At 38.3% G+C, this 72,089-nt stretch overlaps 5 protein-coding genes across 5 annotated transcripts; all 5 read left to right on the forward strand.

Moving 5' to 3' along the window:
• The first annotated feature begins 6,489 nt into the window (after nt 1-6,489).
• LOC104121148 (extensin-like) lies at nt 6,490-10,964 on the forward strand. The gene is made up of 3 exons (XM_009633058.4): nt 6,490-6,585; nt 9,539-9,602; nt 9,787-10,964. The coding sequence occupies exons 1-3, from the start codon at nt 6,490-6,492 to the stop codon at nt 10,488-10,490; spliced, it is 864 nt and encodes a 287-aa protein (XP_009631353.2). The 3' UTR covers nt 10,491-10,964.
• Nucleotides 10,965-19,442: 8,478 nt separating this feature from the next.
• On the forward strand, nt 19,443-20,168 carry LOC104121147 (uncharacterized). The gene has a single exon (XM_009633057.1). The coding sequence runs from the start codon at nt 19,443-19,445 to the stop codon at nt 20,166-20,168; it is 726 nt and encodes a 241-aa protein (XP_009631352.1).
• A 64-nt stretch (nt 20,169-20,232) lies between these two features.
• On the forward strand, nt 20,233-20,859 carry LOC104121146 (uncharacterized). The gene has a single exon (XM_009633056.1). The coding sequence runs from the start codon at nt 20,233-20,235 to the stop codon at nt 20,857-20,859; it is 627 nt and encodes a 208-aa protein (XP_009631351.1).
• A 25,791-nt stretch (nt 20,860-46,650) lies between these two features.
• On the forward strand, nt 46,651-48,044 carry LOC104108121 (ethylene-responsive transcription factor ERF017-like). The gene has a single exon (XM_009617108.4). The coding sequence runs from the start codon at nt 46,853-46,855 to the stop codon at nt 47,603-47,605; it is 753 nt and encodes a 250-aa protein (XP_009615403.1). The 5' UTR covers nt 46,651-46,852; the 3' UTR covers nt 47,606-48,044.
• A 7,217-nt stretch (nt 48,045-55,261) lies between these two features.
• LOC138894529 (uncharacterized) lies at nt 55,262-56,059 on the forward strand. The gene has a single exon (XM_070179231.1). It carries the CDS (start codon nt 55,262-55,264, stop codon nt 56,057-56,059), a length of 798 nt encoding a protein of 265 aa, XP_070035332.1.
• Nucleotides 56,060-72,089: the final 16,030 nt, after the last annotated feature.

Below are 72,089 nucleotides of genomic sequence, written 5' to 3' on the forward strand. Positions count from 1 at the left end.
CTGGTCCATCAAGGTCGAGACCAAAAAATTGAACCTTTTCAAAGTAAAACAAAGAGATAGCGAAATGCTCAGGGAATTCGTGTCGAGGTTTCAAATGGAATGAATGGACCTGCCTCCGGTTAGGGACGATTGGGTCGTTCAGGCATTAACTCAAAGACTCAACCCCCAAAGCTCCCTGGCTTTATAGTAGCTGAAACAGAATTTGATAGAATACCCGGCTGTAACATGGGATGACGTCCATAATAGGTACCAATCGAAAATCAGATTCGAGGATGATCACCTCGGGGGGCCCTCCAGGTCCGTTTATCCCATCAGAACTAATGACAGGTCTAAGAGAGTCGTCGATCATGAACCAAGACCGAACAGAGACCGGTATCAACCATATAGCTGAGATCAAAGGGGTAACGGATATGGGTGTAACCCTGGGAGAAATGAAAGAAGGAAAGATTAAGGCCACAATAGCCGAGGACTCATGATAAAAAACGATTTCGACAGGCCATTCACGGCCAGAGAGACACCAGGTTTATCGGAATATAACTTCAATGTCAATGCCGCCAACATCATATCTACCATCGGACACATCAAAGAAACCAAGTGGCCTAGTCCATTACAGTACGACCCTACCCAGAGAGACCCTAACCTGGTGTGTAAGTATCATGGCACTCATGGCCATAGGACCGAGGACTGCCGACAACTAAGAGAAGAAGTGGCCCGGTTATTCAATAACGGGCGTCTCTGGAAATTTCTGAGTGATCGAGCCTAAAACCACTTCAGGAATAGGGACTCCAACAAATAGACCAAACAAGAGGAACCTCAGCACGTCATCAACATGATCATTGGTGGAGTCAACATCCCCTTGGGGCCAATGCTAAAACGCACTAAGGCGTCCATCATAAGGGAAAAATGAGCCCGAGATTATATACCGGAGGGGATAATTTCTTTCAACGATGAGGACGCTGAAGGCATCGTGCAACCGCATAATATACATTGGTAATATCTATACTCATAAATAAATCTTCAGTTAAGCGTGTGTTAATTGATCCAGGTAGCTTGGCCAATATCATTAGATCGAGGGTTGTAGAGTAGTTGTATCTACAAGACCAAATAATGCCTGCAGTCCGGGTTTTAAAAGGATTCAACATGGCATGCAAAACTACTAAAGGGGAGATAACCCTGCTGGTGAACACCGTCGGTACCATTCTGGAAATGAAGTTCTATATGATTGAAGGGGATATGAGATATAATGCTCTGTTCAAAAGGACATGGATTCACAACATGGGGGTAGTACCCTCAACAATACACCAGGCACTGAAGTTCCCCACACTGGGAGGGATCAAGATGGTTTACGGAGAGCATCCGACCGCAAAATAAATGTTCGCGGTCGATAAGGTGATCCCTATGTCCGCACTCTTGGCATCAAAGAACACATAGCCGGTTATGAAGGAAGAAACTAAATAGCAATCACCGACGTCGGCCACGACCGAACCGGAGAAAGCAAGTGAGGATGAGGATTACAGAGTTCCTAGGTCATTCATTACCCCTGATGATTCCGATTCCACCAAATCAACGGTCGTGGAGCTAGAGCAAGTCATATTGATCGAACATTTGCCCGATCGGAAGATATACCTGGGCACAGGGTTAAATCCCAACCTCAGGGAAAAACTAATTAAATTCCTTATAGCTAACATAGATTGTTTCTCTTGGTCCCATCTTGATATGACAAGGATCCTGCCAGAAATATCCACTCATAAGCTGAGCTTGGATCCGAAGTTCCACCCGGTTAAACAAAAGAGGAGGCCTCAGTTCGAAGTCAAGAATGCATTCATCAAAGACGAGGTATCCAAACTCCTTGAAATAGGTTTCATTTGGGAAGTTAAGTACCCGTATTGGTTGGCTAACGTAGTAGTAGTGCCTAAAAAGGGGAATAAATTAAGAATGTGAGTATATTACAAAGAGTTGAACAAGGCATACCCCAAGGACTCTTTTCCTTTGCCTAACATCGATCGCATGATCAATGCAACGGCCGGGCACGAGATACTCAACTTACTCATGCTTATTCTGAGTCCAATCAAATCCGGATGGACCCGTGCGATCAAGAAAAAACTTCCTTTATCACTAAATTCGGCACCTATTGTTATAACGTAATGTCATTCGGACTAAAGAACGCTAGTGCCACTTATCAACGCCTAGTAAACCAGATGTTCGAAGAATAAATAAGAAAATCAATGGAATTTTATATTGACGACATGCTAGTTAAGTCCTTGTGAGCAGAGGACCATTTAAAACATTTGGAGGAAACCTTTGACATACTGAAAAGATACAATAAGCTGAACCAAGAGAATGCGCATTCAGGGTCGGATCCGGGAAGTTCTTTGGATTCACGGTGTCCAACTGAGGAATTGAGATCAATCCCAATAAAATCAAAGCTATAGAAGACATCACCATGGTGGATAATGTCAAGGCCGTTCATAGGCTAACCAGGTGCATAGCTGCTCTGGGGCCGGTTCATACCGAGGTCTTCCGATAAGAGCCATCGGTTATTCTCATTATTGAAAAATAAGAATAACTTTTCTTGGACCCCGGAATTCCAACAAGCTTTGGAAGAACTCAAACGGTACCTTTCGAGTCCACCCTTGCTCCTACTCCGAAGGCGGATGAACAACTATACATGTACTTAGCGGTATTCGAGGTAGCGGTAAGTGCAGTCCTAGTCTGAGAAAATGAAGGTACGAAATTCCCTATCTATTATGTTAGTAGAACTCTAGACGAGGCTGAAACAAGGTATCCTCACCTGGAAAAATTCCAGAAAATTAAAGTCGTATTTTTAATGCTACCCCATATGTGTCATAACTTCTTACCCACTAAGAAACATAATGCACAAACCCGATCTCTCGGCTGGTTGGCCAAATGGGTCATAGAAGTTATCATGTACGATATCGAATATCAACCCCAAACTGCCATCAAATCACAAATTTTGGCAGACTTCGTGGCCGACTTAACGCCGACCTTAATACCCGAAGTCAAAAAAAAATTGTTGTTAACCTCGGAGACTTCCTCGGGGGTATGGACCCTCTTTACAGATGGTTCCTCGAACGCAAAAGTGTCCGGACTCGGCATCGTATTGAAGCCACCTACGGGTAATGTAGTTAGGCAGTCTATTAGAACTGTCAAATATACTAATAATGAGGTCGAGTATGTTGCCATGATTATATGTATCGAATTGCCTAAAAGCCTTGGGGCCAAGGTGTTCGAAGCCAAGTGCGACCCCCTCCTTGTGGTAAATCAAGTCAATGGGATGTTCGAAGTAAATGAGGAATGAATGTGACAAATAGCAGGTAACACTGCATCAATTGAAGGAATGGACCCTATATCACGTACCCCGAGATCAAAATAGCGAGGCCGTTGCTCTAGCTAACTTGGGGTATTCGGTTCATGACGATGAATTCAACTCAGGGATGGTCATACAGCTCATGAAATCGGTAGTGGAGGAAGGCCATACCGAAATAAACTCAAAAAGTTTAACTTGGGATTGGAGAAACAAATACATAGACTATTTGAAGACTGGGAAGTTGCCCTCAGATCCTAAAGAATCGAGAGCTCTACGCATGAAGGCGCCAAGTTCAGCATGTCCAAAGGGACTCTGTTCCGAAGAACATTCGACAGCTTGCTCGCTATATGCTTGGGACTGCAGATACCGAATATGTTTTGAGAGAAGTTCACGAAAGCACCTGCGGAAACCATTCGGGGGAAAAATCTTTGGTTCGTAAGATAATCAGGGCCGACTATTATTGGTTCGACATGGAGAAAGATGCAAAGGACTTTGTACGAAGATACGATAACTATTAGAGACACGCACCGATGATCCATCAACCCGGAGAGCTATTACATTCGGTCTTGTCACCTTGGTCGTTTCTGAAGTGGGGAGTAGACATTTTCAGTCTCCTGCTGTGGGCACCTGGTAAGGCTCAATTCATACTATTTATGACCGATTAGTTTTTTAAGTGGGTTGAAGCTCAAGCGTTCGAGAAGGCCCAGGAAAAAGATGTCGTTGAATTCATTTGGGACCACATATTATGCAGGTTCGGGATACCGGCCGAGATAGTATATGATAATAGGAAGTAGTTCATTGGCAGCAAGGTGAACAAATTTTTTGAAGATCACAAGATCAAAAAGATCTTGTCAACTCCCTATCACCCTTGGGGGAACGGAAATGCGGAATCAACAAATAAGACCATACTTCAAAACCTAAAGAAGAGATTGACCGATGCCAAAGGAAAATAGAAGGAAATTTTGCTCGATGTCTCGTGGGCATACCGTACAACCTCGAAATCTAGTATCGAGGCCACTCCCATTTTATTAGTCTATGGTGCCGAAGTACTAATACCGGTCGAAGTGGGATAGCCGAGCCTCAGGTTCCGATATGAGACCGGAAATCAAACTGTGAGGCCATGAACACAAGCCTGGAACTATTGGATGAAAGGCGTGAGGCCTCCCTCCTCCGATTGGCAGCCCAGAAACAACGGATATAAAGGTATTACAACCGAAGAGCCAACCTCCGACACTTAAATATTGGGGATTTGGTGTTATGAAAAGTAACACTGCACGCCTGGAACCCGAACGAGGGGAAGCTGGGGATGAATTGGGAAGGACCGTATCGAGTCATCGGGATTACCGGTAAATTCTTGTACGAACTCGAAGCGGGAAACGGTGCACAGTTACTGAACAATTGGAATGTGACGCACTTAAAGCGGTACTACTGCTAAGGTATGCTCTCATTTATCATTTTATAACATTACGAATCGGATTAACACTTGCAGGCAACCACCAAAAGAGAATATGACTATTAGGTCTGAAAGCACGCGTTGCACTCTTTATCCCTTGCACCGGTTTTGTCCCAAATAGGTTTTTCTGCAAGGTTTTAAATTAGGCAATAGTAAATCGTGCTAACTTATATTCGAAGACCGATTTTAAATCGGAGTCAATGGTCGCATCAACAGTATTTGAGCCCTCTCAAGATCGACCTCGAATACTGGGGCCCATCATCCTCAAGCTTCTTAGCAAGGAAAGAAGGAAACTTTGTGCTCGAACAGCCTAGACTAGGTGGTTAGGATTTATGTTAAGGTCCAAACGGTCAAGTGAACTGTGCCTGCATAGGCCACCTTAGCCATAATAAATGCTTTTACACGTTTTCAATCATGTACTTTACACAGAAACGAAAGAAAGTTTCCACCTTGTTATTACATACTATTGCCTTTTAAAGCATCAAGCCTAAGGGCTATCCATAACCGGGGACTATCAAGCCCAAGGGCTACCCCTATCCGAGCCCAAGGGCAACTCCCACTCGGGGACTGTAATCCGAAAAAAGTTTGGATAACTCTGGTTATCACAACCCGGAAGCATAAAGTCTATTAGGTAGTGCCTAACCCTAAAAGACAAGTAAAAATTGCATTGAGGTCAGGTTGTATTTGGACCTCCAAAAAACAAACAACTTATTACTACATTTGATTCTATGCTTATGCATGAGAAATATTCGCAAGAATAGAAATTATGAAAAGATACTAAAAAAATTGAAATTGCCAAAAGGGGAAATTTTATATATTCTCGAATATCTTTACAAAGGCCCAACAAAAACGGCCTCAAAATGAACTAAAAATATTGACATGACACAAAAACTAAAAGATTCTGAGGCATTCACGCCTGATCTTCATTGGAGCCCGATTCGTCACCAGAACCATCGGGGCCTTCTGAGCCCTCCACACCTTTGGGCTCAGATAGTTTCTTCTCCTCGGCCTCAAGTATTTTAGCCTCCTTAATCTCGGACAACAGGTCGAAGCCTCGGACATAGATCTCTTCGAAGGTCTCCCTTCGAGATAGCCGCCTCATATATTCGGCATTGGTCTTCAGGAGGGCCTCGGGTGCTTCGACATCGGCCTTGTAGTGGGCCACCATTTCGTCAGCATTGGTAGAGGTTGTCTCCAGTTTAGACCTCGTTGCTTCGATCTCTTTACCAAGGGCATCCCGTTCAGCGGCGGCCGAGCTCAGTTCTGCTCGGAGATCTTCATTTAGCTGAGCCCATTTATCAGCTTTCTCCGTCGCCACCCGAAGCTAAACCTCCACCGAAGACAAATTTTCCTGGGAGGTTTCCTTATCTGAGGCCAGCATATCCATCTTGCTCTTCCACCCATCAGCCATGACTTAGATCTCGTCCATCTCCTTTCGGAGATGATCGATCTAGTTGATCTTCTGCTGGACCTGCGAGGTTTTGTCGTTAGCCACTACGACTAGTTCCTTATTTATTACTTCAAAGACCTTTGCCTTTTCAGCTAAGTCGGCATGCTCCCACCTCAGGACCGATGCTTATTTCTGAGCGCTATCCAGCTTGGCCCGAAGGTCTTTAATGACCCCATCTTGTTGCTCACTGAGGAGATTGTACGTATCCCTTTTCTGAGCCTGCTCCTTGAGCTCAAGCTCGAGTTGGTTGACCTCGACATGGTACTAGAGGAAGATTTCATGATGAAGTATCGAGGCCTGCAAAACAAAGAAAACCATGAGAAATATCCAAACCTACGTGAAACTCAAAAAGACGTAATGACGCCCTACCCGGTTCAGTGCATATTGCGCCTCGTTGAAAAGACAGGGCACGTCCACCTCATTCATTTTTGACTGGTCCTCCTCGATCATCAGGCATCATAGGTGACTAGCTACTCCCACAAGAGCGGATAAAACCTGGGCATCCTTAGGAACAGTGAGGATAACCAATCTCCTGCAATCGGGGTCCACACTTAGAGCAGGGAACTGATTAACTAGTTTTGGGCTCGAACTCGGCCCACCAGCTTCCGACGATGTATCCCTTCATTGGACTTCTCCTTCCCTACTTGGGCTTCCTCGAGCATGGACTCGGTGTAGGAAGGCGTCCTAGCAATTTCTATTATACCGGGTGCTTCCTTCGGAGCGGAGCTGGCTTCCCGGAGGGTCCCACCCCCGGTTTTCATATCGACCTCTCGATTCTCCCCTTCCGCTGTCTCCTGCTCCCCGGGAGGGTTCGATCTATGGGCAATGAAAATATCGTCTTCTTCCGGCTCATCTCTGAGTCGGAGAAGCGAATTGGAATCTTGCACCCGGGAGCTGGTGCTCTTCCTGGGCTTGTGAGCCACCCTTTTCTTGGTTTCATCTCAGGGCCCTAGGAGCCCGAAGGTTTTCTTATAATTTTCTTTTTTCCCCCGCGGCAGCCCTGGGTTGTCCTGTAACAGATGGATCAACGGACACGTCCTCGTCCCCTTCCAAAGGCCTAAGCTCGACGGTCTTAGGCAAACCTATATAAAAAAGAGAGAAAAAGAGGATAAAAGTCAGTATGTTATGAGCTAAGGACACGATAACAACTATTTGAAGGGGAACCTTACTATGAGAACGGGCCTCCTACCGGCCCTTCGAAAAGTTGCACCATGAGAGCTCGAAGTATGGCATCTGTTTGCAGATGCCTTCGATCCACTCCTTAAGCCGGGGGGACCCCATTTGGAACCCGGGCAACATCTGCACAATCACAAGAGTGAATGAAAGGAAAGAAAATGAAGAAATATTGACGCTTAAGGAGAGGCTGCATTTACGAGATGCATTCCACTTCTCAGGGAATGGCATGAACTCGGGAGGAATCAAGTCTTCGATCTTCACCCAAACAAAGCCTCCCTGCCAGACCTAGTCTCGGTCTTCATCAATGCTCGAAAAGGGGGCCTTGGTGGCCCAACGAGTAAGATTGATTAGTCCCCCTCGGAAGATTCCGGGACTGTTTAAATGGAGTGGATGATCGATGGTGAACCGATGAGACTCGGTCTTATTCACGAAGTAGCGAATGAGGATCACAATCTTCCACAGAGACGAGTAGATTTTCCCCAAGCACACCTCGTATATCTTACAAAAATCTAAACAACTGGGTCCACCAGACCCAGTGTAAAGGGAAAAGTGTAAACAGTTAAGTACCCCTCCACGTAGGTAGTAATAGCGTCTTCGGACCCGGGGACTACCACGTCCTTACCTCCCCAATTAAAGTCCCCTCGGACCACGGGAAGTACGTCTTTGGTCATGGAGCATATGTACCTTGATTCTCCTTCACCCCGGTCCTGCTTGGACGAGGGTTTCTCAACCTTAAAGTCATCCGCAAAAGAATAACCCCCGGGAATAAATATTTTCAAAGGGGACTCGAGAGCCGATTCGGCGGCTGCCGACTCGGTGACAGCCACGTCGGGAGCAGCCGCCTCGAGGACAACTATTTCAGGATCGACCGCCTTAGTACCAACAACCAGTTGGGAAGATGAAGAGGCAACCTGTTGGGGAACTCACTTGGAAGTTTTATTTATTGTTGGCTGGTAAGATTTGGAAGATTTGAAGAAGAAGTATGGAGGTTTGGAAGAATAAGTTTGAAGGCTGAACATAGGGATATGAAGAATTTAAGAACACCTGGACAAGAATCTAAGAACTATTATGAAGATTTGAAGATCAAAAGATGAAAGTATGAAGGTTTGAAAGAATTGATGATGGCTGGGAAGCTCGAAGGTAAAAGCTTAGTCGAAAAGTAGAAAAAGAACAAATGATGGAAGCTTTTATAGGAAAGTAGGCGACACTTCGCATTTGGGGGCAACCAGTCGATGATTGACATGTATCCGAAGTCAGAACGACGCGACTGCTGGGACGTTTCGGCTCCTTCGTTGTAACGTATAGAGGAAGGAACCAGAGAATCATTTCCCATCTTTTTGGCAAACCTACTCTCTGAGAAATGAGGAGACTATCTGTATACGGGTAAACCGAGGCCAATGAGTACCCCGATTTTCCGGTGAGGCAAACGAAGTAAGGACATGACTGCAAGAAATTAAAATCGAAGCCAGGAGCTTCTCGCATCAAGGCCCGAGAAAAACGCATGCCCTCGGAGCCATCGAGACCACGCCCCCGGGTCCGGTTTGAGTTCCAAGACCTCGGGGAGAAGTACTAAACGACCACGCACGATTAAAAAAGGGATATCACGGCGTGAATCCCGGCTCGTATCAGCGGTAGATCAGTGATTAGCGAAAAGAAAGATTTTTACCTATTTTAGAATTGTACTTGGGGTAAAACTTTATTAGGGACACTATAACACACATATCGAGGCAATATACATTTGTTTCCTCTGCTTCTAAAGATTATTCTAAGTTCTTAGTTTTGTTCAAAGCCCTTCATAGGTGTTTGGTTCCAAATCGAAGATATGCTAATTGTTTGGATCATAATCGAACCCGAACTCGGTCTTACTACTGGTTTGGCCATTTATCCCATCTTTAATTTGCTCATCTAATGCTATTAATAACTTGTATTGAATTAGTCCACATATTCTTAAAACTGTGTATAAATTCAATTGTTATCCATTTTTAAGGCTAAACACACTTAATAGTAAGAGATGTTTCATTTTTGACCCACATAATTAAAGAAAATAAAACAAAAAGAAAATGAGCATCCTGAGAAGTGATAATTGATTAGACATTGGTCTGCCTTTTCATTCCTTCAATGTGATTAACAGAATGCCTTTGCCTACATATATGAAACTTTAAAGCTATTTTACTGTCTCTTTAAATGGAAAAAAGGTAAAGAATAATCAAATTACTCTGTCGAATACATATAACCAAAAAAAAAAAAAAGAGGAAAGAATTTATAAGGAGACACGAATCAAATGAGTGACAATTAAACTAGTTTTATAAGGAATTGTTTGAGAGTTTTAAACGAACATCCATGCCTTTGTTACTGGAGTATTATATTCCATATATAAAGCCAACCCCTTCTTGAACCTTGCTAAATACAATCAAAGTTATAAGCATAGAACTATGAGAATCCCACAATATTTTGTCCTGTGGTTCCATGTTGTTTTTGCTTTAACTTCTTGCTTTATAGCCGCTGGTGTATCTTTAGATTATGTGCTATCCATAAATGCCATTTCATTACCTCCACACAGTTACGAATCATTACGGGTTTCATCACCTTCAGCTTCACCATCTCTATCTCCACTTTCACCTCTGCCTCCAATTCCTTTGATCCCACCTTCTATGCCTCCTTCTCCGTCTCCATCTCCGCCGCCGCCTCCACCTCCATCGTCGTCTCCGCCTTCACCTCGATCATCTCCACCTCCTTCTCCGTCTCCATCTCCGCCTCCGCCTCGATCATCTCCACCTCCACCTCCATCGCCGTCTGTCTCTCCGTCTCCGTCTCCATCTCCATATCCATTTCCACCTCCACCTCCATCTCCATCCCCACCACTTCCTCCCAAGTATAGATCACCACCTCCACCATTACTATCTCCACCACCTCCGCGCCATTACAAACCACCACCACCTCGATCATCTCCACCTCCACCACGTCATTTTAAGCCACCACCACATCGTTTTCCTCCACCTCGACCGCATTATTTTAAGCCACCACCACCTCAATCTGTATCACCACCTCGACCACATCAGTCTAAATCACCACCATCTCCATAGAACTGTAATTCAACCTCCGGCACCATATCCACCATCTCCATCTCTGCCACCTCCACGTTCCTAACATTCAGCTTTTACATCATCTCGGTTTAAAGTTATTAATCCACCGTATTACTAGGTGAGTGAGTCAGTCCTATATTTAAAAAAATCGCTCGTTCTCGCTCCAATATACGTGGAGGGGGAAAGTGAACCTTTATATATGGTTCTGTATATATCCTTTTCTCTTCGAACCGATTGGAAGTGTATTATTCTATCCAACTATTAATGATAGTTCCACATAAATTAATTTTATCTTAGCAATGCTAATTTAAATTGTGACATGGAAATTAAATATTTGTTTGGTTTGAGGAAGCATTTGAAACATATGATTTTCTACCTTTTCTATATTGGGAGAGGGGAGGGATACTCCAGTGAATATGTATATATCTATGTAATATATATCCATGTATATAGTAATTTCCTTTTGTGCTTCAAGAGACTGCTTCACTGAATTCATTTTATTCATTCACCATATACGACAAGTGATGTAAAGAAAAAACTTTGCTATGTTATTGATGTGTATCTTTTATCCTATGTCAGATCATGAACTTGGTTCTCTAGAATTCTAAGAGACTTTGGCGAGTATGAGAAGTCAAAAGTACTCGCGAACTTATATCAAGCACGCGCCCATATATAGACCTGCATCCAATTTGTATTACATCCTTTTGACAAAATATTCTTTCAATTGTGTATTCTATTTATTTTGCACATCAAATCATGTTAAAAGATAAAAACTCATTGGACTTAAACTGAAAGAAAGTGGTGGGAATTGATACCAGATGACGTTGTCTAAAGTTGCAGCTGAATGGTAAGCCCAAATTTTTATCTTCAACACATTCAAATTTAAATTGTGTCGTATCATATTAAAATATTATTTTTTAAAACTCGTAAATGTTGAAATCAAATACTACTATGAATGATCTCTTTAATGTAGTAAGGCTGAATCGTATATAAACACTAACCTTACTATAAATTTCAATTATCTTGAATATGTCCATTAAAAATATATTTGTTAAAATATAACATTGTACACGAGTAAAATCGAGGATAGAGTTACCCCGATTTCCTGTTATGAAACGAGGAACGATGTTGCTAGTTACTGGCTCGGGCGAGACCTATGACACCTACATATCGAAACCAAGAACGGACGAATGATATAACGGGTCTCGAGCACGGCTGAACCCGAAGGAAATCAAGCTCGAGTGAGATGAAGAATCGAGAGTAAAGAAAAGGCGGTTAAAGGAGGCAAACGAGGAGCCGAAATATCCTCCATCAGACGGGTATTGCGGTGCAAATCACGCTCGATATTGGTTGCAGATCTTATTTTCGTGGGAAAAAAGGAAGAAAAGATTTTTACCTTATTTAGACTTGTATTGGGGTTGGATCTCCTCTACTATATAAAGAGGAGGACCCCATCATTTTCTATGGACTGTTGCATAACACGCAATAAAATTTACTTTGGCTCTCATCAATTGTGTTAAGTGTTCTTCAATATACAAGGCTTAATTACTACGTCACTTTGGTTTGATCGTTTTATCTCATTTCAGTTCAACTATTTACTGTTCTTTGATCATTTGTATTAAATTAAACCACATATCCTTTAAATCGCATACAAATTTAATTGTTATCCATTTTAAGGGTTTAACAAATATAATATCCAAATTTTTGTTTTTGAGCACTACCTCAATCACATCTTCTACTTTGCAATGAACGAAGAATGCTACTCCGCGATAAACTTAAAATTGTTGAATTTGCTATAATAGTTAATTTTAGTGGAAAATTTGTGTTTTTGAAATGGATTAATGTTGCGGCAGCTAGGGTTTCAAGAGAAAATCTAGAGTTAAGAAGAAGAAGACTAAGAAAATAAATGATAATTTTTCAATTGATAATTCCAGTGTTTGAATACAAAGGGGTATATGCTTACACTATCAGCTAAAAGACAAACTAACATAACTAACTCTATTGGACTATAAGTAATTAAAATTAACATCTAACATGACTAATGTATAAATACCTTAAACTTATACTTAAACTAGTATGGGGCTCATTTGCACTTAACCGGAACTATAACTCTCTTGCATATTTAACTAACTTAACTTCCATGTACAACTGCGCAAGTCCAAGGTATCACTTTTGAAGCAACTGCAATTTAACTTCGCATCAGTTCTCCCTTGTTAACATCTTCTTTGTCCTCACGGAAGAAAGGCAGGAAAGCGCATCTTCAGAGCTTGATAATCTTCCCACGTAGCAGACTCTACAGGTAATTGCTTCCATTGGATTAAAACTTGAGCTACTGCCTTGTTTCCTTTTTGAATCATACACCTCCAAAATCTTCTCAGGTTGTGGACAATATGGGCTTGACAGGTCTATAACTAAGGGATGAGAAATGGTTGCTGGGAGTTCATGGTAGGACTTGAGTTGGGAGACGTGGAAGGTTGGATGTAGGAGAAGTTGAGGAGGAAGTGACAGTTAATAAGCTACAACTCCTACCTTTTGTAGGACCTGGTAAGGTCCATAGTATCTAGAAGATAACTTAGAAAAATATTTACCCGACATGAAAATTTGTCTGTATGGTTGAATTTTTAGGTAAACCCAATCTCCTTCTTTAAATTGTCTATCAGACATATGCTTGTTGGCTTGAGCCAACATCCTCTGTTGTGCTCTTTTAAGATGATACCTTAGTAGTTATCCTTTTAATTCACGAGTCAGCAGACTTATATCTATCTCTTCTAATCTTGAATCACCACTTACATATATAAAGCCTCACAAGGTGTACTCTGAATTGAGATATGGAAGGTGGTGTTATACTACCATTCAGCTGATACCAGGAATTGAGCCCAATCAGTCTGAAAGTCTGAGCAAAAACACCTCAAATAAGTCTCTAGACATCTATTTACCACTTATGTCTGGTCATCTGTTTGGGGTGGTAGGCAGTAGATATGTTCAAAGTTACTCCCATCATAGAGAACAGTTCCTGGCAGACCTTACTGGTAAAAATTGGATCTCTATCACTGGTAATGTCTTCTGGCACCCCATGCAGCTTGTAAATATTTTCCATGAAGAGTTTAGCTATATCATGAGCAGAGTAAGGATGGGAAAGACTAATGAAATAGGCATATTTTGTGAGTCTGTCTACCACCACCCAAATCACAGTTTTTCCCTTTGATTTAGGCAACCCTTCTATGAAATCCATGCTTATACTACTCCATACTGCTGCTGGAATCTTGAGAGGCTGCAATAGCCCAGGATAAGGAGCATTATCATATTTATGCCTTTGACATATATCACATGTTTTCACATAGTTCTGAACCTCTTCTCTCGTTTCCTTCCACCAGAAAAGTGTTGTTAATCTTCTGTAAGTATTGTCAATGCCCGAGTGCCCTCCTGCTGGGGCGTCATGCCAAAGCTGTAGTATATCCTTTCTCAGTTGTTTATCAGGACCTACTACCAGTCTTCCCTTCCTTCTTAGTTGATCGCAGATGAAGATGTAATTGGTAATCTCAGTTCCCTTCTCCTTTAATGCCTGAATTAATGTTGCTAATTCTTCATCATTATCCCAGATTTTCATTATCAACTTCAATAGGTTAGTTTTCATAGTTGACAGTGTCATTGCAGCCAATTTGACCAGAGGAAGTCTTGATAAAGCATCATCTGCTTTATTTTCCTTCCCTTTCTTGTACTCAATCTCAAAGTCAAACTGCATGAGCTTAGTGATCCAATTGAGTTGAGTTCCTTTGTGTAACTTTTGCTTCAATATGAACTTGAGAGCCTTTTGGTCTGTCTTTACTATGAAGGGTCTACCCGTTAGATACTGTGACTATTTATTCACAGCTAGCACTAAAGCCAATAATTCCTTCTCATTAACAGACAAAGATTGATGTCTTTTGGAGAGACCCTTACTAAGGAATGTAATAGGGTGTCCTTTTTTCATTAAGACAATATCAATGCCCATGTTGCATGCATCAGTCCCGACCACAAACATTAGGGAAAAATCTGGGAGAGTTAGGACTGGTGTTGTAGTTAATGCCTTCTTAAGTTGTTTGAAAGCTTCTTTGGCCTCTTCATTCAATACAAAGCTGTCTTTTTTAAGCATGTCAGTGAGAGATTTGCTAATGACCCCATAGACCCTGATGAACCTCCTGTAGTACCCTACAACGCCCTAAATTCCTCTCAATTATGTCACAGACTGTGGCTCAGACGAGGACCTCACAGCTTCCACTTTTCCGGGATCAATGGACACCCCTTGTGCTGAGATATAATGTCCTAGGTACTCTACTCTTTTAGAAGCAAAGACGCACTTGCTCTTCTTGGCCAATATCTGATATTGTACAAGTAATTGAAATGCCATCCTGAGATATTGTATGTCTTCCTTCAAACTCCTGCTAAAGATCAAAATGTCATCAAAAAAGACTAGAATGAATTTTCTGAGGTGATCCTGAAAGTTGTGGTTCATCAGTCTTTGGAAGATTGAGGGTGCATTGGTCAAGCCAAATGGTATGACCAAATACTCATAATGACCAAAGTGTGTTTTGAAGGCTATTTTAGGGATATCTGAGGTTGCCATTCTTATATGGTGATAGCCTGCCCTTAAGTCTATTTTAGAATAAACCTGAGATCCCCTAGTTCATCTAGTAACTCTTCTATGATTGGAATTTGGAACTTATCCTTCACAATTGCCTTGTTTAATGCTCTATAATCTACATATAATCTCCAAGAGCCATTCTTTTTCCCCACTAGTACTACATGTGATGCATAAGGACTTGAAATGTATTGGATAATTCCTTGGTTCAGCATCTCGTTAATCATAGCCTCAATGACATCATTTTGGAGGGGTGAGTATCTGTAGGGTCTTGAATTTACTGGTGCTGTGCCTTCTAATAGGGGAATGTAATGTTCAAAACCCCCCTTGGAAGGTGGTAATTGGGTTGGCTCCCCAAAAACCTTTGCATATTTATCAAGCACTTCTCTAACTTTTACAAGTTGCTCTTCTACCTTGCTCTCCATTATCTTAGAAACCTTAGCTTCTGCTTCCTGAACCTTAATCATGAAGAATTGTGTTCCCTCAAATACCATTTTCTCTAGTGACTTAGCCTTAACAGTCTTGAAATTAGGTTGTACTCCCTTTAAGATAAGCAACTTCCCCTTGTATTCAAATTCAATCAACAACTTTCTGAAATTGAACTCGATGTCCTCCAAGGGTTATAACCATTGGATACTAAGAACTACATCACTTTTTCCAATGGAAAACACTAAGAAGTCATCCTGAAACACAGCTCCTTGCCTCAACCACTGGAATCCTTCGCATATGCTATATGTTGGCACTTCTCTTCCATATGCAACCTGTACTAATTGAGGTTTTATTTTGCTAATCTTGCACCCAAGTCTCTTTGTTGTATCCTGATCTATAAAATTGTGTATGGATCCACAGTCTATGAATATCTCCAGATGTTGTTGTTCTGTAAACCCTCTAAGTCTTAGTGTCTGGTACCCCATTATTCCATTCAAGGCTTGTAGTGATATTGCACAGTTCTCCAGAGGTTCCACTGCCATTGTTTTCTCTTCCTCTTCCTCCACTATTGGCTCCTTCTCATGTTATTCTTCTTCTATCACTCCAACACCTTCTAATTCTAAGGAAACAGCTGCCTTTTTGCTTGACATTTGTGTCCTGCTACATACTTCTCATCACAGAAGAAGCATAGTCCTTGGGCTCTTTTTTCCTCCATTTTTGCATCAGTGAGTCTCCTTCTTTTTGTATTTCTAGATTAGTTGTGATAGGTCTCATGAGAACATTGTTACTGTTTCTTTGCAGATTCCCTGAGCTGTGCCCTTTATTCCAAGAAACACCTGATTATGAGGTCTTGATAGACTTTCTTTAAGTAGAAAAACTGGCCTCATGGAGCCTGGCCAGGTAGTATGCTTGAGGTAAGATGTCTGGATTCCCCACCTTAACTACATGACTCAACTCTGGCTTAAGATTATGCAGGAAAATGCTGATGGCATGTTCTACTGAGATATCTAGTCTAGCCATTACCCCAACAAAAGCCTTTTGATATTCCTTTACAGTGCCTGTATGCTTGATGTTCATAATTTCTGTCATTGGATCTGAGTACTCAGCACCAAAGCTATCACATATAGCCCAGATATACTCCTCCCAGCTAGGCAATAGCAATTGTCCTATAATCCTCATATACCCAGGTGCCATTAAAGTGCATATCCTTCAAAATGTAGGGACACCAACTTCATTCTTTGTTGTATAGTGACTTCTTCATCAACAAAGAACTGGTCTACCTTATACAGCCAGGTTCTCAGATTCTCACCATCAAATTTAGGAAATTCGACTTTAGAGTATTTGGTGAATGGAATTCTAGGTAAGGGAATAGTATGGTTATTATGGGTTATTTGTTGAGTATTAACTGCATGTGTGTTTTGATAGGGTGGTAGTGTTGGTGGTTGTGGTACATAAGGATGTTGATGATATAAGGAAGGTGGCATATGAGTGTTTGGTGAGTTATAAGCTGGAGGATAAGGCATGTTATTGCCATGGTAATGGTAAAGTATTTGGTTATTGTTGAAGGTTCCTTGAAGCAGATTTTGGCTTGTGTGTGAAGGTCTGCTCAAGTCAGGTGGACCAATATAGGGTTGTGGAGGAATCTGGTTAGTTCTCATCAGTGATGAGGGAGTTGGCTGAAAGCTTTGGGTGTGAAATGGTGTGGGTTAGTTCATGGGTGATTGGAATTGGTTGTTTGGGGCAATAAGTCTGTCGATAATTGGTATTGAGGAAGAGTGGCTAGAACCAGCTTGTTGAGGGAGTCGCGATGCTTGTATTGATTCATTAATAATAGGGAAAGTAGTTGACACCACATTCCTACTGACCCCTATAGAATCGCTAATTCCGGCGGTGGAGGGGGTAGCTAACTCACCAAACTCGAAGGGTTTATCGTTTGGAGAATACAACTCCTCTCCAGTGCAGCTCACATTCTTGTCTCGTTCAGGTTTCTTGCCTCCATGAATGACCTCGTTGAGTACCTCTCTAATTTCGCTCAGAGCTTCTTCCTGATTTATACAGCTTTATTCCTGGTTAGCTTCAAGCTAGTTCTGTCTAGATACGAAGCTGGACATATCAATGGACATCTTCTGCAGCATATTCATCACTTCATTCATCTCCGTTAATATTTATCCACAGAGTCGAAAAATTGCTCTGATACCACTGTTGCGACAACTAGGGTTTCAATAGAAAATCTAGAGCTAAGAAGAAGAAGACTTAGAAAATAAATGATAATTCTTCAATTGATAATTTTAGTGTCTGAATACAGAGGGGTATATGCTTCCACTATCAGCTGAAAGACAAGCTAGCATAACAAACTCTATTGGACTATAAGTAATTAAAATTAATATCTAACAGGACTAATGTGTAAATACCTCAAACTTATACTTAAACTAGTATGGGACTCATTTGCACTTAACCTGAACTATAACTCCCTTGCCTATTTAACTAACTTAACTTACATGTACTACTATGCAAGCCCAAGGTATCACTTCTGAAGCAGCTTCAATTTCACTTCGCATCAATTAAGGGTTTTGATGCACTACTCAAGAGTCAAGTCAAAACAATTTACAAAAACGGAGTAAGTAAGAAAAGGGGAAAAGAAAGAAAAAAGAGAGTGGGAGAATAGAGGATGGAATAAAACCCTAGTCAATTGAAAAAAAGCAAAGAAACAAGCAAAAGTAGTCCACAACGGTGGGGAAGCAGCAAAGAGAAGTACTACTTCTTCAGCCACCTAGCTCGATTTGGTACTGTAATTCTGCTTGCTCGTTTAGTCTACATTCCGATTCTTGGTAAAGTAATTCTGTTTTTCAATTACTGGAAAATGTCGAGTATTTTTTTTATAGTTTCTCTATCTTTAGAGGATTTTTTTTCTTTGAGTTGGTAGGTTGTGTTTAGTCAACTGCAAGTTTATTTTTCTTTTTATCTCTGAATGCATGAACTTTTGTAAACAATATTATCCTATTTTTCCCTCTTGGTAGAACTCTAGGGTGAATCAGGTTATTCTTTTGTACAAAAATCATACAATTATTACCTGTTGTTTTATGAAAAATCCGAAAAGAGTGGTTGAAAGCTAAAAGGACTTGAATTGTTTTAGTATTTTAAATGATGCCAAAGATATGGCAAGGAAGAAGCCGTATACACAACTAGGAGCAACGAATTACTCATTTAGTGGTTTATTGTTGATAATAAATTGTACTATTAAATTTGAATATTTTGAAATAAGTCTTTGAATTATTCATTATCAAATGTGATTGATGAATATCTTTGAAATAGTTGTCTGAATGATTGAACTCCTATTTTTCTAGGAAGTTACTGTCGAGATGGATAAATATAACGAGAATTGGATTAGATCGGCCTCATCCAGTTTTAACTCCAGCTCTACATTAGCAAATTTACCACCATCTCCAGAAGATCATAGTGATACTGATTTCAGTCATTTTGCTCTTTTGAACTTAGCTAATTATAATGACTCTGAGAAAGCCAAAAGTGAGTATCTAATTCTCTTAAATACTTCAATTGATGTCGCAAGGTTCATTTTAAAACATGGATGGTCATTTTTGGCCGATGAAGAGAAAAAACTTTTGGAAAGAGAAGGTAATTTTGAGGCGCTTTTGCAATTTTACGGGCATCACATTGTTCATGATGTGGGAAGAGTTATACTAGAAAATGCTGAAATGCATCGAACCATGATTGCCCCAAGTTTCCTGAAAGACATTGTGAATGCTTGTGCAAAGGAAACTATTAAAACCATTGTTGAAGACTTAAGTGGAGATTATTTTGGATTATTAGTCGATAAATGGGAGGGTGTCTGTGATGAGTAAGAAGTGACAACTATTTTGCGGTATGTTGACAAAAAGGGTATTCTGATGGAACGTTTCATTGGTATTATTCAAGTTATTGATCAATCTGCACAATCTATGAAAGAAAAAGTAGATTCTTTGCTTATGGGTTACTCATTGAGTATATCTAAGATGCGTGCACAAGGTTATAATGGAGATACTAACATGCAAAGAGAGATCAATGGTCTTAAGACATTGATTTTGCAAGATAACCCGTCGGCGAATTGCACTCATTGCTTTTCCCAACCACTACATTTCACATTTGTAACCGTTGCTAAAAGACAATGTGATGTTGGTCGATTTTTTGCTATACTCACTTTTATGCTGAATGTGATAGGAGCTTCTTTTGAGCGCCAAACTATTTCACAAGAAAATCAAGATGAAAAATTGAAAGAATTGCTTAATTTTGGTAAAGTTCTGACTTGGCGAGACTCCAGTCAGAAGTATGAGTTTGAAAGATTAGGTGATGCTCCTTTGGAATTTCATTTTAAAGCATTGCTTAGCGTCATTACTATATTTTCATCAGTTGTTCATGTATTAGAAGTTATTGCAAGTTTACGCTCTCCTGAGAGAATATGGGCAGAAGATCTTCTGGAGATCTACAATCATTTATATGCTGCATTTTATGTTGAAAGTACTGGTGATCACAAAGGAGTTGGACATAGTTTTACAAAAAAAAGATTAAGAAATTGTAAATGCGATGAAACTTGTTGGCACGACAAAGAGACAATTTCAAATGATGAGAGATGGTGAATGGAAACATCTGATGGATGACGTCTCTTCATTTTGTGTCAAACATGACATTTTAATTCCTAAAATGGACGATCTTTATGTTTTACCTAGAAGGTTGAAGTGCAAGGTCTCTACCGTCACATATTCACATCACTTGCGTGTGGAAGTTTTTGATGCTACTATTGATTCGCAGTTGCAGGAGCTTGACAGGTGCTTTGATACAGTGAATAATGATTTACTTCTTGGTATTGCTAGTCTGAGTCCAGTAAATTCTTTTGCTAATTATGACAAGGACAAGATAATGAGATTAGCAAAATATTATCCAAATGAATTTGGTGACAACAAGTTTCAAGAACTCAGTAGCAAGCTTGATGATTACATTGTTTACATGCGACAATCTGACAATAGGTTCTCAAACTTGAAGGGACTTGGTGATCTTTTCAAGGCGTTGGTTGAAACAAAATTGGATTTAACATGGCCACTTGTTTATTTGCTTTTGAAGTTGACTTTGATTCTTCTCGTTGCTGGTCCAAGTGTTGAAAGATCCTTCTCTTGGGTGAGAAACATCAAGAATGAAATGTGCAAAAAATTTGATGAAGAATTTTTCAGTGATTGTTTAGTTTGTTATGCGAAAAATGATGTATTTGAAAGTGTACCAGATGCTGCTACTATTAATCAGTTTCATAGTAGGACTCTGGCAGAGAACAATTGATGTAGGCTATATTTTCTTTAATGATGACAATGACAGTGATATAACATTGTTCGACAACTAAGGTGCTCAATGCGGTGGTCATATTGTTGGCTTGCCAAATTGAAGTACAGTTTGCTAACTTTCTTTAGGCAAGTGGTTTAGGAAGATACTATTCTCCTTTAACTAGGCTTCACTATTTTTGGCAGTAGTAGTAGTAGTTGAATGGACTGTCTCTCTATCTATTTTCAAGAAATAGAGCACCTCTGTTCTCGATCTGCCTTTTTTACTCTGTTGTCTTTTAGTGATGCTGTTTACGTTTAGTAATATCATTTTTATTGACTTCATTAGACTTCTGGTTCCACTCTACATGCATATAAATTGATGACTTACAATGAATTTACTCTGAATCATCAAGAAAGATGACCCTTTTTCGCCTACAATCTGGAATGGTTTGCTCTTTGCTTATGTGAGACCCCAGGTGTTTCTCTCTTCTCTTACGTAATATACGTAACGTGACGTGATTATATTAGGTATATATGATTGGGTATAGCATATTGGGAGAATAAGACTGAAAATGTGTGGTAATATCAAGGAACTAAACTAAAGCTTTAAGTCAAAGGAATCCCTTAAACAAAGGTTCATGGTTAAAGAAATGGCTCGGGTAGCACCCCGCGCGTTCGGAAGGTTTAAGTTAACTTGCACCCTGTGGGATAAGACTAAGAGTGTATAATATGCTAAGAATAATGTGTTATGAGGTATTATAATATCACACTGGTCACATGTTAAGTTTTGGAGTCAAGCAAGTTGCGAAATAAAGGTCGGCAAAAGTTATCGTAAATTTCTCTAATAAATTTTCTAAACTTTGGGTCAAATGTATCAGATCATTTCTCCCAATATATAAAGAGTTATGGGACCCACAACCTACCAAATCGAAGGTCTACGAGCTGAAATCGGGTTGCGAACCGGGTCAGGTCAAATAAGTGATATAAGTCAGAAAATCCGACTTTTAAGACCCCAAAATATTTCATCTTCGTCCCAAAATAGTGAGAAAGCTTAAGAGAGGGTTTCATGGTATTCTTGAGTGATTAAGGTGTGTTTTTAACGATTTCTATCGTTAAAGTTTGCCCCCGTGCCTAGAAGCGCAATCTCTACGCTTTGCAATCGTTTTCCCCTTCTATTAGCTGTGTTTGGAGCTATTTTTGGAAGATAAGAAATTATTGTTCTTACTGGCTCTTCAGGATTTATACTTGGTATGCCAAGGTAATCATCTCGGGACTCTTTTATGATAGTTTTTATAAAGTTCTACGGGCGTTTCGTCAAGTTAGGGTCATATGGCAAATCTGCCGATTTAAACTTATTTATGAACTGTTTATATGTGCGTATAAGCTGCATATATATAGTGGTTTCGAAGCTTAGGACGTAAGGAACAACTTTCGTGAAGGAACTACAGTCATTCGGACGTTCATTGGAGAGGTATGTTAAGGCTAAGCTTCGTCCTTTCTTTTAGCACGAATTTTGAAAAATTCCTAAGATGCCAAATGTGATAGTTTACTATTCTATTGCTAGAAAGACCTTCTGTGAAAGGCATTGGTATCGTAGCTGAAGTATTTTCATGATGCTATTAGGTTAATATTCCACTCGTTCGGTTAAAAAGGGTATTCGACATCTATATATGTCATTTTGTCGGCTTTCTTAAATATATGTCCATATATATGAATTCTTATTCGTCTTTGGGTTGTGTGACTTAAAAATAAAGGCATTTAGTATTTGCGATCAGTCCTTCTTCCTTGTTAAAGTGTATTTTAAAATCTCTAAAGTGACACGTCGATTTCAAAATTTTCAAATATAATTTTTATGTTTAAACTACTAAAACATTTGATTTTTTTGAAATACTTTCTTTTACTAATTATCAAGAAATCAGGTATAAGGACTAAGTGAAGCACCTTAAGCTTTTTATGAACATATTCAGAGTTAAGTTATCTTTCTAAAAGTCGAATTAAGTTTTCAAACTTATTAAAAAAGATATGAGGTTCCACGAGACATTTGTATGTGATACGAAGGTGATTATGAGATTATGAGAATAAGAGTACCAATGAGCCAAGGTTGGCTAAGTTCTTGTTATGGCCTATTATGTGCATTCAAAGTTCATATCATACATGACATATTATGCATGGACTTCGAGCTATAATTGGAGGTAAGGGGCCTATTTGCCCGAAAGACTATATATATTGTACAGATGGCCACAGGTTGGCAATATGATACCGGTTAGCTACCGGGAGAGACCGCCATTGCTAGCATTTGGTTGGGTATGTCATGCTTTTACATCAATATATATGTATTCACGACATACGATTACACGAGCATACCATGCATATTTTATTACTACGAGGTCGGATGTCGGCCATGGAGGCTATCAGAGTTTCAGTGTCAGGTGGTATTTTTATTACCTTTTTATATCAGCTATGTATGATTCTACTTTTTGCCTTACATACCAGTACATTTTTATTCGTACTGATGTCCCATTTCCTGGGGACAATGCATTTTTGTTTCGTGCGTGCAGGTGCAGGTAAGGACTCTGATCGACCCCTCCGCTAGGATTTCGGGGTTCAGCTGTGAGTTGGTAAGCTCCACCTCTTCCTGGAGCTTTCATAGGATGGTTACTTTTGTTGTACAGTTTGGGTATAGTTGGGGCCTTATCCCGACAGTGCTTATGACACTCTTAGAGGCTATTGTGGACACAATATTCTGGGTTTCTTTTTGCTGCTTTCAGTCTCCAGCCCATAGGCTTGGCATGTATATATAGGTGTGTAGGCATGTATGTCTTCAGTCGCGGCCTCGTCGGCCAGCTAGTATTTTATTATTTTGGCTTGTCTACCTATGTTTATATGGCTTATTGTTATTCATGTCATAACCTTACGGTCCAGGCTTAGTATTTCAGATGTTGTGCTGCCCGATCTGTTGGGCCCCCAGTCTAGTTAGCTAGTATGTTTAGTGGCTAACTCGATCGAATTCAGTATCGAGTGCCAGTCGTGCCTCCCCTAGTTTGGGGCGTGACAGCTTATACCGTCGGCATTATAAAATACTCCTTCCGTTTCAATTTACGTGAACCTATTTTCTTTTTGGGCCGTTTCAAAAAGAATGATCCCTTTCTAAATTTGGAAACTATTTAGCTTAAACTTATAATTCTACCCTTAATGAGAAGCTTTTATAACCACACAAATAGTTTGGCCCCTTTTTAACTTGTTTAAGACTACAAATTTCAAAAATCTTTTTTTTTTTAAAAATTCCGTGCAGTCAAACAGATTCATGTTAATTGAAACAGAGGAGTTTAAAACTAGTGGCACTCTCATTCCTGAAATGATGTATATTAAGAGTAGATGGCAAATATGGTTAAGTCTATACTATTACAAGAGAACTACAGTATCACATTTTCGTTTGTAACTTGACGCATATTAAATCCAATCTAGATGTAGGAAGTTTCATTAAGGTAACTGTTTACCGAAAAAATCGGATAACGTTAGATTTGTGGATGGTTCTAAGGATATGCGATACAATTTGATATAAATTGCGTAGAGAAATAGAAATATGTATATTGTTGACTGTAAGAACGAAAATAATAAGCAAAAAGAATGAATAAGTAAAACAAGCACAAGGGGATTACTATCAATATCTAGAGGAAGTGATCTTTTTTATGTTCAACCCCCTAGCTTACAAGGATTCCCCCTTTTATAGAAGAGGGTCATTACCAAAAAACAATAAAATAAAACATGTAGTGGAAGACCCATAATGACTTGTCTCTTCCTTGATTCCCGCCAAGATTTTCTTTCTTGGTGTGGTTGCAACTGCTCTTGTCTGTAAGCTCGATACTAGCTCGAACGCGTTACTGGGTCGGGCCCTTCGGTCTTGGATCGAGTTCGACCTTCGAGATGGGCGTCGCGCATTTCCGACCTCGAAGTAGTGCCTTGCGGATCGATTCGGTCACGGGCTCGATAGGATTATCGAGCCGCCTCCTCGAGCGATCTTCGGGCTCGAGGTTCGTTAGTACCGACCTCAGAGCTCACTCCCAAAATCTCATTCCGACTTCTTAACACTCAAACTCGATCGAACGTAGGAAGACCGAAATCTATTTCGACCGTATATAGATAGTCCCATCGTTTCTCGGAAAAGGATGTGGCGAGAAACGATATGATTTTCCAGCAGCTCGATTAGATATACACTGATGTTTTTATCTGATGATTTCCCAGCAGCTCGATCAGATATACACTGATGTTTTTATCGATCCCGACCATGACGTATGTAATGCTCGATCATCTTATGCGTCTTTATAGTCCCCGACTTTATTGAGGATACCCGAATTTTTTCTTCCCCGCTGGGAATTGCCAGTTACCTTCGGTCTTTGGTGACCGGAGAAGATCAATCAGTGATGAATGTGGAGGGGCTTCCTGTCTTTTCAACGAGGCCCAACATGCTTTGAATCGGATAACTTCTGATGGCGTTTTCGCCGCTTCTGTACAAAAATTTTGTAAATACAAATCTTTCTTGTTCTTTTTTGAAGAGAAATGGCCTTTCAAACTAAATAGACAGTTTGAATTTAAATCTCTGTTGCCTTCGGGCCTCGTGGGTAGTCCCCTTTGCTTTATCGGGCTCGAGTGTCCTTCACCTTAAATAGTCAAGTGTTTGTTTTAATTCGAAGAAATGAGTAGTTTTGCTCGAAATAATGTAGCCCGTAGGCATAATAGTTGAGCGAGTGATGGCTCGAACTCAAAATGAAGGTAGCATGTAGGCTTAGCAGTCGAGTGAATGATTCGAACTTGATGCAATGTAGCCCGCATGCGTAATAGTCAAAGTAGCCCGTAGGCTTAATGGTCGAGTGAGTGATCGCTCGAACTCGAAATAAAGGTAGCCTGTAGGCTTGGCAGTCGAGCAAATGATTCGAACTCGATGCAATGTAGCCCGTAGGCGTAATAATCAAAGTAGCCCGTAGGCTTAATGGTCGAGTGAGTGATTGCTCGAACTCGAAATAAAGGTAGCCCGTAGGCTTGGAAATCGAGTGAATGATTCGAACTCGATGCAATGTAGCCCGTAGGCATAATAGTTAAAGTAGCCCGTAGGCTTAATGGTCGAGTGAGTGATTGCTCGAACTCGAAATAAAGGTAGCCTGTAGGCTTAGCAGTCGAGTGAATGATTCGAACTCAATGCAATGTAGCCCATAGGCATAATAGTTAAAGTAGCCCGTAGGCTTAATAGTCGAGTGAGTGATTGCTCAAAGTCGAAATAAAGGTAGCCCGTAGGCTTGGCAATCGAGTGAATTATCCGAACTTGATGCAATGTAGCCCGCAGGCGTAATAGTCAAAGTAGCCCGTAGGCTTAATGGTCGAGTGAGTGATCGCTCGAACTCGAAATAAAGGTAGCTCGTAGGCTTGGCAGTCGAGCGAATGATTCGAACTCGATGCAATATAGCCCATAGGCGTAGTAGTCAAAGTAGCCCGTAGGCTTTTGAATGAATTTTTTCGAATCTAGCCCTTTTATCATTGGTGGAGCCTCCGGGATCTGGTCGACCCTGGAATTATATGTTTCTACTTTTTTATCGTTGGCTTCGACTCGTTTTGTGAGTTCCTCGAGCAATTTAGTAATTTCGGGAGTAGTCCCCGATTCTTGCTCATTTGGTTTCTCTATGGCTGGTTCCGTCCTGTGGGTGACTTATCGAAGCGGATTGGGCTCCGACCTGCTTTGTACCTGAGTTTGGCTCTGCAACTGAGCTATCGCTATTTGCTGGGCTTGTAACATTTCGAAGATCATCCGTAAGCTGACTTCGATCTCCTCCACGTTATGGGTGTCTCGAGCTACGGATCGAGTACCACCATGAATGCTCCTTTCCGATTCGGAACGCTGATTCGCCTCTAGAACTATTTGTGAATTGACATCCAATGATACTTCGGCTCGAATTTCGGGTGCTTCCATTCGAGCCTCAACGCCTTCATCGAGTGGCCTTCCGACCCCGGGTGCCAAGTTGTTGGTTTTATCTTGATGGCCGGTTTCGTGGTTGATAGGTGAAGCCATTGCTGATTTGAAGTTACAAACTGGCGTGTACTTTAGGTTTATATCAAACGATCACTGTTACCCTTAGCCCCACGGTGGGCGCCAAACTATTTACCGGAAAAATCGAATAACGTTAGATTTGTGGATGGTTCTAAGGATATGCGATACAATTTGATATAAATCGCGTAGAGAAATGGAAATATGTGTATTGTTGACTGTAAGAACGAAAATAATAAGCAAAAAGAATGAATAAGTAAAACAAGCACAAGAGGATTACTATCAATATCTAGAGGAAGTGATCTTTTTTATGTTCAACCCCCCTAGCTTACAAGGATTCCCCCTTTTATAGAAGAGGGTCATTACCAAAAAATAATAAAATAAAACATGTAGTGGAAGACCCATAATGACTTGTCTCTTCCTTGATTCCCGCCAAGATTCTCTTTCTTGGTGTGGTTGCAACGACTCTTGTCTGTGAGCTTGATACTAGCTCGAACTCATTACTGGGTCGGGCTCTTCGGTCTTGGATCGAGTTTGACCTTCAAGATGGGAGTCGCGCATTTTCGACCTCGAAGCAGTACCTTGCGGATCGATTCGGTCACGGGCTCGATAGGATTATCGAGCCGCCTCCTCGAGCGATCTTCGGGCTCGAGGTTCGTTAGTACCGACCTCAGAGCTCACTCCCAAAATCTCATTCCGACTTCTTAACACTCGAACTCGATCGAACGTAAGAAGGGCGAAATCTATTTCGACCGTATACAGTAACCTAGATGTAGGAAACTCTATTAAGCAACTAACAGTAGGAATCCAGAATTATTAATCATATCCAATAAGAAAAAGATACCAACAATTGGAATTATGTCCTCAATCAGTTTGATTAAGATAGATATAATTAATCTAAGAAAAATTACAGTAAAAAATAAATAAGAGAGGGATGGATGGGGGCAGAAGGAAAGGGAGCATATGAGGTCTTGTCTCTTTACAGCGATGGCATTGACATGAGACGTCTTCTCTGCCTTCTAAACCACGTTCTGTTTAAAGAAAAGCTAAACAAGAAACGCAGATCAAGAACTTGTCTTTTTGTTATTGGTAAAAGGCAAAGAAAAAATGTACTGTATGCAATAACAACGCCATTCTGACCACTAAATCTAAACTAACATAAAAATGAAAAAGAAAAGATCAGATCTTTCTTTGAATAAGAGGACAAAAATATTATTAAAAAAAATTTAAGTATACATCATCGGTGTGAGAATTTTTTTTAGTATATAACTTAAACTCACATTAATATTTCCTTTAGAGAATTAGACATAATATAAGTTATAACAGTGTCGCCACATCTTGATTCGAGAGTTGCTTGGTCCTGTAGTCCATGTTTATTAATTACTCTACGTATCGAACCTTTTGAGTTTTCCTTAAAATTTATCCCTTCTTAAGCCAGTGAAGTACTTTCTCTTAGGACATGGAATACTAATATCTTTCCTCTTTTGCTAATAGAATACTAATATCTAATATAGAAGATACCAGGTTAAATGTCTTTAGATCAGTGGCAGAGCCAAATTTTTTATTAAAGGGTGTCAAAATATATAAAAGTAAATATATCAGAAAATTAAGGAGAGTCAATACATAATATATTTACATATTATTTATTTTTTTATCTAACTTTACATGATATTTTTCCCGCAACCTTCCTGTGAGATGCTTCGCCACTGCTTTAGACCAACTTTTAATATCACTTTTGAACGGAAAGTATCACTTTTGGTACTTTTAATTTTATTCTATAATCAGATAACTGTATTACACAAGAATTTTTTTGCGATTAAAATTTTATTACTTTTGGATATAAATTTTGTTACAATTAGTAACATGAGATCATATTGTGTACAGTCAAAACCGATTGAGTCAGTCGTACAGACTGATTGAGACGATAATGTTTCGATCAAAGGGTATCTGCATGACAATCTCGATCGAGGTCCGAAGTAAGGGCGTCGAGCTCTAAGACCGATCAATGACAAGCTCGGTATCGTTATCGAGCTCATATCCAAATCGAACTACGAGGCAAAGCAGAGATTATCAAAGATGCATAGACCGACCAACACTCACCCCGAATATCGAGACCCCAATTCAGAATCGAGCTCCAACCAAGGTCGAGGGCTCGATCCAATACCGAGCTCGAGCCAGTATCGAGCTTGCAGACAAGAGCCATTGCAACCGCACTATGGGAGAGAATCTTGACGAAAATCGAGAAAAAGATAATTCATCGTGGGTCCTCCACTATATATTTTTATTATTATAGATAAAGTAGGATCCCCTAATATATGAGGGGGATGTTAACACATTGAAAGGGATTTTTTACGTTGCCTTGTTCATGAATATATTACTTTTTCTTTGCCTTATATTTCATTCCATTTGCCAAATATAGAGATATTTATATTTCACTCTACAATTCGTATCAAGTTATATCACATGTCCTTAGAACCATACACAAATTTAATTCTATCCGATTTTGAGGGTAAACAATTTGGCGCCCACCGTGGGGCTAAGGATAACAGTGGTTATTTGATACGAATCTGAAAAAATACGCCATTGTATTTTGTGCTTGTTTCCGAAAATATCTTGGATTTCAGATTAACAACGACTAACTACCAATCAAATGGCTTCACCAATCAACAAAGAAGCCGGTCTTCAAGATGAGAACAATAACTTGATACCCAGTACCGAAAGACCACTTGTAAACGCCGTTGGAGCTTGAATCGGAGCGCCGATAGATATCAATTCTCATGTAGCTATTAAGGCGAACCTACATGTGAACCTAAAAATAGCATTCATGGTGGCACTCGATCTGCAGCTCGAGATACCCATAACGTCGAGGAAAACGACGTTAGCTTGCGCATGATTTTCGAAATGTTACAAGCCCAGCAAATAGCAATAGCTCAGTTCCAGAGCCAAACTCAGGTACAAAGCAGGCCGGAGCCTAATCCGCTTCGAGAAATCACCCACAGAACGGAGCCAACCATAGTGAAGTCAAACGAGTAAGAATTGGGGACAACTCCCGAAATTGCTAAATTGATCGAGGAACTCACAAAGCGAGTCGAAGCCAATGATAAAAAAGTAGAAACTTATAACTCTAGCGTCGATCAAATCCCGGGAGCTCTACCAATGATAAAAGGATTGGATTCCAAAAAATTCATGCAAAAACCTTTTCACTCGAGCGCGGCCCCAAAACCAATCTCCAAAAAATTCCGTATGCTCGAAATACCCAAATATAACGGAACGACCGACCCCAACGAGTACGTCACTTCTTACACGTGTTCCATTAAGGGCAATGATTTGGAAGATGATGAGATCGAATATATATTATTGAAAAAATTCGATGAAACCCTGTCAAATGGGGCAATTGTATGGTATCATAATTTACCATCTAACTCTATTGATTCTTTTGCTATGCTTGCAGATTGCTACGTAAAAGTACATGCCGGAGCCACAAAGGTCGAAACCAGAAAGCCGGACTTGTTCAAGGTAATTTAAAAGGATAACGAGATGCTAAGGGAGTTTGTATCTCGTTTTCAAAAGGAACGAATGGATCTATCACCAGTCACAGACGATTGGGCTGTTCAAGCTTTCACTCAAGGTCTAAACGAGCGGAGCTCGATGGCTTCGCGGCGGCTGAAGCAAAATCTGATCGAGTACCCAGCTATTACTTGGACCGATGTGCACAATCGATATTAATCAAAAATAAGAGTCGAAGATGACCAGTTGATTTCTAGGTCCATTACTAAAAGAACTACCAAGAAAAGGTCGACCAGAGATCGATACCGGCCATAGAGCGGAAATTCTCCAAACCCGGTCTGATAAAATGGCAATCAACTACAAAGCAATTGGAACGTGTAACGCCTAAAACGATACAACTGTTGAGTATCCGAGGCCTCTTTAAAATCAACCTCGTATACTGGGGGGCTTTATCATTGAACGTATCTGTGATGATTATCAAGTTCGGTGCAAAGGAAGTTACTTTGTTATTTCATGACAAACAGTGTCTCGACAGGAAACGTTGTAAGAGCCAAATGGTCAAAACAAACCATGCTTATGTAGTTGGCCCGAGCCCTGACGCAAATCATGAACACATGTATAATGACTTGCAAAGAAAGCCCTCTTCTTTACCGATATCCTATGTTCAAGATTTATTGTGCAAACAGGATCGAGTTCGAGCAAGCACTCACTCAATCACTAAGCCTACGGGCTACTTTTATTTCGAGTTCGAGTAAGCACTCACTCGACCATTATGCCTACGGGCTACATTATATCGAGTTTGAATCATTCACTCGACTACTAAGCCTACGGGCTACTTTTTCGAGTTCGAGCAAGCACTCACTCGACCATTACGCCTACGGGCTATATTACATCTAGTTCGAATCATTCATTTGACTACTAAGCCTACAAGCTACTTTTATTTCGAGTTCGAGCAAGCACTCACTCAACAATTACACCTACAGGCTACATTACATCGAGTTCGAATCATTCACTCAACTACTAAGCCTACGGGCTACTTTTTCGAGTTCGAGCAAGCACTCACTCGACCATTACGCCTACGGGCTACATTACATCGAGTTCGAATTATTCACTTGACTACTAAGCCTACGAGCTACTTTTATTTTGAGTTCGAGCAAGCACTCACTCGACCATTATGCATACGGGCTACATTACATCTAGTTCGAATCATTCACTCGACTACTAAGCCTACGAGCTACTTTTATTTTGAGTTCGTGCAAGCACTCACTCGACCATTATGCCTACGGGCTACATTACATCGAGTTCGAATCATTCACTCGACTACTACGCCTACGGGCTATATTACATCAAGTTCGAATCATTCACTCGACTACTAAGCCTACAGGCTACTTTTATTTCGAGTTTGAGCAAGAACTCACTCGACCATTATGCCTACGGGCTACATTACATCAAGTTCGAATCATTCACTCGACTACTAAGCCTACGAGCTACTTTTATTTCGTGTTTGAGCAAGCACTCACTCGACCATTATGCCTACAGGCTACATTACATCGAGTTCGAATCATTCACTCGACTACTACGCCTACAGGCTACATTACATCGAGTTTGAATCATTTACTCGACTACTAAGCCTACAGGCTACTTTTATTTCGAGTTCAAGCAAGCACTCACTCGACCATTATGCCTACGAGCTACATTACATCGAGTTTGAATCATTCACTCGACTACTACGCCTACGGGCTACATTACATCGAGTTTGAATCATTCACTTGACTACTAAGCCTACGAGCTACTTTTATTTCGATTTTGAGCAAGCACTCACTCGACCATTATGCCAACGGGCTACATTACATCGAGTTCGAATCATTCACTCGACTACTAAGCCTACGGGCTACTTTTATTTCGAGTTCGAGCAAGCACTCACTCGACCATTACGCCTACGGGCTACATTACATCGAGTTCGAATCATTCACTCGACTACTAAGCCTATGGGCTACTTTTATTTCGAGTTTGAGCAAGCACTCACTCGACCATTACGCCTACAGGCTACATTACATCGAGTACGAATCATTCACTCGACTACTACGCCTACGGGCTACATTACATCGAGTTTGAATCATTTACTCGACTACTAAGCCTACGGGCAACTTTTATTTTGAGGTCAAGCAAGCACTCACTCGACCATTATGCCTACGGGCTACATTACATCGAGTTTGAATCATTCACTCGACTACTACGCCTACGGGCTACATTACATCGAGTTTGAATCATTCACTTGACTACTAAGCCTACGAGCTACTTTTATTTCGAGTTTGAGCAAGCACTCACTCGACCATTATGCCAACGGGCTACATTACATCGAGTTCGAATCATTCACTCGACTACTAAGCCTACGGGGTACTTTTATTTCGAGTTCGAGCAAGCACTCACTCGACCATTATGCCTACGGGCTACATTACATCGAGTTCGAATCATTCACCCGACTACTATACCTACAGGCTACATTACATCGACTTCGAATCATTCACTTGATTACAAAGCCTACGGGCTAATTTTATTTCGAGTTCGAGAAAACACTCACTCGACAATTATGCCTACGGGCTACATTACATCGAGTTCGAATCATTCACTCGACTACTAAGCCTACGGGCTATTTTTATTTCGAGTTCGAGCAAGCACTCACTCGACCATTACGCCTACGGGCTACATTATATCGAGTTCGAATCATTCACTCGACTACTAAGCCTACGAGCTACTTTTATTTCGAGTTCGATCAAGCGCTCACTCGACCATTACACCTACGGGCTACATTACATCGAGTTCGAATCATTCACTCGACTACTAAGCCTACGAGCTACTTTTATTTCGAGTTCGAGCAAGCACTCACTCGACCATTACGCCTACGGGCTACATTACTTCGAGTAAAATTACTCATTTCTTTGAATTCAAACGAACACTTGACTATTTAAGGCTGAAGGATGTTCGAGACCGATAAAGCAAAGGGGACTACCCACAAGGCCTGAAGGCAACGGAGATTAAAATTCAAACTATCTATTTAGCATAAAAGGCTATTTTTGCTTCAAAAGGAAGAAAGATTTATATTTACAATATTTTTGTACAGAGACGGCTACTCTGCCAAAAGGAAGCTCTTTATACAAAAATCGAAAGCGGTATCAAAAGAACGCAGCAAACGACCTAAGGCCCTAAATGACTCAATCTTCATCGGAGGTCGTATTCTCGGCATCGTCCTCATCTTCAGACTCCCCCGAGTCATAGGAGTCCTCCTCAGGAAAGGCCAACCTCTGAGCTTTATTCTCCTCCGCCCTGGCGACTTCAATCTCGGCCCCAACATCGAAGCCCTGAGCTCTGACTACCTCGAGAGCTTCTCTCCGAGCTTGCCATTTTGCATGTTCGACCATGGTCTCAGCTTTGGATTGGTTAACCTCGACATCAATCATGAACTGGGCCACTTTGGCATCAGCTCTTTTATTGGCCTCGATAATCTCAGATCTGGCCACTTCAAGTACTTTAGCCAAATCTGCTTTACCTTAAGTGGCCAAATCCAACCGATGCTGAAGCTCTTTCATCTTTTCGATCAGCCCCGAAGCATTTTCTTTCGCAGATCGAAGCTGGGCCTCAGACAACTCCAACTGAGCTTGAACGACATCCTTTTTCGAGGCAAGGATATCCATACACTTTTTAAATTCTTCTGCCTCGGCCAGTAGCGCATCTACCTGTGAGTTAAGCCGTCCAATCTGCTCGATCCTCTGTCGAACCTGCAGAATCGGATCGTTAGTGGTTATATATTTTTCATCTTCACTATCATGGAATATTCGGAATACCTGCTCAGCCATCTCCTCATGCTCTTCCCAAGCCACTGTCAAATCTACTCGAAGTTTTTCACTAAGGAGCTTGTACGAGTCACTCTTCTCAGTGAGGCTCCGAACCTCAGCATCATGCTCCTCCAGGATTCGAAGAAAGGCCTCGTGATGCAACAGCGAAGCCTGCAAACAAAAGGAGAAATATTAGAATTACCTACAACTCTATATGTAAAAGAAGTGGCAAAAATGCCATTAGAGTTACCCGATTCAAAGCATGCTGGGCCTAGTTGAAGAGACAGGCGGGCCCCACCGCATTCATCATTGATTGATCTTCTTCGGTAACCAAGGACCGAAGGTAACTGGAAATCCCCACAGGGGAATAAAAAATTCGGGTATCCGCAGGTACGGAGAGCACTATCTTCCGCCTTCGGTCGGGATCGATACTCGGGGCCAGAAATCGGTCCACCAGTTTATGAATCGATGAAGGCTCGGTAGAGCCCGACCACAATGCTTTTTTGGGTACCGACATTCCACCAAAACCGGTAACATCCTCCGAGGCACCTGACTCAAGCCCCTCTATAAAACCATGGATATCAGCCGACTCCTGAATACCCTCATAGGACCGATCCTCCAACATGACGCCTCTTGAAACATGGAATCCGAAATCTGAGGGGATCCGCCAATGTCAACTATCCCGAACTCATCCTTTGAAATATCTTCTACTTCCCAAGAAGATCTACCCTCGATATCCCTTTCAATCATCTTAGCTCGAGAAGGGATAATCTCGGCTTCTTCTTGTTTTGGGATTATGGCCAAGGTTCCTTGATTTGCTTCCACCAAATTAGAAGACTGTTGAATCACAACATTAGCCCATACGCAGGCTAAATTCTCCTCTCCTTCTTCGGTATCTTCCCTTAAATGGCGGGCCACTTCCGAAGACATAACACCAGAACCCCCCTTCGGCTTTCGAGATCTCTTAGCCTGTTTCTTCTTTTTCGAGCTCGGGGAGCCCGATACATCTTTTCTCTTCCTTTATTTTATATTCTTCAGGGCAAGAACTTCTTCGCCACCAGATGGGGGCCTCATGAATACATCTTTCCTGAGTCCTACAAAAGGGAAAAAATGAGATTTACCATACAAACCGATGAAGAGACAAATCGACAAAAAGATTTATCATGACTGCGGGCCTCTCATCGACCCTTTGATAAATGGACCCAAGCACGCTCGGAGTACGGTCTCTGCAACACCAGACTTTCAACCCATTGTTTAAGATTCGGGATCGGTTCCGGTATTCGAGCTACGACTGTGTTAAGAAAAGAAAAATGGATCAACAAAATAAAAGGCAATCACAAAATCAAAACAGGCAAAGAGAAAGGTTTACTCACAGCTCATATTCCATTTCTCGGGAAATGGCAAGTCATCGGTAGGGATGGCACAAAAGGCCCGTCCAACCCCGTTCCCGAGTCTCGTCTATGCTCGAGAATGGCACTTTGGTTGCTCGGAGAGCAAGCTTGATCAACCCTCCTTGATAAAGTTGGGGACTGTAAAGGCGCATAGGATGATCGAGGGTGAAGATACGCCCCTCGACCTTGCTCGAGAAAAATCGAAGAAGAATCACTATCCTCCAAAAGGAAGGGTGGATTTGGCTGAGGGTCACATCGTACCTCTTACAAAAGGCAACGATGACAGGGTCTAGAGGTCCCAACGTAAAAGGATAAGTGTAAACACTTAAGAACCCTTCGACGTGGGTAGTAATTGATTCATCAGGCGATGGGATTACTACGGGTTCATTATCCTAGTTGCATTCTTGTATGACTTTATCGAGAACTTTTTCGGTAATTGAACATTGGTACCTCGACATCGGCTCACACCGACCCGGTATCAGAGAAGGCTTTTCAATTTTAAAATCACCTACAGTCGAACATCCTACCGGAATGAATTTCTCAGGGCGGGGCTCTTCCACACCCTTGCCACCAGCAGGTCGAGATGAAGAAACAGTCTCTTTTTGCGGAACAGTTTTAGATGTTTTTGCCATTTAAAATTCCGTGAACAAAGAACGAGAGTATTTGGTGTTTTGAGAAAGAGTTTGCAGTAAAACTCACAGATTTGCATGCAGAAAACTCAGAAAAGACGAAAAGGAGCTTAGAAAATTTGGAAGATTGAAGACGTAAAAGTAATGAATGGTGGAAGGAAAGGCTATTTATAGATTGAAGAAATGACGGTTCGATATCAGAGGTGGACGACCACCGTCTGACACACATTTAATGCTTTCGTAAAATCGAACCGATGGGACAGCTATCACATACGTCATGGTCGGGATCAATGTAAATGTCAGCATATATCTGATCGAGCTGTTGGGAAATCATATCGTTTCTCGCCACATCCTTTTCCAAGAAACGAGGGGACTATCTATTTACGGTCAAAATCGATTGAGTCAGTCGTACGGACTGGTCGAGACGATAATGTTTCGATCAAAGGGTATCTGTATGACAAGCTCGGTCGAGGTCCGAAGTAAGGGCGTCAAGCTTCGAGCTCTAAGACCGATCAATGACAAGCTCGGTATCTTTATCGAGCTCATATCCAAATTGAACTGCGAGGAAAAATGGAGATTATCGAATATGCATAGATCGACTAACACTCACCCCGAATATCGAGACCCCAAGTCAGAATCGAGCTCGAACCAAGGCCGTGGGCTCGATCCAATATGCTCGAGCCAGTATCGAGCTCGCAGACAAGAGCCGTTGCAACCGCATTATGGGAGAGAATCTTGGTGGAAATCGAGGAAAAGACAATTCATCGTGGGTCCTCCACTATATATTTTTATTATTATAGATAACACATTGAAGGGGATTTTTTACGTTGCCTTGTTCATGAATATATTCCTTTTTCTCTGCCTTATATTTCATTCCATTTGCCAAATATAGAGATATTTACATTTCACTCTACAATTCGTATCAAGTTATATCACGTGTCCTTAGAACCATACACAAATTTAACTCTATTCGATTTTGAGGGTAAACACATATACCTGCAAAACAAGTTTCTGATGAAAATAGTTAGATAACAAGTTTAAACTATTCTAAAATAAAAGCAACTTAGTAAAACATGAAAAGACATGTTATGAAATAAAAGCAATTTAGTAAAACATGAACAAAAAATGGAGATAGAGAGAAGAAAGAGATTTTCTTCTTCAATTGTGTGTATTTTCCTATCTATTACAAGGCCTTTCTATAGGCATGAAAAGTGAAGAAAAATATGTCATTGAATATGTCATTAAGTATAAAAATATGTCATTGAATTTGTCATTAAGCATTTGAGAAGATTATGAAGGAAGAGTAGACATCCACCATAATTTAATTTTTCTTATAACACTCCCCCTTGGATGTCCATAGATAATGTGCCTCTTTAAACCCTTATTAGGAAAAAACCCTATGGGAAAAAAAAATTCTAGTGAAGGAAAAAGAGAACACATATTTATAAATATGTCTTTTGGTTGCCTCGTTAAAAACCTTGCAAGAAAAACCCAGTGGAACAAAACCTTGTAAGGAAAAAAGAGTACAATGCGTATTAACTCCCTCTGATGAGAGCATAAATTTACATCCTTGAGCCTTCGCATCCCAATCTTGTATACTAGTTTCTTGAAGGTTGACATCGGTAGAGATTTGGTGAACAAATCAGCCATATTATCACTTAAACGGATCTGTTGCACATTGATATCACCATTCTTTTGAAGATCATGCGTGAAAAATAACTTTGGTGAAATGTGTTTTGTCATATCCCCTTTTATGAATCCTCCCTTCAACTGGGCTATGCATGCTGCATTGTCTTCATACAAAATTGTGGGTAGTTTGTCACACTTTAAACCACATTTGTCTCAAATAAGGTGTATTATAGACCTCAACCATACACATTCTCGACTTGCTTCATGAATAGTAATTATCTCAGCATGATTAGATGAAGTAGCCACGATTGATTGCTTAATCGATCGCCAAGATATGACAGTGCCTCCGTATGTAAACACATAGCCTGTTTGAGATCGAACCTTTTGTGGGTCATATACATACCCAACATCGGCATAACCAACAAGATCAGGACTGCAATCATTGCCATAAAATAATCCTATATCGGTAGTCTCTTTTAGATACCGCAATATGTGTTTGATTCCATTCTAATGTCTCCTTATAGGAGTAGAGCTATATCTTGTTATGACATTAACTGAAAATGTTATGTCAGACCTTGTAATTTTAGAAAGATACATTAGTGCACCAATTGCACTATGATATGGTACGTCGGGACCAAGAAGCTCTTCATTATTTTCATAAGGTCGGAATGGATGTGCTTTATCCATATAAAATAGCTTTAAAATCATTTTAGTGTATGCTGATTGATGGACAAAAATTCCATCTTTTATATACTCAATTTGTAGACCAAGACAAAATTTTGTCTTTCCAAGATCTTTCATTTCAAACTCTTTCTTTAAATAGTCTACTACTTTAGGAAGCTCTACTGCTTTAGGAAGCTCCCTAGGAGTTCCAATGATATTTAAATCATCAACATACACGGTGATTATAACAAATTTAGATCCAGATCTTTTTATAAAGACACAAGAACAAATTAAATCATTCTTGTACCCTTCTTTCAACAGGTACTCACTCAGGCGATTATACCACATGCGCCCTGATTGTTTCAATCCATATAAGGATTTTTGAAGCTTTATTTAATAAATTTCTTGAAAACCTTAATATGCTTCAAAACAATTTAAATCCTTCAATGATTTCCATTATACGCATATCACGTTTTTCTTGTATTGCCAGATTAAAACCTGAAATGGCGATATCCACCACAGGAGAACATGTCTCTATATAATCAATGCCAGGATATTTACAAATCTTCTTGTGACACAAGTCGTCTTTATGTCTATCGACTTGAACTTTTTTTTTCACACAAGAACACATTTATACCTCCACTGACTTTATACTTTCAGGTGTTGGGACTATCAGTCCAACTTCATATTTTTCATGTGAAATCAATTTTCATTGCGTATTTTTCATTTGGCCAATCATTTATCTGTCCAAATTTTATGGCAGATTTGAGCTCAAGATCCTCGTCAATATTAATAATATTGAGCGCTACATTATATTAACAATATCGCCGATGATCATTTTATATCGGTTCTACTATTACCCAATAAAGACATAACTTATTGAGATCTCTTTATCTTATTATTTTCAGGTACCTGAGCCTCTCCCATGAGGTCTTATGAAGTGTTATGTCGTGGTGCTCTTCTAGAGCACTTGCCTCCTTATTATGACCATCTTGAAAATTTGCTCATCTCCTTCTTCAAGGAGTTTTATCTTTGGAACCGATTAGTCTATTATGCTTTATACATGCCATGGACTCTATTCATTATGAACTTTATTTTATTTGGAGCATTAGCAGCTGAATATGACATTTAGCTTTGGGTCAGCAAATACACCTGACAATAATTTGCAAATGAATTATCACTTGAACTTCAAGTTCACATTTTCTCGTACGAGGATCTCGATGTACTCATAATAATTCATTACATGCATTACTTTTTTAGATGCCCATTTTCTCTCCCTATTGTTGGGATCACCAACACATATCCCTATCCTTATTTGGGGATCCATCTTTGTGCATTGTGGTGGAGCAATTAAATCATATAGCACATTCATATTTCTAGATGAAAATTATTTGGTTCCTGACCCTGAACCGATTGTGATAGGGAGAACTTATCATAACTTGGCTAGATGCGTACAAGTGCTGTTGTATATTAAATAATACATCACATACCAAATTTTATTTTGGCAATTTTGTTCTCATAATCAATGGTTTAGATATAATTGGAGGCATACAATTTTTGCTAAACCAACTTGGATTTAAACCAGTATTATCAAGATAAATTATCATAATTTATATTGTGGAACTGTGCTCTAATAATTTGAGCAATCAATCTTGCAAAATCCAAACTACAAGTTGATAATAAATGCACATGTGACCATAGAATAGATACATCTATTAAAATCATATAATAGTAAACGGTCCACATGGAAGGTGACTGGGCCCATATATTTATCACCTTTTATTCGTTCCAGAAATCAAGAGATTCAATCCCAACCTTAACTGGTATATCATGAGAATAAGCAACACAAGAGAATTCTTGAAGAATCTTATATTTCTTCAATATATACCAATGTAATTCTCAATTAATTTTTTTCGCATCATAATTGAAACGAGATGGTCAACCGATCATGCCAACTAATATTTATTTCAGTAAACCTCTAGTTTACTTGTGGCTTGTGATTGCATCATCATGCTTATACTTGTGTAGTACAAATAGAAGAAAAGTCAGGTAACCTTTCATATTTACCCGGTATGATTATAGTAATATAAAGATATTCAATCTTCTTTTCATTTATAGTCTCAATATGCCAACCACTTTGGCTAATATATTTGCAAATCAAAATATTTCTTTTGAGACGTACTACAATATTAATGTCATGAACAATTTTATTCATCCGGGTAGTAACAAATTAGTTCTTTCAGAGCTCTTAACTGCTTTTGTACTATAAGATCTTTTGTCGCACCATCCATATAATGAATGTCTCCTTCACAAAGTGTAACGACCCGGCCGGTCGTTTCGAGAATTATAACCCCATTTTCCCTATTTCTACTTCTTTTTGTGTTATTCAACTATATTATGTTATATCATATTTTTTGGCTCGGGTCCGGAAGGAACTCGGAGTGAAATTAGACACTTAGTCTCACAATTGAAAATTTTAAGTTAGAAAAGTGGACCGGATATGGACCTATGTGTAAACGACCTCGGATTTGAATTTTGATGAATCCAATAGCTCTGTATGGTGATTGTGGGCTTAGGAGAGTATCCGGAATATTATTTGGAAGTCCGTAGAGGAATTAAGCTTGAAATACCGAAAGTTTTATTTTTGAGAAGTTTGACTGTGGGATTGACTTTTTGATATCGGGGTCGGAATGGAATTCTGGAAGTTGGAGTAGGTTCGTAGTGTCATTTGTGACGTGTGTGCAAATTTTGAGGTCATTCGGACGTGGTTTGGTTGGTTTTGGCATCGGTTGCCGAATTTAGAAATTTAGAAGTTCTTAGGCTTGAATCCGAGGGTAATTTGGTGTTTGGATATTGTTTTGAGTGATTCGAAGGTTCGACTAAGTTTGTATGTTGATATATGACTTGTTGGTATTTTTGGTTGAGGTCCCGAGGGCCTCGGGTTGATTCCGGGTGGTTAACGGATTTGTTGAAGTTGGAAATTGCAGCTGGAGTTGCTGCTTCTGCTATTTCCGCACCTGCGGAAGAAAGGGACACAGATGCGAGGCCGCTGGTGTGTGTGGGGAGTGCGCATGTGCGGGCAATGCTGGGCCAAGGCTGGGAACGCAGGTGCGAAGAATTGGCCGCATCTGCGAGCCCGCAGGTGCGAAGCCTTGAGCGCAGATGCGGAGAGGAGGAGTTTGGACCGGTTTCGCAGATGCGCACCTGGGACCGCAAATGCGAGTCCGCAGGTGCGAGGAAGGAGTCCGCAGGTGCGGTCGCGCGGGTGCGAGAAAATGGCCGCAGGTGCGAAAAACCTGGGCAGAAACCATAAATAGAACCTTTCGCGAATTTGGTTCATTTCCACCATTTCTATTCGGTTTTTGGAGCTTTTGGGAGAGATTTGAAGAGGGAATCAAGGGGGTTTCGTTGAGGTAAGTTACTTGAGCCCTAATACTTGTATATATGGTAATTTTTCATTGTTTAATCATGGTAATTAGTGAAAATGAGGGGTTAGGGCTTGAAAATTCTGGAAAAGTAATTTAAGGATTTGAAGGACCAAACGACGTCGGTTTTTGATGAATTTGGTATGGTTAGACTCGTGAGTGAATGAGCTTTCTAGTTTTGTAAATTTTGTCGGATTTCAAGACGTGGGCCCCACAAGCGATTTTTGAGCCAATTTCGGGTTTTGGTCTAATCTTGAAGCTTTTCTTGTGGAATTCATTCCATTAGCGTATATTGATGATATTATACTGATTGTGAATAGATTTTGAGCATTTGGAGGCCGAGTCCAGAGGCAAGAGCATTGCGGGGTAGAGATTTGACCGATTTGAGGTAAGTAACGCTTGTAAATCTAGTCCTGAGGGTATGAAACCCCGGATTTCGTATCATTCTACTATTTTGAAGTGACGCACATACTAGGTGACGAGCATGTGGGCGTGCACTGTTGGAAATTTGTGACTTGGTCCGTCCCGTAGCAACTGTAAAGTTGCATACTTTGTTGAAACCATTTGATACTTATATATTTTAGAAAGAATTTCTGTAAATTGGGCTGAATGCCATGTTTGGGCCTTGTGCCAATGCTGTTTGGACCCTTAGGGGCTGTTTCTTACCATCCTCTCACTGTTTTTGAATAAAAATCTATACTCAGTCATGTTTATACTTGTTTACCGCATAACTCAGTTTTATGACTCTATTTTGATGCATATAAATATTTTGGGCCGAATGCTCTGTTTTACTGAAATGCCCGAGTGGCTTGATTTGTGAGGATGAGTGTGGATCAGGGCTGCCCGCCTGCAGCTTACTTTATGATTGAGTGAGGTCGAGGGCCTGATTTGTGAGGATGAGTGTAGATCGGGGCTGCCCGCATGCATCATACTTTATTATTATCGCACGTGAGTTGTCCGTGCAGATTATAGCGCTTGGGCTGAATGAGCCCCTCCGGAGTCCGTACACACCCCCCAGTGAGCGCAAGTACCTACTGAGTGCGAGTGCCAAGTGCCGAGTGCTGAGTGACTGGGAGGCATGAGTGATTGTGAGGTATGCCCGAGTGGCAAGAGTGATTGTGAGGTATGCCCGAGTGGCAAGAGTGATTGTGAGGTATACCCGAGTGGCACGAGTGACTGTGAGGTTTGCCCGAGGGGCTGTATATGAGTGATGTTTTTCCCGAGGGGCTGTTTATGATTTCATCATTTTTTCTCACCTTTGCATTGAGCCTTTGTTTGAAAAACTGTTGGAAAAATATCTTTAAAATGATTTTTACTGGAACTGGGTTTAAACGAGATGTTTGATTCAAATCCTGATTTTTAAGAGCATGTGGTATTTTACTGAGATTTTCTGATATGAACGTTATATGCTTTATTGCTCGTCACTACTGCTCAATCTTTATTTATTGTTGTTACTTAATGAGTTGGCATACTCACGTTACTCCCTGCACCTTGTGTGCAGATCCAGGTGTAGTTGGATACGGTAGCGGTTATTGAGCATTCTGGTTGCAGATTTTCCCGAGGATAGCAAGGTAGCTGCCTGGCGATCGCAGCCCTGCTCTTCTCCCTCTTATCTTCCTCTACTTATATTTAGCTATTTTCCAGGCTGAGTTAGCCTTGATATTGAAAGAAAGATTGTAGTAGATGCTCATGACTAGTGACACCCCGATGTCGGGCTTTTCTTTTCCGCACTTCTATTTTTCTTTGATTTGAACTCTTTAAATGGAGGTTTTATGTTAAATAACCTTGGAATTATCTTAAAAATAAAAATATTGGTTTGTTTTGGAAATGAGTCGGCTTGCCTAGTTCCACGATAGACGCCATCACGACAGGGGTTAGTTTTGGGTCGTGACACAAAGAGAATCATATCATAATAATTGTCATGTTCAAAATCATCACAAGCAAAATAATTTCTTGCTTTAATTTTGCTTTTAATAACTTTCATAAGGCATGACAAAATATTTTTGGCGTATCACATGCATGCGACCAATTATATATTCATGTAACTACACAATAATATTCATTATCTTTCTTTGTCTCAAACCTCCCTTAGAGGTGAGTTGTAGTATTTATCCAACTATGCACAAGTACATTATTATGCATAATCTTTATCATATATATATTTTCACATTCACTTTCAGGAATGAGTATGCAATCTCAATGTTTATCACAAGTCACATTCTCTTTAAAGAATTTCTCCCTTTTATAATTACCATAGTGATAACTATTATTAATTTGGCCTTTCGCACGCCCACATTCATTGGTCAATCACTTGTCTTTATTTAGACTTATCATGCACTGCTATCACATTTACTTCAAGAATAGAGCAAATCAAGTGGGACAAACTTCATGTTTTTTTCATGAAAATTACATTATTTTTTTTAGTTATTATTATTATCCATATGGTGTATTAGAACTCAAACCCAATGCCTTACCCATATAAAGACATGCTAGGCCATAATGCGTTGGAACTTGAATCCAACGTCTTTTCATCAACATAGTGCGTTGGGACTTGAACCCATCGTCTTACCCTCAATCTTTGGCATAATAGGCCAAAATTCACTAGGACTCGCACTCGAGCCTTTAAAATATTATTACTTCATAATTATAGGCATAAGTAAATTAACTTTCAAGAAGACATATATAACTATTTCAATCTTAAAACAGTTCCTCTGCAACAAAAATGCTAGTTAGGATATATGCCAATTTTGCTTTCAATGAAATACATCATGTTATGGTAAAAATATTATTACTAAATTACCTTAATAATTATCTATCATAGTATGTAAAAGGTCAGAACATATATATACGTTGGAATATTATATTTGTCCTATAAGAGATGTAGCAAATAAAGACATACCTTCCCAGTTCTTTATTTCACTAGATACAATTGAAAAAAATATTTTTACTAAATACTGTACATAAAGTTAATGCAAAGATATGAAAGTATGAATGAGTTTAGATGAATGTAAAACTTATCTTTGTATTATTATCCAAGACATTTTTCATTGTACTTGATCTCATTATCTACTTATAATTTACATAGTCTTGACGTAGAAGATCATAAAATGAGCAATTCGTGCTGATAATGTGTTATAAAATAAAAGCAACTTAGTAAAACATGAACAAGACATGTTGTTATGAAATAAAAGCAATTTAGTAAAACATGAAAAAGAAATGGAGATAGAGAGAAGAAAGAGATTTTCTTCTTCAATTGTATGTATTTTCCTATCTATTACAAGGCCTTTATATAAGCATGAAAAGTGAAGAAAAATATGTCATTAAGCATAGAAATATGTCATTAAATATTTGAAAAGATCATAGAGGAAGAGTAGACATCCACCATAATTTAATTTTTCTTATAACATAAATGACAATTTTAGGTACTTTTGTTTTGTACACTTTAATTAGACCATTTAAATATCCTCTCTGTCACGTGGTATAAAGTATAATAAGGTATTCTTCTCTGTCTTGCTTGACTAATTCGTACACAAAAGACTTTGTCTTGGATTATCCAGCTAAGTGCCTAATGAATGAATAAATTATATTTCTTCCAATTAATCTGATAAAACAGCCATGCAGCAATTCTAGTAAAATATTCTAATGATATGTTTTCCAGAACTTTTTGCCACCTAAGTTTGCTATCTATGCTATGTTGGATTAGCATAATGAACAAGAGCTATTTCTAACGCGCAAATCTGACAAAACTGTCTTATCAAATTATAGCACGTTTGGCTAGGTACAAAAATCAGATTATTTTGACACGTGCTTTTTCTTCAAAAGTATTTTTTTAAAAGTATTTTTGATAAGAAACTGTTTATATTTGGCTAATTTATTTGAAAAATATTTTTAAGTATCAATTGATGTTTGACCAAGTTTTTAAAAAAACTGTTTTAAGTGTATTTTTCTTACAAAAACTTTTCAAAAAGTGTTTTGGAGAGAAATTACATTTTTTCGTTTCTCCAAACTACTGCTTCTTTTCAAAAGCATTTTTTTTTCTACAAGCTTGGCCAAACACTTCAACTTTGAAAAATAATACTTTTTTTTTTGAAAAAAAATTACTTTTAACTTGGAAAAGCTTGACCAAACAGACTATTAATTTTGTATGTCTTCCCAAATTGTTAGACATATTAAATTAATGTACACTGTTAGAGTAAAATATTTTTTACGTTGTGTAATCTTAATCTATGGTAGCAAGTTAGTTAAGTACCATAAGGTTACCATGTAAATGTTTATCATATAATTTATCTAAAAAATTTCGTAATCTGTGCCGTGATTATAACATAAACTCTTATTTGATTGTAATTAACCAAGAATTTAATCATTATTTTAAAATTATTTTTAAAAAGGGGCAGAGAATAAATATAATCCTTATCCCGTGCTAATGACCTAGATAGTTCATTGAATTACATGAAATTTATAATATCAAATACTTAGTAGAATATATTATTTCTTAAAATTTAGTTAGAAAGTGGAGTAATAAATCGATAGACCTAATCCTTCAGTGCAGAACTCTTTTTTTTTTTTTGACTAAACCAGAAACCCCCGCGTAAGCTGAGGAGGTGACGTCATTAATTATCTCACCATTAGTTTCTCCACCGAGCCATGTATATAACATATGGGGGATACCGACTCTCTTTACGCTCATTTGGACTTAAGAGCTTGAAATTCAAATTTCCCACACGCTTCGAGCCTTTGAACCATATTACGACATTTGACAAAGGTCAAACCATAGCCTCCATATATATATGCACACAATTTTTAGCCATTTTCCCTCCAATGGTCTCTTCGATTAGCATCTCATTCTTGATCACCTGGGACGTCCACTATAAACAACATTTTACCCTTTTAACTAAGCATCTATGGAGGGTCCGAGTCAGAGTCAGAATCAGAATCAGAGGAACGAACCAATTAAGTACAAAGGAGTGCGGTTGAGGAAGTGGGGAAAATGGGTTTCTGAAGTGAGGTTGCCTAATAGCAGGGAGAGAATATGGTTGGGTTCATATGATACGGCTGAGAAGGCGGCCAGAGCTTTTGATACGGCCCAGTTTTGTCTACGTGGCCCTAATGCCAAATTTAATTTTCCCGAGAATCCGCCTGATATTCCCGGCGGACAGAGGCTTTCGCCGGCGGAGATACAGGTTGTTGCGGCGCAGTTTGCGAATGAATACGTGTACCCACAGACTGCAACACAGGAAACACCACCATCACATGTTCAAAATACGCACGTGTTGAAAATGGAGAATGAGGAGACGTCGCAATCGTCAACTTGTAATCATGATTTGATGGGCCAAATGGACAACACTACTACTATTACTACTGCTGCGGATTGGTCCTTTTTAGATATGTTGGAGAATTATCCTAATAATGCTGCTGCTCCACCACCACATATTTCTTCTCTTCCTCCTGCAGCAGCACCTCCTTCACCAGCTGTTGGGACAAATAATTTTGATTTTGGATATTACCCTGGACTGGAAACTTTGTCAAGTAACCTTTACTCACCACTACATTTTCCAACAAGAACAACAACTGGCAATGGAGATGAACATGTGTACCAGGACAGTGGCAATGGAGATGAACATTTTTCTCAGCATTCCTACCTCTGGAATTTTTAACTAAAAATAAGTCCTACTAATCCTATACTAGTACTTGGTTATCCAGCAGCTAGCTAGCTCGGCCAATGTACGTAATGATCTTTTCCGGTTTTATTATACTACCTTTTTGCCGGAAAGTATATATGTTTCCTTGCCTTCGCTAGAAATGAACAGAGTTCAGACATCACTATCTTAGTTAAAGAAATAAGTATCTTTTTAGCGAGCTAGCTAGCTAGGGATAATTTTACATATAAAGGAAAAAAATTCTTCATGTGGTATTAATCACCATGTCATTTTAAGCAAGTTTCAAATATTCGCAGGTGTCAACTGATAACTCATTGGTGGCCAAAGCATAACTAAATGGAGCACTTATGTTGTCTCTTTGGCTAAAGTATTTTCTCTTTCTATGTGGCGTTTGTAGACTATGGATTACTTCTATTTCTATAGACTTGCAATATAATTTATTCTCTCTTCGTTTCCTGGTATTTATTGGTACAACAGATGCTTTTCAAGTTGTTATATATTATTACTACTATTATAGAAGCGGCTAAGAGAGGAGCTTCGGGTCGTTCAGGGAGCTTTTTGGTAAATTCCATGCTTTTCACTTGCTCGGCTGAGTTTTAGTGTAAGTTAAAATTATGTTCTCAATATGCGTAAGAGTGTTGTACAGTGCGTAGTAAAAGTTGGACTCTTTTGCTTAGTCAATAGAAATATCAAAAGTTTCTCCATTTAATCCCACTTGATCAGTTGGATATCTTTTCGTAAATCATGTTTACTCTTTGTCAGGGACCACGTGTAGAAAAGCCACACCACTGATAGATATGAGTGTTTAAGAAAGAGCTTCTTGTTAGTTTAATTTCTTATAAGAAAAATCAAATTATGGTTGATGTCTACTTTTCTTCCATGATCTTCTCAAATACTTAATGACATATTTAATGACATATTTCTATGCTTAATGACATATTCAATGACATATTTTTCTTCACTTTTTATGCCTATATAAAGGTCTTGTAATAGATAGGAAAATATACACAATTGAAGAAGAAAATCTCTTCCTTCTCTCTATCTCCATTTCTTGTTCATGTTTTACTAAATTACTTTTATTTCATAACAACATGTCTTGTTCATGTTTTACTAAGTTGCTTTTATTTTATAACACATTATCAGCACGATTTGCTATTTTATCTACACTTCCTACCAGAGAAAACAGAATTGTAGACTTAGCTTCGTTGAGGTCTTGACTTTTGTTAGTGTGTTATATAGAGTTCATCCTTCAATAGTTTCCATGTTTTGGGACTTTTCTTATACCATACTTATATGGCCATCAAACAGTAAGAATTGCCCTCTACGATCATTCTAAGCGTACAAACAAGGTATGCACATTTCTAATAAATAAGTCAGATGAGGTATGTACACCTAGTATAAATTATAATTATGGTTTATAATTAGTATGCTCCTTCTGTCACGTTCTCACCTTTAACTCCCGTTTTAGTTACTTGGTGATACATGATAGTGGAAAGATCAACATACCAAGTAATTTTTCTAGAATTAATACTTTCCAGTTGGACAATATTAGTTGATTGACTAGCTATATTTACTACAAAATCATGCTTGTGTTTTAAAACTAATTCATAAAAGTGTGTTAGGTTGTCACTTACATGATGATATCCTCGTAATAATTTAAATGTATTTTCTATAATTTTGTATAGTTTAGATAAATTGATCCTCTCTAAAAGGTTTTGTTAAGTTAGGCACCTATTTAACATAAAAACTATAGGTTTCATTGTTTGGGTGGTTTCTTTGCAGAAAGTATTGGATTACTTTATTTCACCAAACTTATTAAACACATCGATCAAAATGCAACACATGTAATTTGGTTTCTATTTGAGCTAATGTCATCTCACGGAATTATTCATATGGTAATTAAATACATGTGCTTCACACTTGTAATATGAGGTTGTATTTATTCTTTCATCAACTAATTTTATAGGTTTCTTTTAGTATGCGAAATATTTGAGCATATCATATGTACGCAACCCATTCATACTTTCATATCTTTGCATTAACTTTATGTGCAGTGTTTAGTAAAAATATTTTTTTCAATTGTATCTAGTGAAATAAAGAACTGAAAAGGCATGTCTTTATTTGCTACATCTCTTATATGACAAAGATAATATTCCAACGTATATATATGTTCTGACCTTTTACATACTATGATAGATAATTATTAAGGCAATTTAGTAATAATATTTTTACCATAACATGATGTATTTCATTGAAAGCAAAATTGGCATATATCCTAACTAGTATTTTTGTTGCAGAGGAACTGTTTCAAGATTGAAATAGTTATATATGTCTTCTTGAAAGTTAATTTACTTATGCCTATAATTATGAAGTAATAATATTTTAAAGGCTCGAGTGCGAGTCCTAGTGAATTATGGCCTATTATGCCAAAGATTGAGGGTAAGACGATGGGTTCAAGTCTCAACGCACTATGTTGATGAAAAGACGTTGGATTCAAGTTCCAACGCACTATGGCCTAGCATGCCTTTATATGGGTAAGACATTGGGTTTGAGTCCTAATTTACCATATTGATAATAATAATAACTAAAAAAATAATAATGTAATTTTCATGAAAAAGCATGAAGCTTGTTCCACTTGATTTGCTCTATTTTTGAAGTGAATGTGATAGCAGTGCATGATAAGTCTAAATAAAGACAAGTGGTTGACCAATGAATGTGGGCGTGCGAAAGGCCAAAATAATAATAGTTATCACTATGGTAATTATAAAAAGGGAGAAATTCTTTGAAGAGAATATGACTTGTAATAAACATTGAGATTGCATACTCATTCCTGAAAGTGAATGTGAAAAAATATATATATATATATATATATATATGATAAAGATTATGCATAATAATGTATTTGTACATAGTTGGATAAATACTACAACTCACCTCTAAGGGAGGTTTGATACAAAGAAAGATAATGAATATTATTGTGTAGTTACATGAATATATCATTGGTCGCATGCATGTGATGCGCCAAAAATATTTTATCATGCCTTATGAAAGTTATTAAAAGCAAAATTAAAGCAAAAAATTATTTTGCTTGTGATGATTTTGAACATGACAATTATTATGATATGATTCTCTTTGTGAAGGAGACATTCATTATATGGATGGTGTGACAAAAGATCTTGTAGTACAAAAGCAGTTAAGAGCTCTGAAAGAACTAATTTGTTACTATCCGGATGAATAAAATTGTTCATGACATTAATATTGTAATAAGTCTCAAAAGAAATATTTTGATTTACAAATATATTAGCCAAAGTGGTTGGCATATTGAGACTATAAATGAAAAGAAGATTGAATATCTTTATATTACTATTATCATACTGGGTAAATATGAAAGGTTACCTGACTTTTCTTCTATTTGTATTACACAAGTATAAGCATGATGATGCATTCACAAGCCACAAGTAAACTAGAGGTTTACTTAAATAAATATTAGTTGGCATGACCGGTTGATTATCTCGGTTCAATTATGATGCGAATAAATAAATAAATTGAGAATTACATTGGCATATATTGAAGAAATATAAGATTCTTCAAGAATTCTCTAGTGCTGCTTATTTTCATGATATACCAGTTAAGGTTGGGATTAAATCCCTTGATTTCTGGAACGAATAAAAGGTGATTATATGGGCCCAGTCACCTTCTATGTGGACCGTTTACTATTATATGATTTTAATAGATGCATCTATTCTATGGTCACATGTGCATTTGTTATCAACTTGTAGTTTGGCTTTTGCAAGATTGATTGCTCAAATTATTAGAACACAGTTCCAGAATATAAATTATGATGATTTATCTTGATAATACTGGTTTAAATCCAAGTTGGTTTAGCAGAAATTGTATGCCTCCAATTAGATCTAAACCATTGGTTATGAAAATAAAATTGCCAAAATAAAATTTGGCATGTGATGTATTATTTAATATACAACAGCACTTGTACGCATCTAGCCAAGTTATGATAAGTTCTCCCTATTACAATCGGTTCAGGGTGAGGAACCAAATAATTTCCATCTAGAAATATGAATGTGCTATATGATTTAATTGTTCCACCACAATGCACAAAGATTAATCCTCAAATAAGACTAGGGATATGTGTTGGTGATCCCAATAATAGGGAAAAAAAATGGGCAGCTGAAAAAAAATAATGCATGTAATGAATTATTATGAGTACATCGAGATCCTCGTGCGAGAAAATGTGAACTTGAAGTTCAAGTGATAATTCATTTGCAAAATATTGTCAGGTGTATTTGTTGACCCAAAGCTAAATGTCATATTCAGCTGCTAATGCTCCAAATAAAATAAAGTTCATAATGAATAGAGTCCATGGCATGCATAAAGCATAATAGACTATTCGGTTCCAAAGCTAAAAATCCTTAAAGAATGAGAGGAGCAAATGTTCAAGATGGTCATAATAAAGAGGCAAGTGCTCTAGAAGAGCACCACGACATAATACTTCATAAGACCTCATGGGAGAGGCTCAGGTACCTGAAAATAATAAGATAAAGAGATCTCAATAAGTTATGTCTTTATTGGGTAATAGTAGAACCGATATAAAATGATCGTCGACGATATTGTTAATTTAATGTAATGCTCAATATTATTTATATTGACAAGGATCTTGAGCTCAAATCTGTCATGAAATTTGGACAGATAAATAATTGGCCAAATGAAAAATACGCAATAAAAATTAATTTCACATGAAAAATATGAAGTTGGACGGATAGTCCCAACACCTGATAGTATAAAGCCAGTGAAGGTATAAATGTGTTCTTATGCGAAAAATAAAGGGTCAAGTCGATAGACATAAAGACGACTTGTGTCACAAGAAGATTTGTAAATATCCTGGCATTGATTATATAGAGACATGTTTTCCTGTGGTGGATGTCGCCATTTCAGGTTTTAATCTGGCAATACAAGAAAACCATGATATGTGTATAATGAAAATCATTGAAGGGTTTAAATTGTTCTGAAGCATATTAAGGTTTCCAAAAAATTTATAAAATAAAGCTTCAAAAATCCTTATACAGATTGAAACAATCAGGGCACATGTGGTATAATTGCCTGAGTGAGTACCTGTTGAAAGAAGGGTACAAGAATGATTCAGTTTGTCCCTGTGTCTTTATAAAAAGATCTGGATCTAAATTTGTTATAATCGCCGTGTATGTTGATGATTTAAATATTATTGGAACTCCTGAGGAGCTTCCTAAAGCAGTAGAGCTTCCTAAAGTAGTAGACTATTTAAAGAAAGAATTTGAAATGAAAGATTTTGGAAAGATAAAATTTTGTCTTGGTCTACAAATTGAGTATATGAAAGATGGAATTTTTGTCCATCAATCAACATATACTAAAATGATTTTAAAGCGATTTTATATGGATAAAGCACATCCATTCTGACCTCATAAAAATAATGAAGAGCTTCTTGGTCCCGACGTACCATATCTTAGTGCAATTGGTGCACTAATGTATCTTTCTAATATTACAAGGTCTGACATAACTTTTTCGGTTAATGTCTTAACAAGATATAGCTCTGCTCCTACAAGGAGACATTGGAATGGAATCAAACACATATTGCAGTATCTAAAAGGGACTACCGGTATGGGATTATTTTATGGCAATAATTGCAGTCCTGATCTTGTTGGTTATGCCGATGCTGGGTATTTATATGACCCATAAAATGTTCGATCTCAAACATGCTATGTGTTTATATATGGAGGCACTACCATATCTTGGCGATCGACTAAGCAATAAATCGTGGCTACTTCATCTAATCATGCTGAGATAATTGCTATTCATGAAACAAGTCGAGAATATGTATGGTTGAGGTCTATAATACACCTTATTCGAGACAAATGTGGTTTGAAGTGTAACAAACTACCCACAATTTTGTATGAAGATAATGCAGCATGCATAGCCCAGTTGAAGGGAGGATTCATAAAAGGGGATAGGACAAAGCACATTTCACCAAAGTTATTTTTCACACATGATCTTCAAAAGAATGGTGATATCAATGTGAAACAGATCCATTCAAGTGATAATATGGTTGATTTGTTCACCAAATTTCTACCGACGTCAACCTTCAAGAAACTAGTGTACAAGATTGGGATGTGAAGGCTCAAGGATGTAAATTGATACTCTCATCATGGGGAGTTAATATGCGTTGTACTCTTTTTTCCTTACAAAATTTTGTCCCACTGGGTTTTTCTTGCAAGGATTTTAACGAGGCAACCAAAAGGCGTATTTCTAAATATGTGTACTCTTTTTCCTTCACTAGGATTTTTTTTCCATAGGGTTTTTTCCTAATAAGGTTTTAACGAGGCACATTATCTATGGACATCCAAGGGGAGTGTTATAAGAAAAATCAAATTATGGTGGATGTCTACTCTTCCTCCATGATCTTCTCAAATGCTTAATGACATATTCAATGACATATTTCTATGCTTAATGACATATTTTTCTTCACTTTTCATGCCTATAAAGAGGTCTTGTAATAGATAGAAAAATACACACAATTGAAGAAGAAAATCTCTTCCTTCTCTCTATCTCCATTTCTTGTTCATGTTTTACTAAATTGCTTTTATTTCATAACAACATGTCTTGTTCATATTTTACTAAGTTGCTTTTATTTTATAACATAATTATTATTATTAATATTATGTTTATGAAAGAACTTCTTGTTACTTAAATCTGGCAGCAATATTAAATAGACATTATGACATCTGAGACTCACAACACCAACTCTAAATGCTAAGTACCTCATCATTGAATAGTATTTACTCCTCATTGAAGTTAACTCCGTTCTAATTAATTAGGAAAATAGTTCTCCTTTTGTATTTCTTTAGTAGTCTTTTTAGTTGTGCGTTGAAGGGGTAAGAAATACTCTTCGTTTGATTTGCTTGACTATGTGTTTTTTAAAAATAAAATGAGTTCCAAGGAAAAGCTTACATATGTTGTTTCGGTAGTTTAAGCAAATTGTATTTTTTTTTCTTTTAACAAATGTAATTCAAGTAATTTTAAACCTTACGTTATAAATTTTTTAAAACTATTCAAAGTGTTATAAAATGATAGCTCATCTATATTGCAAAGTTGAAGAAAAATATTTTTGTTTTTTAATCATGTATTTTATGTTGATTAATGCTTCAAAGTGACAGCTTATTTAGTTCCTAGTTTTTAGCATCTATAAAGTTAGTACTTGTTCAGTTAATTTGCATGATCCTTTAGTTGGATGATAATAGTAGAAGTAGTGGGAGCATTTTATCCAATTTATTTATTAGTTGCTTATTTTTAGCTTAAGTCAGTTGGTTGTAAGCCTATTTAAAAGGCCTCTATTGTAGCTTTTCTTATGCAATTTGACAGACTTCAAAATACTCTCTTAACTTCCCTTCTTTGTGTTTTAAATTCCCAATAATATTTTTGGTATCAGAGCCAGGTTCATTGAGAGACAGCCACAATCAAATAAAAAGTTTGAGGTGAAGCCTAAGAGAAAAAAAGTAAGGAGCACAAAATTTAGAGGAACCTATGGCAAGCAACGGCACAAATTCTTCATCTCAACCCCTGATTCCAATATTTAAAGGGAAAAAATATCATCTTTGGAGTCTCAAAATGAAGACAATGTTCAAGTCCCAGGAGCTATGGGATTTGGTGGAGAATGAGTATGTTGAGCCAAATCCGGCACCGGCTCAACCCGACCAACAGCTACGGGAGACTTGCAAGAAAGATGCAAGAGCACTATTTTTCATCCAATCGGCACTGGATGATGAAAATTTTCCCCGAATTGCAACAGCAACAACCTCCAATCAAGCATGGGAGACTCTACAACAAGAATATTTGGGCAACAAGAAGGTAATTACTGTGAAATTACAAATACTTCATCGTGAATTTGAAACTTTAGCCATGAAAGACAAAGAGTCTGTGCAAGAATTTATGTCTAGAGTTTCTAGAATTGTTAATCATATGAAAACCTATGGTGAAAGTATTAACAATGAAATTGTTGTAAGTGAAGTGTTGAGAAGTTTAACAAAAAGTTTTGACCATGTTGTTGCTGCAATAGAAGAATTTAAGGACCTATCTGCTTACAGTTTTGATGAACTAATGAGTTCATTGTTAGCCCATGAAGTTCGAATCAGTAGGTCCTATGAAAAGGTGGACGAGAAAGCTTTTCAGGTGAAGGGGGAGCCTCTTTACAAGGTGAAATCAGAATTTTTTTGTGGCCGAGGCAGAGGAAGAGGTGGCTATCGTGGTCGAGGTCGTGGCAGCGGCAAAGGAAGAGGTCAATTTGGCGATCAGCATCAAAACAGAAACAACATTCAATGTCGATATTGTAAGAAGTTGGGCCACATAAAAGCTAATTGCTGGACCAAGCAGAGGGATGAAGAAAAGCAAGCAAAATTCACAGAGTAAAAGCAAGCAAATATCACAGAGGAAGTTGAAGAGGGGAGTAAGTTATTCATGACCCAATCTCCTATTAATGATGAACTTAATGGAGTGTGGTTCATGGACAGTGGTGCCTCAAACCATTTGTCTGGAATGAGGTCACTGTTTAAAGAACTTGATGAGTCCCAAAAAGGTGAGGTCCGACTTGGAGACAACAAGCCGATGAAGGTTGAAGGGAAAGGTACAATTGCCATCAAAATCACACATGGTAATATAAAGCTTCTACATGATGTGCAATATGTTCCTAATTTAGCCCATAATCTGTTAAGTGTTGGCCAATTGATGAGTGGTGGTTACTCTCTTCTGTTTGATGATGGTTGTTGCACTGTTTATGATAAGAACTCAAGGCAAAATATTATCAACATTTCTATGACACAAAATAAACTGTTTCCTTTAGATATATCTGGTGTGAAGAATTGTGCTTTAGTTGCTAAAGTTAGTGGCGCTAATTTATGGCATTTACGGTATGGCCATCTGAATGTTAAAGGGCTGAAATTGTTGGGTCAAAAAAATATGATTGTTGGGTTGCCTAAAATTGATGGTCTTGATTTTTGTGAAGGGTATGTCTACGGTAAGCAAAGTAGAAACTCATTTCCTGTAAACAAGGCTTGGAGGGCTTCCAGTTGTCTTGAATTGGTGCACGATGATGTTTGTGGTCCAATAAGTATTGAATCCTTAGGTGAAAGTTAATATTTTTTGTTGTTCACTCATGATTATAGTCGAATAAGTTGGGTTTATTTCTTGAAATTCAAATCTGAAACTTTTGAGAATTTCAGAAAATTCAAGGCATTTGTAGAGAAGAAAAGTGGGTGTTCTATAAAGGCTCTTCATTCAAATAGAGGTTGTGAGAAAAATGGTATTTATAGGGAATTGACTGCACCATGCACACGAGAGAAAAATGGAGTGACCGAGCGGAAAAATCGAACGATGGTGGAAATGGCCCGAAGCATGATGAAAGCAACAGAACTTCCAAAGAAGTTTTGGGCAGAAGCAATAGCAATAACAGTGTATATTCTTAATATCTCACCGACGAAAGCAGTCATGAATCGAACCCCATATGAAGCTTGGAAGGGCAGGAAGCCACGGGTAAGCCATCTAAAAGTTTTTGGTTGTTTAGCATATGCTTTGGATACTTCTCCATCTCGTCGCAAACTTGATGTGAAATCAGAAAAATACATTTTTGTGGGTTATAGTCCTCAATCCAAAGCATATAAGCTGTATAACCCGATGAGTGGCAAAGTTGTTATAAGCAGGGATGTTAGGTTCAACGAGGCAGAAATTTGGGCTTGGAATGTTAGCAATACTACAACACCTGCAAATTCTGTGGTTCTTGAAAATGCACCTGAAACACTTGTAGATGAACCTTCAGAACCAGTAACATCTGAAACACTTGGAGAGTTTTCAGAAGAGCTAATTCCAGCAGATCCAATCCCTCCAAGAAGATCAAGCAGGGACAAAAGACCAAATTCCAGATATTCTAATGACATTTATACTTGTCAATTTGCTTTTATTGTTTCAGATCCTATACACTATGGAGAAGCAACTGAAAAAGAAGAGTGGCAACAAGCAATAGTGGAAGAGATGAATGTTGTCGAAAAGAATAAAACGTGGGAGTTGGTTAACTTACCAGAGGGAAAGAATCTTATTGGCCTGAAATGGGTGTATCGCACGAAGTACCATGCTGATGAAACTATTCAGAAGCACAAAGCTCGGCTAGTTGCAAAAGGATATGCACAGCAGCAAGGAGTTGATTTTGATGAAACATTCTCCCCTGTAGCACGCTTTGAAACGGTGAGAACTCTCTTAGCTCTTGCTGCTCAACTCTCTTGGCCAGTTTACCAATTTGATGTCAAGTCTGCCTTCTTAAATGGAGAATTAGAAGAAGAAGTTTATGTTGCTCACCTGAAGGTTTTATTGTAACTGGACATAAAAGTAAAGTGTACAGGTTGAAGAAAGCTTTATATGGCCTAAAGCAAGCGCCGCGAGCATGGTATAGCAAAATCGACTCTTATTTCCAGGAGAATGATTTGAAAGAAGCAAAAATGAGCCAGCTCTCTATGTAAAGAAGCAAGGTAAAACTGATTTCTTGGTGGTGTGCCTTTATGTAGATGATATGATTTATATGGACTCTTATGAATCACTTATTGCTGAACTTAAGTCTTTCATGATGAAAAAATTTGAAATAACAAACTTGGGGTTGTTGCACTATTTTCTTGGTCTTGAGATTAAACAAAGTTTAGATGGTATTTTTGTCTCGCAAAGAAAATATGCAACTGATCTTCTTAAGAGATTCAACATGTTGGGTTGTAAGATAGCTTCTACACCTATGAATGTGAATGAGAAGCTCATATCAGATGATGGTGCGGGTTTGACGGATGCTCGATGCTTTAGAAGCATAGTTGGTGGTCTAAATTATTTATCGCACACACGACCTGACATGGCATTTTCTGTTAGTGTGATTTCCAGATTCATGCATAACCCAACAAAGCATCATTTTGGGGCAGTAAAGCGGATTTTACGATATGTTGCCGGAACTGCTGATTTTGGAATTTGGTACTCTAATGTGTCAGATTTTAAATTGTTTGGTTTCACAGATAGTGATTGGGCAGGTTGTCAGGATGATAGAAAAAGTACCTCTGGATATGCATTCTCTCTTGGTTCAGGTGTTATATCTTGGAGCTCAAAGAAGCAAGAAATTGTGGCCTTGTCATCATTTGAAGCAGAATATGTTGCTGCCACTACATCAGCTTGTCAAGCAGTTTGGCTAAAGAGGTTACATGCTGATCTATTTCAAGAGCAAGCTACAACAACTGAAATTTTCTGTGACAATAAAGCAACTATTGCGATGACAAAGAATCCGGCATTTCACAGCAGAACAAAGCATATCGACATTCGGTACCACTTCATCCGAAATCTGGTAGCAACTGGAAGCATTATGCTAAAGCATTGCGGCACAAATGAGCAAGTTGCTGATATTCTAACCAAAGCACTTCCCGTTGGCAAGTATGAGTATTTCAGATCACAAATGGGAGTGACAAGCTTTGAAGCAAGGGGGTGTGTTGGTTAATGCTTTAAAGTGACAGTTTATTTAGTTCCTAGTTTTTAGCATCTATAAAGTTAGTACTTGTTCAGTTAATTTGCATGATCATTTAGTTGGATGATAATAGTAGAAGTAGTTGGAGCATTTTATCTACTTTGTTTATTAGTTGCTTATTTTTAGCTTAAGTCAGTTGGTTGTAAGCCTATTTAAAAGGCCTCTACTGTAACTTTTCTTATGCAATTTGAAAGACTTCAAAATACTCTCTCAACTTCCCTTCTTTGTGTTTTAAATTCCCAACATTTTAACCATTGTTCTTAAAGTCAAGATTGACGCTCTTGCCAATGGTTAATTTGGAAAACAAATGCATGTTAGTAAACCCATAAAGCATATGAACTACAAACTCTACATCTTCAACTTGAAGAACAAAGTAATCTTTGCTTTTATCTTTATTCAAGTTCCTAATAATTTTTAATTTGGAAACAAGTTTTTTGCACTACAAGTGCTGAACCACTTTTTTCATGACTTTGCGAAGTGTTGGAAAACAAGTTTCTAATGTTTTTCCCTTTTCTTGCTAAGGATATTGAAAAGGTTTGTAAATTTAATTAAAAAAAGGTCGGATAGCTTTTTAAGTTTTGATATTAAATAAAACATGAAATATAATTACTATTATTACCTATAATTAATGTTTGTTATATCATGTAATATACTATGTTAACTTATGAATACACAGAAATCAAATTACAATTTAAAATTTAAAAATAACAACCTAACATTTAGAAAGGTAATATTAAGCTTGGTAACGAGTGAATAACTTTTGAACTTATACAAATGCCATCGAGATACTTTTTTTAACAAAATGGACATTATCTTGAGTTTCCTAATGATCATAATCAAATTATTAAATTGATTAATCATATCTAAATTTGCAAAGACAGAGTCAACCATCCGAGATTGGGCCCGTGCGTAGCCGGGCTAACCATCACTAGTGTATATATATATATATTATATATATATATATATATATATATATATATATATATATAGTCGCACTTCCAGAAAAGAAAAGTTCTAGTTACAAAGGAACTTGTTGCTCATAATAATGGCTAGGTCAAGTTACTCATTACATAGAGCTAGCGTAAGTTACTTCATAAAAGTTTCTGTAATAAATTGACTATATTTATCAATGTGAAAAGTTACAGATTTTATTTATAATTGAGTGCACAAACTAAATGAACTGTCCATTTGCAGTCATGGCTACTTCAAGCATAATATCTAGTAGATAACTTTACCATTCGAGAGTTACATGAAGGCTTCTTTATTACTGCACTCTAATTATTTATTACTCCTTCTGTTCCACTTTAATTGATTTTTTAAATTTTTTTTGTGATCCACAATATCTGATTTTTTCAAATATAAAAAATGAATTAACTTTTTTTTTCAAAGTTACTCTTGGAGTAAAGAGCCTAAGAGTATTTGTTATATTTCCAATGAACACATTAAGATTAATATGGTCAATTTTTATTATTAATTAATACTAATAGGTGAATTTCTTAATATATGTGAAAAGAGCCAAAATATCAATTAAAATAAACCGAAAGGAGTATAATATATATTAACTTCAAATTGATAAAAACTCATAAATTTCAAATTATAAATCCATCAAGCTGCAGAGAGTTGGTCCTAGCTAGGATCATAGGTGTATGTTTATTTTTCTCACAAGAATATGGCTGCGCCCAGCTGTCCAGCATAATCTTTTGTCAGCCAATTATCCCCATACATTTAGATTGTTTTTTGTTACTAAAAAATATTTCGTGTTGATTATCAGATAATAAAATTTGTCTTCAAAAGTAATTCGTTAGAAAGAGTCAATAAGAATAATGGTCAGCATATTCATTATTATAAAATTGGTGGACACGTATTATTAACTGGGCTGAAACTATCAAACGGGCAGAATCAATCCCTAACACTAACTCTAATTTCCTAGATTAAAGTCCAACCAAATAGACACGTTTAAAACCATACATATATAATAGGCAAAAAGGAACTTTGGAATATGGCAGAATTGACCACTCAAAATTCTTTTCCACGCCAAGGGGTGCGGTGTAACAACTTATGCTTTCGTCTTAATTCTTTCTCCAAGAAAATACAAACCATTATTATCTTTATTGGAAGGACACAGACTAGCTTCCATAAATGTGAATTGGGTCAAGCCGGGGCCAAAGAGGCTGCACTTTGGAAAATTCACACCGTGGTCGGTGACGAACCCAGGGCGATCAAGATCAACTCACAACATAGAGTTATAGATACCTACAGCAATCCAGTACGGATTCTTAGATATCTCATACTATTGGAATATTGACGAATTAAGTACTACATCCACATTTCGGAGTGTACTGTGTTATACCTAATGTGTTACATCACATAGTTGTGTGTATTTTTGGAAGTATGAACAAGATTCTCACGTTATGAACGAGTTTAAATAAAGACGTTTGTCCCCATATAATGATAATGAGAATGGTGTGTGGTAGGAAACAAATTGTACGTGCATCTAATTGTCCGGTTGAGGTTAAAGAAGTCTGCCCAAAAGAGTCAATCGCACAAGCCGTAGTTGCAACACTCATTTACAAAAAAAGTCAATAGAATTAGTGATACATCAAAGAAGACGAGAATTGATAGGTATTGTGTGTTTAGAAGTGCGTACCAAGAAAAAAGGTTAGATAGAAGTTATAAACTATGGTGTTCCGGCTAGCGTTGACTAAATCTATATATTAATATAAAATAGGGAATAGCAAAAATGATGTGGCATATTTCAAATGTCAAGAAACATATTTATCTTTTTTCTCCTTATTATTTATATAAAACTCAATTCAACATATGTTTAAAAAATTAGAGGTCACAACCGTTCCCAAAAGTCACATACTTAAAAACCTTTCCCATTAATTAGGAATACCAAAAGCCACATCAGTCAGATGCAAATGCTTATATCTTCAAAATATAGCTATCTTTTATCATATGGAATTTCTAGGCTGGATAAAAAAAATTATAGATCGTGCATATCAAATTCCTATGAAAATTTGTCGAGGTAAGTTGTTTATATTATATTTAACACTTTTGTTACGTAGTTATTCTTTACATTTTAACGTTAAATTGATCTTTTATTACATATGCAATTAAAAAATATAAAATTTTCAGAGGCGAGAAGTATACAAAAATCTCACAAATTCAGATTGAGTATTTGAAAAATGAGCAAGTACAATGGAGAACCCAACTATATAAAAGAGTTTTTACTATTTCATTCATGTAAAGAATGGTTGCGGATATATTTGTATGTGTACAAATAATATGGTATTGCATTTACATATTTTGAATTATATTGTTTCAAATAAATAGTTTTAAATGGCATAAATTTTTACATGTCGCCCTTAACACAGAATGAAAAAAGTGCAAATCTATTTGTTTTGTATTTTATTTTTATTTTTTATTTCGCATATCTTCTTTGTTTTTGGAATTCTTAAATAAACATATAAAATTATAGCTATAATATTTTGATCGGAGAAGATAAAATCATCAAAGAGTAATGTCTAATTCTTTTAATTATAAAAATTATTTAGTCATATTTTTATTTTCATTAACGATTGCGCGTAGTACAGGTAAATTAACTAGTAAGAATTAAATGGGAGTAATTGCAAAGCAGGAATCATTTATCTGTGTTAGATTCGAAAAATAACACTAACTTTGTCAAGATTTAAGAGAAGAAAATTTAAAACCTCAATTTCTAGAAAAGTGGGGGTGGAAGAAGAAATGAAAGGGGAAGACAATGGTGAGATAGCATGTCAGCTGGCATTCATTTTACCCAAATGTCAGTATGGGATTTGAATAGCCACGTTGGAGGACCATTAAAAATAGGGGTATATTTTATTACTTTGCTAATTGTAGGAGTAAATTTAAATAAAAAATATAACAAGGTAAATTTAAACTATTTCCAATAATACATGGATAAATTTGGACCTTTTTTCATGATAAAATTGTAAAACTAAACAAATTGGAGAGGAATATTTCGTTACATTAGTGCAGTAAAGGAGATAATCAACTTCATTAGACTTGATACTTATTGGGTACATGTTGTTTATGTACTCACACTATACTTCTGCACTAACCGTGCAGGATCTGAGGCAGGTGCATCTGGAGGTTCTACCGGTGCGCATCCCAGATGTCCCGAGGCCTAGTGGTGAGCTGCTTCCTGAGCCGTTCTGCAGCCCATAGAGTCTCTCTTTTGTATTTACACTCTGTCTACTTTATTTCGGACAGTAGGTAGAGTTTTGTATATTCTACTAATTGCTCATACACTTATGACACCAGGTCTTGGCACACACACTAGTAGACTTTATGGTTTTGGAGTACTTATATTACTATGATTGCCACTCAGTTGTCTTCGTTTCGTTTGTTGAATTCTTCACTCTTTAATTCCTTATTAAATAGATTTTAATTACTTGAAAGCTTATTAAAAGAGTAATAACGTGGTTTAATTCACCGTTAGCTTGTCTAACGGTAACGTTGGGCGCCATCACGACCCATAGTAGAATTTGGGTCGTGACAACTACGTAGGGTTCAAAACATTACATTCATAGCCCATGTACCGTAGGACATTTAGGTTTCCTAGGCTTGCTAGTGCATTACATGCATCATTAGTTAAAAACTTGACAAAATAACATTTTTCCTTTTGATCTTTAGTTACAAAAGATTCAACAAAAAGTGGAGGCTGCGCATAACAATTTATTTTTCTTGTTTGTGCTTCTGTCTCCTTTGCTAGGTGGTGGGCTACTTCATTCCCTTGCCGGAATACGTGGCAGATGACCATCCCTTTCTCCTGGTGCATTAACGACCTGCATGAATTAATAATATTGATGGTAGGCTAGGAACTCGTGTTTTAGCTACATTTTACACTCTAATTACTACTTTGATTGTATTTGAGCCTAATAGTCAGTACTTTGTACTTATTACGTATGTTATATTGTGTAGGATGTGATTTCGAGTGAAAAAGCAAGTTTGAAGCTAAAATGGATCATTTAGAGCTTTGAAATCTGAGTAGAAACCCAAAGAATTAAGCCGGGATCGTGTTCGGGGCTCAAGGACCAAGTCTGGATGTTAAAAATTAAGAAAAAAAATTACTCTTGAAAAATGCACTACCGCGCTGTGGGGCACAAGGTGCTAGTGTTAAATTCCTGCAGCATGAAAAAAATCCTGCTCTCTGAACTTTCCCACTGGCGCAGCGCATGGGGCGACGCGAGGCGCGCCATGCCTGTATAATTTTCTTAGAGTGTTGTCCCACTTTGGCTTGGAAAGGATAGTTTCGTCGGCCGTTCCTACATGGTATACATACATTAAAAATACGATTTTTAGAGGATTTTTGACCTTGGAAGCTTTTGGAGAGCATTGGAGGCTACAAGACACAAGATTTTATTATCTTTCCATCAATTCAATACGGGAGTTTGGATTGTAACGTTAGATTAATATTTTCTTATTCTTTAATTCTATTTATGATGACTTCCTCCATATCTATGGAATAGTTTACTTTAGGGTTTGACCTGATTTGGTGATTTAATTGTTGTTTATGGATTTGACTACTGTTTAGTTGCTTGAATTTATTGGATGGTTCCATCGCATTTGCGATGTTTTTGTCGCAAATGCGACTATTGCATTTGCGAAGCATCCCTCGCATTTGCAAAACTGGGCTGCTGGGGAAGAGTTCACATTTGCAAATATATTCCTCGCATTTGCGAGTGTGTGCTATTCGCTTTTGCGAGGATTTCTGCCGCTTTTGCGATGGCAGCTGTCTTCACATTTGCGATATTTTGGGTCGCAAATGCGACTTTAGCAGAGTTTCTCCTGGTTCGCTTTAATGATATGATGCTCGCTTTTGCGAGGTTCGTATTTGCGAACCCCGTGTCGCAAATGTGACATATGCAGCCTGTATATAGTTGAGTATTCGGAGACTTAGCTTCATTTTATCATGTTTTAAAGCCTAGCCTCGATAGGAGGCGATTTTGTGGAGGAATTTTCATACCAAACTATTGGGTAAATAATTTTAATCAAATTTCAATTATATTTCGTGATTATATAATAGATTTAACATCAAATTCATGAGAATATAAGAGGAAATTTGGAGATTTTTGTCAAAGTTTTGGAAAATAAAAATTGGGGATTTGAGAGTCGAATTGGACTCAGATTTGGAAATAAAATAAATATATGGACACGTGGGGTTATGGGTAGTCAAGACCTACCCTTGGACCCGAATTTTGACGGGGCGAGCCCGGGGTTGATTTTGTTGTCTTTTTAGAAATTGTATAAAGATCATAGCTTTGTTAATTGAAATTGTTTTCTCTTGCATTGTTTGATGTATTTAAGTCATCTTTTGCTAGATTGAGTTGAGCGGAGGTTAATTTGTAAAGGAAAAGCTAATTTGAGTATTGATTTGGCCGAATTGAGGTAAGTATCTTGCCTAACTTTGTGTGGGGGAAACTACCCCTTAGATTTTGGATTGATGGTACTATTTGAATTATGTGGAAGGCGTGTACATAAGGTGACGAGTGTGTACACGGACTTATATATAGTATTTGACCGAATTAGACTGTTAGGCTTCTTTCATGCAATTAATTGTAGTTATCGCTTCATGTTATATCTTCTGTCGTTAGGATTGCTCTTATGTTCTTTACTTGAAGTTGTTAGTACATGTTCCTTCTTTTGTTGTCAGGTTCACCCTTATATACTAATTGTTAATTGTAATTACGTGTTGAATTCGTGCTTTATCTGCTACATGCCTTAACGGTTAATTGGTTCTCAGAAATTGTGTATTGGTTTATGGAATGTCATTCCTTGCTATTTGATTTTGTGAGTTATCGTGTAATTTATTTGCTTAATTTATGTTGCTTGGGGAGCGGGTTACACGCCGCAACAGTAATGATAATGATGATATGGTGGAATAAGAGAGGATTATGATATTGATAAATGATGATATTTTGTAGGACCGGGTTGCACCTCGCAACAGATATGGTTATTATTGTGTGGGATCTGGTTGCACGCCGCAACTGATGTACATGTTGTAATTGTTGTGATATTAAAGTTAGTTCCGATTGTGATTCTCATGGTACATTTTATGTTAGGACGGTTATTGTTGTTTCTTAAATCACTTCATTGTATTTTGATCGTATTTGATTAACTGTCAGTATTCTAATAATGGAACGATATGGACTTCTTGTGTGAGCATGCATTCTACGTGATATGTTGTGTTGCTTCAATTTTTCCAAATTTGCACCTCTGTTATTTCTTGATAAATTGATCGTCAAGGTGAATTTATGTGAACAGGGTCATTAACTTATATCCGATTGAGTTGTTGATAATTTACCGGATTTAAATGAAAGAATTTGTAAGGTGTTCCACTTGTGTGTCTTTCAAAAATAAAACTCATATCTCATTCTGCGTTTTACTAATTTAAATGGTTATTATCTTTTTACTTTAATTGGTTTCCCAAATTTACTCATTACCTTATTGTTGTGTAATTTACTTAAAAATTGTTATCACGTTTTACTTTAGCAAATTCCATATTTAACTCACAAAATTTAATTGATGTTTTACTTTGCTTAAATACGATATTTTGCTTCATTTCATTTATTTCTAAACTAAGCTCATCCGATACTCTATTTGCACAATCTCTTCTTTATTTTACTTTATTTAAATCCTAAATTAGGCTTAATATCTCATTTGATGCTTTACTGTATTCAAGTTCGAAATTATGTTTAAATTATTCATCGGTCATCTTAGTTGGTGTTGATACAGATACTATGCACATGGTAGCACGTTGATATTGCCGTGCGGAAGTGATTTGAAAAAATGTGGGCATAAGGTGCCATGTGTGTAAGGTTTGGAAGTGTGATTTATGATCTAAGATTACGAGAAGTGGTACTTGTGGGCAATTCTTGTTAAAATTCATGCATTAGGAATTACTTGATTAATTGAGTTGTCATCGGTTTCCCATACTGGGACACATTCATATTTCATCTGTAGCCCGACCATATTGCTACCTAATTACTTGGTTTTCACTCGTTGCTATTCGTGCTCCCACTATTTTCATTGTTGGTTGTAATTTGAAATCCTTCTATTATTGGCCTTTTATTGATGTTCTTTCCTAGTTAGCTTTATATTATGTCCTGCACAAGTTTACATGTCTGGTAGGTGTCTTGACGTAGACTCATCACTACTCTATCGAGGTTAGGCTTGATACTTACTGGGTACCACTGTAGTGTACTCATGCTACGCTTCTGTACATTTTTATGCAGAACCAGGTTCTTCGGATCGAGTTGGTTTTGAGATTTATGCTTGTGCGGCCGGAGACTTCAAGGTATACCTGCTGGATATTCGCAAGCTCTGAAGTCACCTTCTGTTGTATTATATTTCCATTGTTTCCTATTAGTCCGGACAATGATGTATTGTTATTTCTAGTGACTCTTAGAAAAGCTTATGACTTGTACTACCGGTTTTGGGATATTATATCATGTTAAAATTTTTGGCTTATTATAGAAACTTTTGTTTCATGTTTAATAGTTATTTGGTTAAAAATCAATTATTTAATCAGCAAGTGTTAGGCTTACCTAGTCTTAGAGACTAGGTGCTATTACGACATCCTATGGAGGGATATTGGGGTCGTGACAAGTTGGTATCAGAGCCCTAGGTTCATAGGTGCTATAAGTCATAAGCAGGTTTAGTAGCATCTTGCGGATCTGTACAGAGACGTCTATACTTATCTTCGAGAGGCTATGGAAACTATTAGAAAATTCCACTTCTTTTATTCCTTATCGTGCACCATTGATTCAGCTTGAAGCATATATCTTATGTCCCTTTGCATACACTCGTGTATGATATTGCGCACTCAGTACTAGCTATGCGCCAACAGTTCGTGATGCTGCAGATGGGCTATGAGGGAGCCAGGGATGCTCAAACATTATCTTAACGTGTCATCGAAACTGAGGATGTGGAGGTATTGAGAGATCATTAAGTTGTTCACGTAGGGATGCAACGGGTTCTGGCATCTGGTTTATAAGTACGAGCTTAGGAAGGTTTAATTAGTTGACTAGTCATCGCGATCGTGGTAGGGTCACGAGGTGGATGTCAATTTGAGGATAGTTGGCGGTATTAGAGACTATATGGTTCATATGAGATTTCTACTCAGTGGAAGGTACACATTATCATTCGAGGCACTGGAAGAAGCGAGTTTGACTGTCACGAGGATGGGCATGCGCTTAGTAGATGGCTTGGGGTATCTTATGATTGGTATTGCACGAGCTGTGAAGGTTAGTATTGTGGATCATCGGATTGTTTCCTATGGCTTCGCGCCAAGTGGGGAGTCTACTATCGACGATCAGATTGCAGGGTCAGGTGTTATATTAGTTTTGGCCTGAGATGTATATATATGTGGTATTGAAAGGTTCTCCAAAATTTGTATATGATTATGATCTGAGATTTGTAAGGGATGATGTTAGGACTTGTGGTATTTCTGCATCATTAGTGAATCTACATTTCACTGTTAGAGGGGTCAAAAAAATAACTTCAAATTCACAGACGGTCTCTTCAGCGTGGGCATCTCAGCTGCGACAGTATAGGGTGCTTCAGAGGAAAATATGGTGTCTTATGAGCTTCTGGGCTACGTGGTTCGTGCTATGATTTTCTGTATGGAGCTTTAATTTTGGGATCGTTGTGTATCGATAGGGAGAAGTGTTACCCCAAGGAAAAGTCGAGGAGTATCCGAAGAAGTGGGTCATCTCGGTGGTGTTGAGTCAGCATAGCAATGGAAATAATTGGTCCTTTTTGGGTGGTAATTCCTTACCGGTGTTTGTGGCAGTACTCTTGGGTTGGACAGTTTGTATGACTTGGTTGAGTTGGGGATATTCGGTCCTGGTGGCTTAGTTACGTGCGGGCGGGTCTCGGAGAGTTCTTGATGATGTCGACCATGACTTGAGTCGGCTGTATGCTACGGGCATAAGGAATATGTTGTACATTATGGTTTTCTCCTAGATGAATATTAGAAGTTAATAGAATGCTGGCATTATTGGGTATCACATGTGAAAAGCGTGCATTTTAGGTAGGCACCTTGTGTCTTGGTTTGCGGATGCTAGGCTAGTGGTATGGTGATTACTGGGTTTTGAGGCTTCTGAGATCCGGATTTTGATACGTGGCATGGAAGGCCGGTATGGGTGCTTTCGTAAGATGATGGAGTGTGAGTGATGTATCAGCCATTTGAGTAGCGTAGTTGAGATCGAGTATGGAAATTCTAGTATTCATGAGATTTCGGGGCTGGATGTCCTCTTAGACGGACTATTTCTTGGTTGCGGATTGGGAAGAAATATTGAGAATGGGATAACTGATGGCATATATTATGGATATGGACTTTCGTAAGGATATTTACTTGTTTAGGAATGATCGGAATTGGTTTGGGGCATATTTGAAAGCCCAACAAGAATGTGTATTCTATATCAGATCAGGTTTGGTTACTCGTATGAAATTGATATCCTGAGTTTAGTACCGGGAAGAATGGATGTCATCCATGCATAGTCAGTGTTATGTGATTCTCTCTTATGCTATGATGGGTTGTGAAGTTATATAACTATTCGCACGCATGTTGTAATTCTGTTAAGACCTTATGGCGATATGGGCAAGATAGCCCTCGTGATATTGATTTGCTCATTGCACCTTAGTTGTGCTTGTTCTCCTCCATGTTGTATTATTTCTATTCACCTTCCCATAGTTATATTTGTGTACTCTATCGTAATTGATATTGGCATACATGTGATCGATGAGCCCGAGCACTTTGGCTCGATGGGTATCCCTATGTGGATTGATATATTTGGGATCGGGCTGCGTTCCGCAACAGATAGTATGTGGGATACCCTTTCCTTGTGTTTATTTGGTGTTCTGTTTTCCCTCTGTGGGATGAGTTAATGAAATTGTACTTTTGTTGTTTTATTTGTTGTACTTGTTAGATAGTCCTCAAACCTTGCTTTCCTTTTATTTTTTGCTGCATATCTGAGATATTACTGGTTTAGTGTACGAACCGTGTTGTATGAGAATTCGTGTGGTCTCGGAGTGAGTTGTCACTTGGGCTGCTTGTATTGGCTGAGATGAGGTTTCTAGACCTGAGATTTGCACTATCGTATCGGGATGAAGAGTGTTTGGAAGGATGATGCTATTTCCGCTCAGAATTGGGTAATGGCCCTTGACGAATGAAGAGAGCTTCTTGGCTTGTTTATTTCATGGGTGGTTATGAGGTTCTGCATGTTTCGTTTATCATGGGCAGCATTGCAGAGGTCCGGAACAAGGTTTTATTCGATATGAAGTGTATTACCAGTACCCAGGTTGTTATTGGACAACTATGGTGGTCGGAAGTTATTGCCGTGGACATCAGAGTTGTGTGGAACATCATGTGATTGTACCCTGGGTTGGGATTATGGTTCGACTCAGCTTGTTCAGGTTTATACAGAGTATTGATACGAGATTCAGGTCCTATGATGAGTTGCAGATGTTGAAGATTGGGCTCTGCCCTAAGGTTTATGGACTAAGGATAAAGTGAGGCCTTCAGTTGAATTGCGTTGTCAGACCTACATGGATTAGGGTGACATGGAATCAACCCGGGTGTATGTATGGTGGGCTCATGCAGTGATTTGATAGCTTTGGAACGACTCATGGCTTGTTCAAAGACGAACGTATGTTTAAGTGAGGGATGATGCAATGACCCGGCTTGTCGTTTTGAGAAATTGCATCCGGTTTGGCAGTTGGAGGTCATGCGTAGCTTCACATAGTATATTATGACTTGCGTACATCATCAACTCTGGTTTATGAGTGGTTCGGAAATGATTTTAAGGGGTGACTCCCATTTGACAAGCTCTAAATTGAAAGAATTGACCAAGTTTATCTTTTGAGTATTTGACCTCAGATCGGAGTTTCGCTAATTTCGGTAGGTCCGGATGGTGATTTTGGACTTGGGCGTATGCCCAGATTTGCATTTGGATGTTTCTAAAAGGTTTCGGCATCATTTGGCAGAAGTTGGCAATTTAAAGGTTTGACCCTGGTTTGACTTTAAGGCTATCGAGTTCGAATTTTGATTTTGGGACTTGGAATAGATTTGTTTCGTCATATGCAACTTGCCTGCAAAATTTGGTGCCATTTGGAGTTGATTTTATATTGTTCGGACGCTTGGTTACGATTCTTGAAGTTCATTGTGATTTTAATGCTTATTGGCGTCTGATTCGTACTTCTAGAGGTTATTTTGACGTTTTGATCACGCGAGTGAGTTCGTGTTATGTTTTTGGACTGGTGTGGGTGTTTGATTTCGAACTTCGGGGGCTCGGATGAGTTTCATATTGGTTTCGGATTGATTTTATTCAGTTTTTGAGTCCTGGTGCTAGTTCCATCCCATTTGCGATGTTTTTATCGCAAATCCGACTATCGCATTTGTGAAGTAGCCCTCACATTTGCGTAACTAGGCTGCTGGGGAAGCGTTCGCATTTGCAAAGATATTACTCGCATTTGCGAGTGTGGGCTGTTCGCTTTCGCGAAGATTTCTGCCGCTTTTGCGATGGCAGCTGTCTTTGCATATGCAATATTTTGGGTCGCAAATGCGAATTTAGCAGAGTTTCTCCTGGTTCGCTTTTGCGATATGATGCTTGCATTTGCGGGGTTCGCATTTGTGAACCCCGTGTCGCAAATGCGACATCTGCAGCCTGCATATAGCTGAGTATTCCGAGACTTAACTTCATTTTATCATGTTTTGAACCCTAGCCTCGATGAGAGGCGATTTTGTGGAGGGATTTTCATACCAAACTATTGGCTAAGTAATTTTAATCAATTTTCAATTATATTTCGTGATTATATATTAGATCTGACATCAAATTCATGAGAATCTAAGAGGAA

Source organism: Nicotiana tomentosiformis, chromosome 6 (genome assembly GCF_000390325.3).
Source record: "Nicotiana tomentosiformis chromosome 6, ASM39032v3, whole genome shotgun sequence".
In the NCBI taxonomy this organism is placed as follows: domain Eukaryota; kingdom Viridiplantae; phylum Streptophyta; class Magnoliopsida; order Solanales; family Solanaceae; genus Nicotiana; species Nicotiana tomentosiformis.

What these genes read in the sequence shown, in the direction of transcription:
- LOC104121146 (XM_009633056.1), top strand. Translation starts at nt 20,233, where the DNA reads ATGGACGATCTTTATGTTTTACCTAGAAGGTTGAAGTGCAAGGTCTCT.
- LOC104108121 (XM_009617108.4), top strand. Translation starts at nt 46,853, where the DNA reads ATGGAGGGTCCGAGTCAGAGTCAGAATCAGAATCAGAGGAACGAACCA.
- LOC104121148 (XM_009633058.4), top strand. Translation starts at nt 6,490, where the DNA reads ATGGTACTAGAGGAAGATTTCATGATGAAGTATCGAGGCCTGCAAAAC. An exon ending in TACGTGAAACTCAAAAAGAC is followed by an intron (nt 6,586 to 9,538) that starts GTAATGACGCCC and finishes TGTGATTAACAG; the next exon opens with AATGCCTTTGCCTACATATA. An exon ending in TCTCTTTAAATGGAAAAAAG is followed by an intron (nt 9,603 to 9,786) that starts GTAAAGAATAAT and finishes CCATATATAAAG; the next exon opens with CCAACCCCTTCTTGAACCTT.
- LOC104121147 (XM_009633057.1), top strand. Translation starts at nt 19,443, where the DNA reads ATGGAACGTTTCATTGGTATTATTCAAGTTATTGATCAATCTGCACAA.
- LOC138894529 (XM_070179231.1), top strand. Translation starts at nt 55,262, where the DNA reads ATGAAGACAATGTTCAAGTCCCAGGAGCTATGGGATTTGGTGGAGAAT.